The following is a 72,089-nucleotide window of genomic DNA, read 5'->3' as shown; positions in this document are numbered from 1 at the left end:
TACCCCTATTCTAGTACACCGACAGAAGCTTTCGGGACAAAGCGCCGCCGTCTCGAGGCGGAACCTTGGCGGAACCAATCTAGGGCTCCGGCGGAGTTGTTCTGCCGGGGAAACATCCCTCCGAGAGGGGGAAATCGTCACCATCGTCATCACCATCGATCCTCTCATCGAGAGGGGGTCAGTCTCCATCAACATCTTCACTAGCACCATCTCCTCTCAAACCCTATTTCATCTCTTGTATCCGATCTTTGCCTCAAAACATCAAATTGGTACCTGTGGGTTGCTAGTAGTGTTGATTACTCCTTGTAGTTGATGCTAGTTGGTTTATTCGGTGGAAGATCATATGTTCAGATCCTTTATGCATATTAATACCCCTCTAATTATGAACATGAATATGATTTGTGAGTAGTTATGTTTGTTCCTGAGGACATGGGAGAAGTCTTGTTATAAGTAGTCATGTGAATTTGGTATTCTTCGATATTTTGATGAGATGTATGTTGTCTTTCCTCTAGTGGTGTTATGTGAATGTCGACTACATGACACTTCAACATTATTTGTGCCCAGAGGATGGCATTGGGAAGTAATAAGTAGATGATGGGTTGCTAGAGTGACAGAAGCTTAAACCCTAGTTTATGCGTTGTTTCGTAAGGGGCTGATTTGGATCCATATGTTTCATGCTATGGTTAGGTTTACCTTAATTCTTCTTTCGTAGTTGCGGATGCTTGCGAGAGGGATCAATCATAAGTGGGATGCTTGTCCAAGGAAGGGTAGTACTGTCACGCCCAATATGCGACCCTATCCAAAAGGAACTCGAAGGTCCCACCAAGGATAGACCCGCATATTGAAACGCTTTTGCAAGGTGGATATCATTACATCAACATTACATAATAGATGGGGATACATACAAAAGGCATACAATGCCACACGAATACAATATCACAATACATAAGAGCATCATCCGACTACGGATGGAACACAAATAGAAACTCAAACGACATCAACCCTGCTAGCCCAGGCTGCCGACCTGGAACCTATCCCCTGATCGAAGAAGAAGCAGAAGAAGAACTCCAAACAAGCAAACATCACTCTCGCATCATGATCATCTCACAACCTGTACCTGCAACTGTTGTTGTAGTAATCTATGAGCCACGAGGACTCAGCAATCCCAGTACCATGGGTATCAATACTAGCAAAGCTTAAAGGGAATGGAAGGGGTAAAGTGGTGAGGCTGCAGCAGCGACTAAGCATATATGGTGGCTAACATACACAAATAAGAGCGAGAAGAGAGCAAGCGGAACGGTCGTGAAGCTAGCAATGATCAAGAAGTGATCCTGAACTCCTACTTACGTCAAACATAACCCAAAGACCGTGTTCACTTCCAGGACTCCGCCGAAAAGAGACCATCACGGCTACACACGCGGTTGATGCGTTTTAATTTGTATCTGGTGTCAAGTTATCTACAACCGGACATTAACAAATTCCCATCTTCCTATAACTGCAGGCACGGCTTTCGAAAGATTATACCCTGCAGGGGTGTCCCAACTTAGCCCAAGATAAGCTCTCGCGATCAACGAAGGATATACCTTCTCCCAGGAAGACCCGATCAGACTCGGAATCCCGGTTTACAAGACATTTCGACAATGGTAAAACAAGACCAGCAAGACCGCCCGATGCGCTGACAATCCCGATAGGAGCTGCACATATCTCGTCCTCAGGGCAACACCAGATGAAGACTACGTACAACTAAAACCAGACCTCGAGTTTCCCCGAGGTGGCGCTGCAAGTGGCTCTGGTTCGGACCAACACTTAGACAAGCACTGGCCCGGGGGGCTATAATAAAGATGACCCTCGAGAGAGCGACTCCCAAGGGAAAAGTAGGTGGTGGTGAGGCAAATGGTAAAACCAATGTTGGGCCTTGCTGGAGGAGTTTTATTCAAAGCGAACTGTCAAGGGGGTCCCATATATCACCCAACCGCGTAAGGAACGCAAAATCCGGGAACATAACACCGGTATGACGGAAACTAGGGGCGGCAAGAGTGGAACAAAACACCAGGCATAAGGCCAAGTCTTCCACCCTTTACCAAGTATATAGATGCATTAATCACAATATAAGAGATATTGTGATATCCCAACATAATCCTGGCCACCATGGAGAAATCTTCAACTTCACCTGCAACTAGCAACGCTATAAGAGGGGCTGAGCAAAGCGGTAACTTAGCCAAGCAATGGTTTGCTAGGAATAGTGTCAAAGGTTAGAGGTTCATGGCAATTTGGGAGGCTTGATGAGCAAAAGATTGGTAGCGCAGCAAAGCGATAGAACGAAGCAACTAGCACAGCAATGATAGTAGTGAGATCGGGGGTAGTGGTCATCTTGCCTGAAATCCCGCTAGGAAGAAGAATGAGTCCATGAAGAAGACGAATGGATGAAGCCGAACCAAGTGTAGACGAAAGAATCCTCACGATCGCAACGAAACAGGAACTATTGAAAAGAAGCACACAACATGGTAAACACACCACACATATACAATACATGATGCACAACCAAGCATGATGCATGACAATGCTACATGAAGCTACTCATGGGAAGAGATGATGCAAACAAGAGCAACACATCAAAGCAGGTTTAAATGAGGCCAGGAACAACATATAACAATTTCGGTAAGGCCTCATATGCATATTTCGAAATTGGTCCAGATCTGAATAAACCTTATGTTCAAGTTGTTAAACAGCAAGTTAAGATGCACAAGGATGATTTACACGAGATTCTAGTCAAGTTACATATAAAGTTCATTTAATTCGGAGCTACGGCCTAGAAGATATGAGCAAAACAAGTTAAACATGGCTTTGATGCAAAATGCATCCAAACATCAAGCAAACACCTCAAAACATGGATGCAACATGATAATATGAAACTACATGCAATTCTAAGCAAGTTTCATATAGAGCACACTCAAAACGGAGCAACGGTGCAACACACACACACTATACAAGTCATAACAACAATCTGTCCAAAACATGCTATAGGACCTCAACAAGAAAACAAAAGGCATGGGCATGATGTACAGGTAAATCATAACAAAACATGAACACTGAGCTATCTCCAGAAATCACTAGAACATGCTCAAACACACATGGCAAGATTGCAAATAATAACAATTTCAGTCTTTGCAGAAAATAACATCAGGTTGCAATGTTTAGAGCTATCAAACAACATGTTATAGGAACTTATCATGGCAAACAAAGGCATGGCATGAATCTACTAAATGCATAGATCGAATGTCCTTTTAGTGACCATGAGCCGAAAAGGATCAGAAAATATGATGGCACCCATGTAAACATAGCAAGTTATAATACAGATTCATACATGGCAGGAACAACGATAAGTAGGCATGTTGGTGAGCTTGTACCACTCACCATGGAGCAATAAATGGCATGGCAAGGCAACCAATAGTAAGAAGACATATTTATGAAGCTAAGCCTGGCAAGAGAAAGTTCATAGGGTACATGGATCACTAACCACAAGCATGGAAACAACTGAACTTAATGTTAACAGGCTGACAGCAACATTATTTAGCAACTTCGGAAAAAGATAACCACAAGCTACAGCAAGCTATAAATGCAACCAGGGGCATGGGTGGATAGAGCATAACATGTAGAAGAAAACACCCTTAGTGAACATCTCCAGATTATGCATAGAATGATTTGTAGCAGCAGGTTTACATAGCATCATGAAATAACAGATTCAGCCTAGCAAAACAGCAACAGCAAGTACCCTACTTAACAAGCTCGATTCACTCACCCCAAGTCATTGCATGACGAGATAAGCATAGCATCAGCAAGAAGACATGTTTATGAAGCAAACCAAGGCAAGAACAAGTTCATATCATGCAAGGATCAACTACAACAACCTTGGCAAAATTGAATAACATGTAAACAATCTGCCAGGAAACATTTCGTAGCAAAAGTAGAGCACGAAAATGACATGCTAGACTACTCCATAATTGCAAACAGGGGCATGAATGGATAGAGCATAACCATATGTTCAAAACATCCTTACTGAAGTATCACAAAATAAGCATGGATCTCTCTGTAGCATCAAGTTTACATGGCATCAAAATAATAGCAGAACAGGGACTAAAATCAGCAACATCACGATGCCTAGTTGGCATGCTTGTCTAGTCACCACATTGATCACAAAAATACATGGCATACACCCCTGTAAAGATGGCATGGCATAGATCAAAACACATGTAGACATCAACCTCATAGGATGCACACATCAATCATGGAAAAAATGACAAAGGAGCATGTTCTGTTAACAGACAGCAGACAACATTATGAAGCATTCTTGCGACGATGATTCAGGCATCAAGATGAAATCAAATGAACATGACGCAATGGAATGAAATTAAGTACTCACCGAGACGAACAATTTGACATATTACACGCACAAAACGGAGCTACGGGTGTAGAGATACGATGCGATGAACATGGCATGATAATGCAAAATATTTCGGGGACGGGCGTTTTTCGGAGTCAACCTTCGTTTCTGCACAGATTACGAGGTTCGCTGGGGTTCGCCGGAGGAGCTGCCGGAGAGGACGAGGAAGACGACCGGGAGGTCGAGGGAGAGGTCGGGGAAGCCGGGGGAGGGCGGATCCGGCCGAGCCCTGGCCGAATCTTGCCGGAGAAGAGGCTCGGGGCCGGCGCGCTCGCGACCGGAGCTGCGGCGGCGGCGCGCGAGGTCGCCGGCACGGGGCAGCGCGCCAGACCACTGGCGAGATGGTGCAGAGGCGGGCCGGCGCGGGGAGGTGACCGGGGGCGGCGCGGGCTGGAGCCGGCAGCCGCGGCGGCGGCACCATGGGCGGCGGCACCATGGCCGGGAGCTGGCGACGGAGGCAGGCACGGCGGCGCTTGGGGCGGTGGCGGCGCGCGCGGGTCGCGGGCAGCGGACAGCGGCGGCGGCCACTTGGCGGGATCGGATTGGACGAGGGGAGCAGGGTGGACACGTCCTGTCGTCGGGCGGACATGTCCGGCGGCGCGGAAGGAATGGATCTAGGGTTTCGTCCGTGAAAATGGAAGGGGAGGGTCTATATATAGGTAGAGGGAGCTAGGAGAGTCCAAATGAGGAGCGGTTTTCGGCCACGCGATCGTGATCGAACGACCTAGGAGAGTCCAAATGAGGGAGCTAGGAGAGTCCAAATGCGGCAGTTCCAGTGGCCCACTCACCGCACCTTCAAACCTGACGTGGGCGAGAAGTACAATGGCATGACCCATCCGTCCGAGTTCCTCAGCGTCTACACCATCGCGATGCAAGCTGCCGGAGCCCGCGACGATAAGGTGCTTGCGAATTACTTTCCGTTGGCTCTTAAACCCAATGCCATGTCATGGTTGATGCACTTGCCGGTAGACTCTATTTCCTCCTAGTCGGATTTGTGCCATGAGTTCGTGGGCGCCTTTACTGGAGGCCACCAAGCCCATGGCCAGGCAAGCGACCTGCATGTCATTCCCCAGAAGGGAGGCTAGAGTCTCTGTAAGTATATTCAGACGTTTAGCCGGGTACAGTACAATATCCCTGATGTTCACCCTGCCGCCATCATCAGCGCGTTCCACCAGAACGTGCGTAATCGCAAGATGCGCGAAGAGCTAGCAATGAACAAGGTGAGGGATGTGGCAGAACTCTATGTTCTTGCCGACAAATGTGCCCGAGCCAAAGAGGGAAGGAAGTACCCCGGCGAAGATGCCGGCGTGGAAACCAACTCTTCAGATGAGGATACTGCTGCCCCGGCGAAGAAAGGCCGGCGCCGCAACAGGAAGCGCAAAGGAAAAGCCGTGCTTGCCGTCGAGGGATCCGAAGACGCTGGCTCCACCAAGAAAACCAAGGCAGATGACCCCGGCAAGGAGGTTGCCGGGTGCATCGCATGCCAGGCCTTGGCGGCTACCGAGAAGCCGGGAAACTCCGACAAGCGATACTGCAAGATCCATCGCACCAAGGGTCATGCTCTCCAGGACTGCCGACAGGTCGAGCTCCTCGCTGAAAAGCAGAGGGCTGAGTATGAGAGGCGGGACAAGGATAAGGGCCCAGATGGTGCTGAGGGGTCCGGCAAGAAGCGTGACGGCCAGGCGGGCCGTCGCGGCAAGGATAAGCAACAGGAGAGGCCCGCCAGGGGCCGTGACAGAAAGCTAGAAGATGACGATCATGAAGAGGACGACGAATCCGGCGACCAAGAGTTTCAGAAAGCTACAGAGGCCATGTGCATCGACGGTGGCGCCTTGCTGCATACTTCTCACCGCCGGTTTAAACAGTGGGCGCGAGAGATTACAGCAGCGGATCCGTCGTTTGATGCCCAAAGGCCGCTGAAGTGGTCCAGGACACCTATCATTTTCGGCACTGAGGACCACCCTGATCGCACTACTGCGGTCGGGTGCTTGCCATTGTTGGTTTCACCAATGATACGTAACCTCAAGGTGACGAAGATGCTAGTCGATGGCGGGCCGGTCTGAACTTGATCTCGCCTGCCGTGATCAAGAAACTGCAGATTCCTGATGGAGACCTCAAAGAGACGGGCACGTTTCAGGGGGTCAACCCGGGAAGAAGCCAACCCAAGGGAAAGGTCACGCTGCCCGTGACTTTTGGAAGCAACCTGAACTTCAGGACGGAGAGGATCGTGTTCGATGTTGCCAGGATCCCCTTGCCCTACAACGGGATCCTCGGCCGCCCAGCGCTGGCCAAGTTCATGGCGGCGTCACACTACGCCTACAACACCCTGAAGATGCCTGGACCTATGACGATCATCACCATCCCCTCCGACAAGAAAGATGCGTTGGTTTGCGCTGACCAACTATACCAGCAAGCAGTTGCAGCAGCTGCCGCCGCTAGGGCACCTGCTCCTGCCGTCGGGACCTCGGGGGGAAGAAGAAGAAGAAGACCGGTGAGACCTCAGACACCCACTCCGGCAAGCGCACCTCTTCGGAGTGTAGCGCTGCCGTCGAGGACGTGCCAGAGAACTCTACCGGCGGGAACAAGAAGCCCAGGGCTGTATCACCAGGAACCAAGAAGGTCTCTGTCCATGAGGACGGCACGGGAGGAGCTTTTACCATAAGCTCCGCCCTTGACGGCAAATAGGAAGACGCGCTCGTCACCTTCCTACGGGCGAATGTCGATGTGTTTGCATGGCAAGCTTCCGACATCCCCGGTGTTCCCAGGGAGGTGATTGAGCACCACCTTGCTGTCTGTCCTCATGCACGGCCCGTCAGGCAGAAGGTCAGAAAGCAAGCTTTGGAACGACAAGAGTTCATTACTGAAGAGATCCGGAAACTGGAAGCAGTGGGTTTGGTAAGGGGAGTGCTGCATCCAACGTGGTTGGCCAATCCGGTCGTGGTGCGCAAGGCGAATGGGAAGTGGAGACTGTGTATTGATTACACAGATATCAATAAGGCTTGCCCTAAGGACCCCTTCCCGTTGCCGCGCATCGACCAGATTGTTGACTCCACGGCTCGGTGTGATCTGTTGTCATTCCTCGATGCCTACTCCGGCTACCACCAGATCTTCATGACAAGAGAAGACGAAGAGAAAACATCATTCATCACCCCATGTGGTACGTATTGTTTCATACGGATTCCTTTCGGGTTGAAGAGTGTTGGCTCGACGTTTGCAAGGGCGGTCCAGGTTGGTTTTGAACCCCAGCTCCATAGAAATATGGAGGCTTATATGGATGACATAGTGGTCAAAACCAAGGACAGAGCAACCCTCATACCAGATTTGCAAGAAACATTTGCAAACCTGCGCAAGATCAATCTCAAGCTGAACCCTGAGAAGTGCGTCTTTGGCATCCCGTCCGGCAAGCTTCTCAGATTCTTGGTGTCACAACGTGGGATAGAGGCCAACGCGAACAAAATCAAAGCTATAGAGCAGATTGAAGCACCCAAGCGAATCAAGGATGTGCGTCGGCTTGCTGGTTGCGTCGCCGCCATGGGCAGGTTCATTTCCAAGTCTGCCGAGCGCGCCCTTCCCTTTTTCAAGATCCTGAAAAAGGCGGGCCCGATGGAGTGGACGCCAGAAGCCGAAGCAGCATTACAAGGTTTGAAGAAGTACCTCTCCTCCATGCCAATACTAGTCGCGCCCAGGCCACAGGAGTCGTTGCTGCTATACCTGGTGGCGACAGACCAGGTGGTCAGCGCCGCGCTGGTGGCACAGAGAGAGGTCAATGACGAGGATATGGCAGCGGCAGAGCGCGACACCACCAATGCAGAGATGACGCAGCCAGTTGACATACCGCCAAAGAAGAAAATGGTGCAGCACCCGGTCTACTTTGTTAGTTCCCTCCTGCAAGGGGCTAGATTGAGGTACTTCGGCGTGCAGAAATTGCTCTTCGGCCTTCTTATGGCCTCGAGGAAGCTGCGCCACTACTTCCAGGCACACGAAATCACTGTCGTCACTCGCTTCCCCCTGCAGCGGATATTGCACAGTCCGGATGCGACGGGAAGGATTGTGGAATGGGCACTAGAACTGTCCAGCTTTGGTCTCAAGTTTGAAAGAACCTCGACAATTCAGAGTCGAGCCCTAGCAGAGTTCATTGCAGAATGGACCGCAACGCCTGACGAAGAAGCTCAAGAGACTGCTCTCCCCGACAAGGGGGCAAGTTGTGATTGGATCATGTACTCTGATGGAGCTTTCTCCTTACAAGGCGCCGGGGCTGGCGTACTGCTTGTCGCGCCCACTGGAGAGCACCTCAAGTATGTGGTCCAGATGCACTTCCCCAGGGAGGTGTCAACCAACAATACAACAGAGTACGAAGGGCTGCTTGCCGGTCTGAGGATCGCGGCGGACCTCGGAATCAAGAAACTCATCGTCAGGGGGGACTCGCAGCTCATCGTCAAGCAAGTCAACAAGGATTACCAGAGCCCGTTGATGAAGGCCTATGTCGATGAAGTGAGAAAGCTAGAAGAGCGTTTCGACGGTATACGGGCTGAACACATTCCCCGACCGAAGAACAATATCGCTGATTACCTGTCCAAACGCGCTGCCCTCAAGCTACCTGTGAAATCAGGTACCTTTGTGCTTCAGCTAACTCAGCCATCCGTTGATCCATCAACAGAGCAGAATAATAGGAGGAAATAAGCGCCCGCCAAGTACTTCCCTGCCGAGTTCCCCAGAGCAGCCGACAAGGATGTTGCCGAGGGTACTGAGCCCGCTACAGGACGACTGGCTCCGGCCGAGCGTCAAGCTCTCGCCGTTGAGACAACCGTTCCTATAGCGTAGGAAATGCCTTTAGCCCTCGCCGTCGAGCCCCAAGTTCCAGCATGGGCACAGCATACCGTCTGATTCCTCCAAACAAGGGAACTTCCTGAGGAGCAGGAAGAAGCTGAGAGAGTAGCCCCTCACTCTACCATGTACCAGTTCGTCGACGATGTCCTGTACAGAAAGAGGCCGAACGGTGTGAAATTGAAGTGTATCCCTCGAGAGGAAGGACTGGAGCTGTTGGCGGAGATACACGGAGGCATCTGTGGATCCCACATTGGGTCAAGGGCCCTTGCCGGCAAGGCATTCCGGCAAGGTTTCTTCTAGCCCACCGCCCTCCAGGATGCAACGACACTCGTCACCAGGTGTGAAGCGTGTCCGTTCCATTCAAAGAAGCTCCATCAGCCAGCCCAAGCTCTTCAGACCATTCCTCTCTCCTGGCCCTTCTCGGTCTGGGGGCTCGACATACTGGGCCCTTTCCCCCACGTTGTCGGGGGCTTTGAGTACTTGTACGTTGCAATCGACAAGTTCACAAAGTGGCCAGAGGTGGAGGCAGTAAGGAAGGTCACAACCCAGTCAGCCGTCAAGTTCTTCAAGGGACTGGTGTGCCGTTTTGGCGTATCTAACAGGGTCATCACCGACAACGGCACCCAGTTCACAAGCCGCACCTTCATGCAATATATCCAAGACCTCGGCAGCAGAATCTGTTTTGCTTCCGTCGCTCACCCACGAAGCAATGGTCAAGCTGAGAGGGCAAATGCTGAAGTACTGCGAGGCTTGAAGACCAAGACCTTTGACAGGCTGCATAAGAGCGGAAGGCACTGGATTGATGAGTTGCCAACGGTTCTTTGGTCGACCAGGACGACGCCAAACCGAGCCACCGGCCAGACACCTTTTGCCCTGGTATACAGGGCGGAAGCAGTTCTCCCCACTGAACTCATATACGGGTCACCTCGAGTGCTCGCTTATAACAAGCTTGAGCAAGAGCAACTGCGGCAAGATGACTTGGTGCTCCTTGAGGAAGATCGTCTTCGGGCGGCTGTAAGAGAAGCACGCTACCAGCAAGCCTTGCGCCGCTACCATAGCCGCAAGGTTCATGACCGGAGCCTTGAGGAAGTCGACCTTGTCCTTCGGCGCGTTCAATCGGCCAAGAATTCCAACAAGTTGACGCCAAAGTGGGAAGGCCCTTATCGGGTAATACGAGTCACCAGGCCTGGCGCAGTTCTCCTGGAGACCGAAGATGCTGTTCCGGTGAGTAACTCCTGGAACATTGAGGATATTCGCAAGTTTTACCCGTGAGGCGCGGCTTGCCGGGCCCCCTGGCAAGCCACCTTTTGTACAAGCATTGCGGATGATGCATGTAACCCTTTGTACAAAGCCAGGCGCAGACCCTGGGCATAAATAAATGAAGTGCTGGCGCCCTAAGTTATAGCATGCATGCTAGGTCAAGTCTCGTCCTTGGTTAGGGTTGATAGTGCTTAGCGGCGACTAACCCCTAGCTTAGAGGTCAAGTGTGCGTCTCTTTGCCGATCTTTTGTCTTCTTTGGTTCGCAGGACTCACAGATATCCTTGTCAGATCACTTGGGGACGAGAAAGAAAAGAGGAATAGACAGGCATCTAAACCCCGGCAAGCCAGTGTTGCCGGGGGCTGCGAGTACAAAGATTTTCCCACGACAAACAAGAGTTGCCGGGGGCTACAACTTCAGATAAGTTCTTCATCCCTTATCATGCATTCCCCCATGGACTGAGGGATGTGAAACCTCGTTTTTTCCAAAGCTACCATGCTCCCCTAAAAACTCTAGGCCCTAGGGCTAGTTCCTGGGGCCAGGTTTGGTCGTAGTCGCGGCAGCAAAAGAATGAAACGAGGAGCCTGAACCCACCTCATCCCTTCCTCCGCTGAAAGCGTGAGGAAGGACGAGCGAGGTGGGAAGACGGCAGGGCCTGTTGCCGGGCAAGGAAGTGTTTATCTTAAGGATATCAAGGATTTATTCCTTATCGCGGGTTCTACCCACAAACAAATGACCCGGCAAGCATCCCCTTTTTCATTAAAAACATTCCACTCAGGTACGACCCATAGGGAATGAAAAACATGAATAGTGGGGATTACAAGTTTTAAATTCAGCTAGAGCCTAAAGGCTTACAAACTAAAAAGAGATAAGGTGCTCGTAATCCCTTTCTTGTCCCTCTCCTCAGGAGGCAGGTCAAAGAGGCAAAAAGGGCAAAAGGGAGCGCCTAGGCGAATTACGGGTGGCAGGAGGCACCAAGAGAACATCTCGGTGACCGTCCGAAGGCTAGATGGTGATGGCAGCGCCGGAATCAGAGCTCGAAGACAAGGCGGCAGGACGTCAGCACGCGTCGAAGGCATCGGTGCCCGCGTACTCCGATTTGACGGCCTTGCCGCCCGCCCTCTTCCTCTTCTGCAGCCTCCCAATGCCAGCCGCCCAAGTAGACGACCCCGAGAAGTTCAGGAAGCCGGCGACACGGATGATGGGATCGCCGGTGCCGCGCGGAGCGATGCCCGACACCTAGTCGGACCCGTCATCCTGCCGCCCGCTACCCTCGTCGTCGCTGCCGCTGTCCTCCTCATCACTCCCGCCCGAGGAAGTATCTTCGCTATCAGAAGAGCTCTCCACGCAGCACCTCGCCCGAGTCCCGAAGCACCCAAAGACCTTGACAGAGAGGAGGCCGCCCTGCATCAGCTTTAAATGGAGGGTAAGCCCCGCCGTCAAGCGATGGATATGAGCGAACGTCTTCCACCCTCGGCCAAGATACATCACATGAGGGGCTGGGAAGTCGACGTGAGCTGGCGTACCGCTGATCCAATAGCCCCTCATGTGCAACTGCAAGGACTCTGGCGGATCCAGCTCCATCTCGCTCGCGAATGGGGTTGGGAGACGAAGACGATGGCGAGGCGACCGGCGCAACCTGACGAAGAACTCGCAAGGGTCATCTCCAACATGGCCCTCCATGGGGGGGAACTACTGGCGGAGGCGGGACCGGCGCGCCGCCCCGTTCTCCTCTTCCCTGAGCGCCTCGACCTCGTCCGCGGCCCCGTCCGCGGCCTCGCCACTCCCCCTTCCCCTCGCGACTGGCTCTGCCACTGCAGGTAAAGGGGAAGGGAGGGCGCGTTGTTGAGCAGCGACCCTCGCCGCCACCGTTGAAGAGCCAGGACCCCCTCTCTCCATGGCGGATGGGGGGGAGCGGAAGGGCAGAAGCTGAAGAAAAAAGAACACGAAAGAGTGCGGGACTCCATTTCCTTCCCCCCCGGCTCCTTATAAAGAGCCGGGATGGGGGCTCAGCCGCCCCAATCAGCCAATCGAGACACGGAAGGCACAGGGAACTGGGACCAACAAACTGCCCTGGCCTGCGACGGCCCGGTTCCCCGCCTCCACTGTTCGCCACCCTGAGCGCGTGAGAACCACGTGACGGGCATGCAGGACCAAGGCGACGGGTGTGGTGACCTCTCCCCACCCCGTGATCGTGGGGGCGGGGGGGCGCCTTGAAGACCACGCCCCGGCCCCGTTCGGTAAATGGGCCGAGCCTCCACGCCTCCCTCCATTTATGGGGAAGGTGCGAACCGCCCCCTTTTACTGCAACATGACGCATGCACGCAGAGCTCAGCCCCACGCATGCCGCCCACGTCACACATGCCTCCCCACGCCGAGCCACGCGCGGGAGGTGTGGGAAGCGCGGCGCGCGAAGGAACTTACCACGGTAAAAACTACCCCGCCTGCCCGCGCACCATTTTTGGGCCTAGCCCAACGACGTGATTACGCTCACGTGTGGACCAGGCCCAGGGGCTCCTGTCGGTGTACAAAAAGAGGGGTACACTTTTCGTACCCCTATAACTGTGCATGGGCAGTTCGAGCCATGGACGCCACCACGCCAAGCAAGGCAAGGGAGGTAAGCCAAGGTAAGACCGAAGCTCGGGAAGAGCAGAACGACGCCAAGACCAAGACCACAAAGAGCAAAGAGGACGAAGCGGACTCCCCCGGCAAGATCCTTTCCGGGGGCGGTTTTAGCAAACCCGGCAAGGCCCTTGCTGTGGCAGCTCGCCCCACACCTACGGAGCAATTCACCCTTGAGTCTACTGCCCCCATGGGGCAAGGATTCGGGAGACATCCCCGTGGTGGCATGCAGATCTTTGTGAAGACATTCAAGATCAAATTCACACTATAGAAGATGACAACCCCTGGCAGGATCCCAGCCAAGGAGGACCACAAGACCCCCGGCAGGAGCCTTGCTGGGGATGATAGCAGGCGCCACGGCAAGACCCTTGCCGGGGCCCCGACAAGACTCTTGTCGGGGCTACGACGAGGCCCTTGCTAAAGGCACCCGTAGAGCCACCGTCAGGCCCACGCCAATTCCAAAACCTCCACCGTCGTTCGCATGCGACTGCTGACCCAACCAGTTGGGCAAGCACCTGCGTGGCGGCAAGCAGATCTTCGTGGAGGCCCACCGTTGCGCCACCTCAGCTACATGCCTGCCTACATGGCACCACAGGCACCGCTGGCCAGGGCGCATGTCAATGTGATCGGCGACGGACAAGACTAGGCTCTCCCCCACCCCCGACAAAGTAGCGACACCTAAGCACGACGCATTAAATGCGCCTTGTCATGTAATGCGAGGGATAAACTCGTATCACTGTGCCCTTTCCACCTCCTGTGTGCCACTGTGGCGGCCCCTTTCCCTATAAAAGGAGGCCCAGGGCGACTAGGAGATGGATTCGGCTTTTTGGAGCTCTGGACGCCCCATTGCTAGCTCAGGAACACAGATAAACAAATCACCAAGACAGGAGTAGGGTTTTACGCATCTTCGCAGCCCGAACCTGGATAAAGAACTCGTGTGCTACCTGTTTGATCCGCCCTTCTCACAACCCCGCGCCTCGCAACCGTAGTAGGGATTCTCGTGATTCCATAGGTGTCGTCCTCGCACCGTCATGTGAAGAAACTAATCTTGTCTTGAATTGGGAGAAGTGCCACTTTATGGTTAATGAAAGTATTGTCTTGGGGCATAAGATTTCTAAAAGAGGTATTGAAGTTGATAAAGCTAAAGTTGATGTTATTGAAAAGATGTCGTGTCCTAAGGACATCAAAGGTATAAGAAGTTTCCTTGGTCATGCCGGTTTTTATAGGAGGTTCATTAAAATCTTCTAAAAAATTTCTCGGCCTCTGACTAATTTATTACAAAAATATGTTCCTTTTGTCTTTGATGATGGTTATGTAGAAGCATTTGAAATACTTAAGAAAGCTTGATTTCTGCACCTATTGTTCTGCCACCTAATTGGAATTTACCCTTTGAAATTATGTGTGATGCTAGTGATTATGATGTAGGTGTTGTTCTAGGACAAAGAGTTGATAAGAAATTAAATGTTATCCAATAAGCTAGTAAAACTCTAGACAGTGCCCAGAGAAATTATGCTACTACTCAAAAAGAATTTTTAGCAGTTGTATTTTCTTGTGACAAGTTAAGACCTTATATTGTTGATTCCAAAGTAACTGTTCACACTGATCATGCTGCTATTAAATACCGTATGGAAATGAAAGATGCTAAACCTAGACTTATTAGATGGGTTCTCTTACTACAAGAATTTGATTTGCATATTATTGATAGAAAGTGAGCTGAGAACCCCGTTGCAGACAACTTGTCTAGGTTAGAGAATGTTCTTGATGACCCACTACCTATTGATGATAGATTTCCTGATGAACAATTAGTTGTTATAAATGCTTGTCGTACTGCTCCATGGTATGTTGATTATGCTAATTACATTGTTGCTAAATTTATACCACCTACTTTCACATACCAGCAAAAGAAAAAGTTTTTCTATGATTTAAGACATTACTTCTGGGATGACCCACCCCTTTATAAAGAAGGAGTAGATGGTGTCATTAGACGTTGTGTACCTGAGCGGAACACGAACAGATCCTACGCAAGTGTCACTCCGAGGCATATGGAGGACACCACCCTAGAGATAGAACCGCACATAAGGTATTGCAATCCGGTTTTTATTGGCCTAGTCTCTTCAAATATGCCCGTAAGTTTGTCTTGTCTTGTGATGAATGTCAAAGAATTGGTAATATTAGTAGACATCAAGAAATGCCTATGAACTATTCACCTGTTATTGAACCATTTGATGTTTGGGGCTTCGATTATATGGGACCGTTTCCTTCCTCTAATGGGTATACACATATTTTAGTTGTTGTTGATTACGTTACTAAGTGGGTAGAAGCTATTCCAACTAGTAGTGTTTACCATAACACCTCTATTAAGATGCTTAAAGAAGTTATTTTTCCAAGGTTTGGAGTCCCTAGATACTTAATGACTGATGGTGGTTCACATTTTATTCATGGTGCTTTTCGTAAAATGCTTGCTAAGTATGATGTTAATCATAGAATTGCATCCCCATACCATCCACAGTCTAGTGGTCAAGTAGAATTGAGTAATAGAGAGCTTAAATTAATTCTGCAAAAGACTATTAATAGATCTAGAAAGAATTGGTCCAAGAAACTCAATGGTGCATTACGGGCATATAGAACTGCATATAAAAATCCTATGGGTATCTCCGTATAATATGGTTTATGGAAAAGCATGTCACTTACCTCTCGAACTAGAACATAAGGCATATTGGGCCATTAAAGAGCTCAATTATGATTTCAAACTTGCCGGTGAGAAGAGGCTATTTGACATTAGCGCACTTGATGAATGGAGAAGCCAGGTCTATGAGAATGCCAAACTGTTTAAAGAAAAAGTTAAAAGATGGCATGAGAAAAGGATACAAAAGCGTGAGTTTAATGTAGGTGATTATGTTTTGCTATGCAACTCTCGTTTAAGATAGCAGGAAAACTTCTCTCTAAATGGGAAGGTCCTTATGTTATCGAGGAGGTCTATCGTTCCGGTGCCATCAAAATCAACAATGTCGAAGGCACAAATTCGAAGGTGGTGAACGGTCAAAGAATCAAACATTATATCTCAGGTAATCCCATAAATGTTTAAACCAATGTTATTGACACCATAACCCCGGAGGAGTACATAAGGGACACTTTCCAGAACGTTTCAGACTCCGAAAGGAATAGGTATGTGGTACAGTAAGTAAACCGACTCCAAAACAATTCTAATAGCAATTTTTCTCCGTTTTGGAATATTTAAAAAATAGGAAAATAAGAAGTAGTCCGAAAGGGACATGAGGCATCCACGAGGGTGGAGGGCGCGCCCTACCCGCCTGGGCGCGCCCCCTGCCTCGTGAACACCTCGTGTGCCCTCCGAACTCCGTTTTCTTGCACAATACTTCTTTTGGTGGGTAAAATTTCATTATAATCTCCCAAAGGTCATGACCGCCGTACCACGACGAAATCCTCTGTTTCTTGTTTTGAGTTGTTTCTACCGCAGATTAGAGCAATATGCCGTCCACCTCCTCCAACAATGTGGACGACAATGCTTGGCTAATGAAGATAGAGACGAAGCGAGAAGAAATTGGGGAAATCAAGGAAAGTGACAAGATCAAGGGGGTCGCAAAGGAGCAAGTCCTGACAGTAGAAGAAGAGGGCTTCTCTCAACCTTACTACAATCATCTTTCCCCAACTGAGATTGAAGCTTTCAAGATGATTGAGCTAGCTCACATACAAAACAAGTATCTCACACGTGAAAATATTTTGTTGCAAGAGTGTCGGGGAAACTGATCCACGAACACCTATGGGACCGGCGGACCGAGCCCCTTTCGGTTTGGCGAGGGGCGGAGATCGCACGAAGAGCGGATCGAGGTGAAGCACACAAGCAGTTTACCCAGCTTTGGAGCTCTCCGGAGAGATAACACTCCTACTGCTGCTTGTCTGATTGTATTGAGTTCTTGCTCGGGTGCGCTGAGTGCTACAGTACACATGAGGCCGAGCGTGAGTGTTTTCTGGTTTTGAACCCCCCTTCTACATTGCGCACGGGCCTCCTTTTATATGCTCAATTGGTCACCGACAGGTGGCAAAGTAGACAAGGGTAAAAATGGAAAAAGAGGGGTGGTTGGTACAGCTACCTGTACAGTGTATCCTACCTAACCATGACGGCAGGGGACAAAGGCATTAAATGCCCATCTGCGTCACTCAAACAGTGCAAAAAGGGACCGTCAGGGACGCCACCGCTTGCCACGATGGCTATCTTGTCAGCGCCGCTTGCCACCACGCACCGCTGGCTGCACAGCCACCCGCCACGCGCGCCTGGCAAGGCCCCAAGGCGACACGTTGGTGGATGTGCTGGAGCATGGGTACAGAGTGGTTGCTTGCCGCGGCAAGCGCCTTCCCGCGGTCGCTGCCTTGACGCGCCCGGAAGCTTGTCGCTCACCGGGCCTTGCAGGGACGCGCAGCGCGTCGCGGCAGGTTCCTTGCGATGCCTTGGTTGGCCTTCCCGATAAGCTCCTCTTGCCGGGGCCTTGTGTCCTTGGCTTAAATACTTTGTTCTTGAATGGCTCCAAAGGAACCACGGAGGGCCTTGGCGGTCACCCGGCAAGCCTTGCCGCGGGGCGCTGCGACTGCCCGTGCACGAGTTCGGGATACTAGGGAACCCCTACTCTAGTACACCGACAGGAGCCCCTGGGCCTGGGCCACACACGGTGCCTAGCGCTGTTGGGCTAGGCCCAAAACAGGGCACAGGCACGCGTGGCCTGGGTCACGCCGTATCTTACTCCGTATCCACCGCGCCCTCCCCCAACGGCACGCGTCGAATGCGGCGTTGTGGGGGAGATCGTGGGTGGTTTCTTTATTCAGAAGGACGAAACGTCCGCCCCCTCCCCCTTTATAAGCAGGGGAAACAGGAGCAGTTCGCCCATCTCGCCGGTTGCTACTCCATTTTCACAAATCTCCGTCGCTCCCCCCTTATTCCCGAAGCCGAAAGAGAGCAGCGCTCCGCCCCCCATTGCCACCAGCACCACCAACGCCGTCGATCTCCCCCACCACCTCCGCCATGGCTCCGAAAGCCGACAAAGGGGAAGGGCATGAAGTCGGCCGAGGCGCAGCGGCTCGCTGCGCTGCGAAAGGAGCGGGCCATCTTCCCTCCTCAGCTTGACGCAAAGGAGCTGAGGGAGTACTACTATCTCTTCTGGTCGACGGAGACGCGAGCGCATCCGCACACGAAGGTACTCCCGGCCGCCGCTTCGAGACTGGCTCCGAACGGGTATCCCTTCTTCGCGCTGTTCTTCTACTGCGGGCTCTGCCCGCCCTTCTCTGAATTTTTCTATGACATCATGAACACCTACGGGTTCCGCCTCCTTGACTTCACCCCCAACGCCGTTCTGACCATGGCAGTTTTCGCACATCTGTGCGAAAACATTGTCTGAGTCCATCCAAACGTAGCCCTTTTTCGCCACTTCTTTATGCCTCGAGTCGAGAGAGGGGAGCCCCTTTCCAGCGGAATTGCTTGGATCTCAAGAGTCAACAAGAAGGAAGCCTATCTGGAGGGAGAGCTCCACAGCAAGTGGGAGGAATGGAGAGCAGAGTGGTGCTGGATCGTCGAGGAGAACCCGCAGCCATTTACCACCCTGCGACAAGCCCCAATAGCGCGCGGTAACGATTGGAGCAACGTTTCCCCGGAAGACGATAGGCTGAAGATTGCCGTCACCCGGATCCTTCACCTCAGGCTTGCCGGGCTCACCATAGTCGCCGTTGGCGCAGATTTCCTTCGCCACCGCATAGCCCCCCTGCAGGAGAGGGGGAGACCCGCCTGGGAGTTCCAGAACTCGGCGGATATCATGAGGCTGCGCCCGGGCCTCAACTTCAACTTCACCGTCCTGGAGCTGGACGCGATGCTCCTGGAGCTGTTCAAGCGCGATCCTCAACATCTATTCATGTTGCCGAGGGGTGTCGTTTCATTGTGCAACAATTCCTCGCTTGACCGCATCCGTGCAATGATGTCGTTGTGCGACTCGCATGGAATCGTGCCAACTTGGCAAGAGCCGGCAGACGCCGTCGTGCAGGAGTTCTTTGACGGGTTGGTTGAAGTGCCGGTCCACTCCGACGAGCAGAAGAGCCTCACCCACAACACCACCGACGCGGAGATGCAGCGCATCGCCACTAGGCTGGAAGAGGCGGCAGCAGCCCCTGCCGCGTGTGAGTTTGGATTCACCGTGGAGGAAGCAGAGGCAGCAGAGGCGGCAAGCCTTGCCGAGCGTGAGGAGTTTGCCGGCGAGGAAGGGCTTGCCGGGCCCGAGGATGAGTCGAGCGAGCCCCGCGAGGGAAATCTTGCCGGGCCCGAACCTTCAGGCAGCTTGCCGCAAACGGAGCCCCCAGCTCCGCCAAGAAGGCGTCTCCGCAAGGCCGGGGATGTAGCGGGGCGGCAGACGGGTCAACAGCCGTCGGGCCATGCGACACGCTCTACCGCGGCTAGCACTGCTGCCGCGGGAGCGCCTCACGCCGCTGCGGCAACCGGAGTAGGGTCTTCCCAGTCCACCTCTACTGCTCCTGCCAAGCGGACAAGGGAGTCTACTCCTCCGCCTCGTCGCACCAGAGGCGAGCCGGACTTTGATCTCTCCGCGCTCAGCTCCGACGAGGAAGAAGAAGAGTAAGATTCCTTGCTGTACTTGTAGTTCTTCAATTCTTGCTGTCTTTGTCTTGTATCTGATTTGTTTTACTCTGAACTCATTCCTTTTCAGGACTCTGTCCCAGAGAGCGGCGAAGAGAGCCAAGGTCCCGATGATTGTCATCGAGGAAGAACCCACCGCGATGGCAGAGGACATGTCCGAGACCGCCTTGTCGGACCCGGCAACCATTCCTCAAAGCAGCCCCCAGCGTAACCCTCCACGTAAGTACATAGTTTACTTCCTGCTTTCAGGCGTGCATGGGTGCTCTTCTGTTGCTGATATCTGAGTGTTGGTTCGTGCAGGAGCAGAGCAGCCTCACCAGGAGAGCCCGGAAGCCGCTCCCGAAGTGCCATCTGCTTCGACTACACCGCCAAGCGAGGATTCCCAGGTAAGGGAGCGTTCTCCGGCAAGGGAGAATTCTCCGTCAAGGGACAGCTCTCCGGCAAGGGACAGCACCAGCGATCCTCCGGTGATTGAGACCACGACTACAGATACAGGTAATCCTCTTGCTTGAAAACTTCCCTTGGATTCTTCTTCTTCTGATTTTCTTTTCGAATATTCGCTTGACCTTTCTCCCATCTTCGGTCGTCAGATCCACCTGCCACAGAGCCAATGGAAACCGAGGCCGCCGACGAGGAGAACGCGCGCGGCAACAACGACGACGCCACCGCCACCGAAGAAGAGGCCGGTGCTGATGATCCCGCCGGCGAAGAGGCCGCCAACGCTGCCGCTGCAGAAGCTAGCGAGGAATCCGGCGATCGCACTGACGGCCCCAAGGCCGCAGGAGCACCAGGCGCTGCACCGACCGCCGATCCCTCTGCCGCTGCTGCAGCGCCAGGCTCTGAAGAGCCCCAGCCCGGCGCCTATTTGAAGGCCGGCGATGGCGTCTTCATCAAGCTCCCCTGGGCGTCGAGCTCCAGGGCGCCGGTCGAAGGATAAACTTTTGACGAAGAGGTGCTTGCCTTCGCTGGGCTGGCGCTGGTCGACGCGCCAAGCAGTAGCAGCGACGAGCCTGAGGAGGAGCGGCTGTTGCGGAAGCTGCTGTCGCTCTACCGCACCCGACAAGCCAAGCTGGAATCTCGAGAAGAGCTTGTCGCGAGGGCGGGAGTGGACATTGAGAAGCGCGCGGAGGAGCTCTGGAGTCTCAGGCAGGAAGCTCTCTGGTCTCTGGCAGAGGAGCGGGAGCAAGTCGCCGAGGAGCGAAAAGCCTTCCTCCTTGCGAAGGCTGAAGTTGAAGAGCAACAGCGGCTTGTCGCCGAAAATCTATTTGCGCAGGAGGGAGAGTTGGCGCAACGCAAGGTCAATCTTGACAGCCACGAGGAGGAGCTTGCCGCGCGCGAGCAAGCAATTGGCGGGGCTCTCAAGGAAGCGAAAGATGCTGCCGCAGCTGCCGAGGCCGCCAAGAAGGAGCTGGAGATGAAGGTGGCGCAGCTGGAGGCCGATCTCAAAGCGAGCGGCGAAGAGCTTGCCGTGCTCAAGCGTGAGCGTGAGAAGGACACTGCCGCTCATGGTGAGCTGCAGGGTCTTCTCGCTGAGAGGAGCAAGGAGCTCAGTGCCGCCAAGGATTCCAATGCAGATCTCGAGTTGAAGTTGGCTACTCTGACTCAGACGCTGGACGGCGCCAGGGAGCGGGAGGTGGCCTTGTCGGAGAAGATCAAGGCCGATGAGGCGCTGCTGGCGAGTGCTGCTGCCGCCCACGACGCTTTCAGGGAGACTGTGGAGCACTGGACCGAGGGTCTTGTGGATCTTGGCGCCGCCATCGACGGGGAGCTCGCGCAGTTGGGGATGGAGGATCTTGGGTACTCCTCCGACGAGCACCTCCAACCCAGCACCAAGCTCAGCTTGTTCTTCAAAGGCGTGGCGACGGCCCTCCAGCGACTCCGGGAGAAGATCCCAAAGCAGCTGGCCGATGAGTCGCGCAAGATCTGCGCAGGAGCTCTCTAGAAGGTGCTGATGAAGGTGGCCTTTCGCAACCCAGGCCTCAACTTCACCAACGTCCTCAAGTCCTTGCCGCCGGATGCTGATCTGGAAGTGCTCAAGACCCTTATCGCACCCATTGTGGACAAGGTGAGTGGGATCAAGAGGGTTGAGGGCGATCGCGTAGATTAGGCCGCCCGTTTTCTCTTTCTCTTTGTCGCTGCTAGTCATATCATGAGAACAATCTATTAGAGCTGCGACAAGCTATCTTGTAATATATCTCTATTTTGGGTAGAGATTGCTGTGTTATTTCCTTTACTTGATTCCTTCCTTTGTGTGTCTTTGCCCTACGCTTTTAGGGAACTTGTCGGCGCAGGCACCTGAGCCGCGAGCGCTGAGTGCGGGACGTCAGCAGCCTGCTGGCGGTGCCGCTTCCGACAAGAAACCTTGTCGCAACTAGTCACAGCTCACTTAAGTTATTGAGCGGACTCGAAAACAAAGTAAGGGCGCAACTAGCTACGAGTTGGTTCCTCCGCGCACAGGTTTTTCATACAAAGTACGGTCGTTCGAGGAAGATAACTTAAAAATTTAAAACTGATTGCTCAAACTTTGGCAACTCAGCTTTTCTGTCGTTTGCTTTCTGGTAAGGCGAAACTTCCTTGAACCATGCCTGGTCCACACCATTATCTTCTCCTTTTCCCCCGGCAAACTTATGTGCGAGGGAACCTTCCTTTCCTTTTAGAAATAGAAAGAAGAGAAAATAAAGATATGGAGCCTTACAGCTCGTTATTGCTTACCGGGGGTAGGTGCTGCACAAAGTGTCAGATAACGCATGCAAAGTAAAAAGCATGAAATTGACAAGATGTGCGGAGCGCATGAGCTTTACTTATGCACGGGGTCTGCGCCCGGCTTTGTACAAAGGATTACATGCAACATCGGCAAGACTTGTACAAAAGGTGGTTGGCGGAACAGGTTCAGGCAACCGCGCCCTACGGGTGAAACTTACGAAGATGCTCAATGTTCCAGGAGTTGCTCACAGGAGTGCCATCTTCGGTCTCAAGGCAGACAGCGCTAGGCCTAGTGACTCGTTTCACCCGGTAAGGGCCTTCCCACTTTGGCATCAACTTGTTGGAATTCTTGGCGGACTGAACGCACCGAAGAACAAGGTCCCCTTCCTCAAGACTTCTGGCATTAACTTTGCGGCTATGGTAGCGGCGCAAAGCTTGCTGGTATCGAGCAGCTCGTACAGTAGCCTGAAGAGGGTCCTCCTCAAGGAGCAGCGCGTCATCTTGTCGCGACTGCTCTTGCTCAAGCTCATCATAAGCGAGCACTCGAGGTGACCCGTATACGAGTTCCATGGGGAGAACTGCCTCTGCTCCATAGACTAGAGCGAAAGGTGTCTGGCCAGTGGCTCAATTTGGCGTCGTCCTGATTGACCAAAGAACCACCGGCAGCTCCTCAATCCAGTTCCTTCCGCACTTGTGCAGCCTGTCGAAAGTCCTGGTCTTGAGCCCGCGCAGCACTTCAGCATTTGCCCTCTCCGCTTGACCATTGCTTCTCGGATGAGCAACAGAAGCGAAGCAGACCTTGGCGCCAAGATCTTGGACGTATTGCATGAAGGTGCGGCTCGTGAATTGCGTGCTGTTGTCGGTGATGATCCTGTTAGGGATCCCGAAACAACAAACAATCGACCTGAAGAACTTGACTGCTGACTGTGCTGTCACCTTCCTCACTGGTTCCACTTCCGGCCAATTTGTGAACTTGTCGTTTGCAACGTACAAGTACTCAAAGCCCCCGATAGCTCGGGGAAAGGGGCCGAGGATGTCGAGCCCCCAGACCAAAAATGGCCAGGATAAAGGGATCGTCTGGAGAGCTTGAGCTGGCTGGTGTATCTGCTTGGAATGGAACTGGCACGCTTCACACTTGGTTACTTGTGCAGTTGCATCCTGGAGGGCTGTCGGCCAAAAGAAACCTTGCCGGAACGCTTTGCCGGCAAGTGCTCTTGCGCCAATGTGGTGACCACATATGCCTCCATGTATCTCTGCCAACAGTTTTTGTCCGTCTTCCCGGTGAATACACTTCAATTTCACACCGTTGAGTCTTCTTCTGTATAGTGTGCTGTCGACAAACTGGTACATACTCGACTGCCGGGCTACTCTTTTCGCTTCTTCTTGCTTTTCGGGAAGTTCTCCTGTCTGAAGGAAACGGACAATCTACTGTGCCCATGCTAGAGCGTGCGGCTCGACAACAAGGACTAAAGGCGCATCTGCTGCTGCGGGAACATCCGCTTCTACGGCAAGAACCTGCGGCTCAGCCGGAGCTTGACGTTCCCCGGCAAGCTTGCCGGAGCAAAACTTGTCGGGAGCGTCTGCTTCAACGGAATAGATCCTAGGGCCTGCCGGAGCAGACTGCTCCTCAGCACCCTTGGTGTTGATTTTGAAGACCTTCTTGGCGGCGGCTTCGGGGAGCTCTGCTGGAAAATAGTCACCAGAAATCAACTTCCTCTTCTTGCTCTGTCCAGTTGATGGTGTTACAGATAGTTGAGTCAGCTTGAGCACAAAGATCCCTAGTTCCACAGGTAACTTCAGTGCGGCGCACTTTGACAGGCCATCGGCAATGTCGTTCTGAGCTCTTGGAACGTGTTCCATCTGTAGGCCGTCAAAGTGCTCTTCTAGCTTTCTCACTTCATCAACGTAAGCTTCCATCAATGGACTCTGATAATTCTTGTTCACTTGGCGGACGACAAGCTGTGAGTCACCCCTGACAATGAGCTTCTTGATCCCAAGGTCTACTGCGATCCTGAGACCGGCAAGCAAACCTTCATACTCTGCGGTATTGTTTGTTGCTTGCTCCTTGGGAAAGTGCATCTGGACTACGTACTTGAGGTGCTCTCCGGTGGGTGCAACAAGTAGCACGCCCGCACCGGCGCCTTGCAGCGAGAAGGCACCATCAAATTACATCAGCCACTCTTTGCTTGCTTCCTTGACGGGGATGCTCGTTTCTGGAATCTCTTCATCTGGTGTTGGCGTCCATTCTGCTATGAATTCTGCCAATGCTCTGCTTTGGATAGTTGAAGTGCTCTCAAACTTAAGGCCAAAGCTTGACAGTTCCAGTGCCCACTCGACAATCCTGCCTGTTGCTTCTGGAATTTGCAGTATTCTCTTCAGCGGAAAACGAGTGACGACTGTGATCTCATCTGCTTGGAAGTAATGGCGCAGCTTTCTCGAGGCCATGAGAAGGCCGAAAAGCAATTTCTGTACACCAGAGTACCTTGACCTAGCCCCCTGCAGAAGGGAACTGACAAAGTAAACTGGGCGCTGCACCATTCTTTTCTGCATCTTGTCACGCTCCTGCGCAGATCCATCTTTGTCGGGACCAGAGCTTGCCGGTGAAGTCCCTTGCTTGTCGCTGGATGCCTCTGCCGTGGTTGCTGGCTCATTATCCGCCTCCCTCTCTGCTACTAACGCAGCACTAACCACTTGATTGGTTGCCGCTATATATAGCAGCAACTTCTCTTGTGGCTTAGGTGCGACAAGTGTTGGAGTGGAGGACAGGTATCTCTTTAAGTCCTGCAGCGCAGCCTCCGCCTCCGGAGTCCATTTCATTGGACCTGCCTTTTTCAATATTTTCAAAAACGGCAGGGTGCGCTCAGCAAACCTAGAGATAAACCTGCTGAGAGCAGCTACGCAACCGGCAAGTCTTCGTACATCCTTGACGCGCTTTGGTGCTTCAATCTGCTCAATGGCCTTGATCTTGTCGGGATTGGCTTCAATTCCCCGCTGAAACACGAAGAACCCGAGACGCTTGCCGGAGGGGACTCCAAACACGCATTTCTCTAGGTTAAGCTTGAGGTTGATCTTGCGCAGATTAGCAAAGGTTTTGTCTAAATCTTGAATCAGAGTTGCCTTGTCCTTGCTCTTGACCACTATGTCATCCATGTAGGCTTCCACATTTCTATGCATTTGTGGCTCAAAAGCGTCATGAACTACCCTTGCATATGTTGAACCAGCATTCTTTAAACCGAAGGGCATCCGTACGAAACAGTATGTGCCACATGGGGTGATGAATGCGGTCTTCCCCTCATCCTCTTCTGCCATGAAGATCTGATGGTATCCTGAGTATGCATCAAGAAATGAAAGCAAGTCACATCCGGCCGTGGAGTCAACAATCTGGTCGATGCGCGGCAAGCGAAATGGGTCTTTGGGACAAGCTTTATTGACATCGGTAAAGTCGATACAAAGCCTCCATTTCCCGTTTGCCTTACGCACGAATACAGGATTGGCCAACCACGTAGGATGGAGCACTCCTCTGACAAGGCCTGCTGCTTCCAATTTCTTGATTTCTTCTGCAATGAATTCTTGGCGTTCCACTGCCTGTTTCCTGACTTTCTGCTTGACGGGTCGTGCATGAGGACAGACGGCAAGATGGTGCTCGATTACTTTCCTGGGAACACCGGGGATGTCAGACAGCTGCCATGCAAACACATCGACGTTCGCCCGCAGGAAAGCAACGAGCGCGCTTCCCTATTTAGGGTCAAGAGTGGCACTGATGGTGAAGGTACCACCAGTGTCGCCCTCCTTCGCGGACACCTTCTTGGTCTCTGGTGGAGCTGCCATTGTCTTCTTACACTTGCCGGTGGGGCTCGATGGTGCGTCCTCGACGGTAGCACAGCACTCCGAAGAGGTGCGCTTGCCGAAGTGGGCATCAGAGCTCTTGCCGGACTTGGTCTTCTTCTTCGCCCCGGGAGCTTCAACGGCAAGTGACTTGCGATCTGTTGCTGCTGCTGCTTCCGGTAGATCTTGTCGGCGCAGATAAGAGCATCCTTCTTGTCGCCAGGAACAGAGATGACACTTATCGGGCCTGACATCTTCAGTACGTTGTATGCATAGTGAGAGGCTGCCATGAATTTGGCGAGCACTGGACGACCGAGTATCCCATTGTAAGGTAATGGAAAATCAGCAACATCAAAAGTGACCCTCTCAGTCCTGAAGTTCAACTCGCTGCCAAATGTCACCGGCAACGTGATCTTTCCCTTCGGCTTGCTCCTTCCCGGATTGATTCCTTGGAATGTGCCGGTCTCTTCGAGCTCGCTATCAGGGATCTGGAGTTTCTGAAGTACCGCGGAGGAGATCAAGTTTCAGCCGGCCCCGCCGTCAACTAGCATCTTAGTGACTTTGAGGTTGCGGATAGTTGGTGAAACCAACATCGGCAAGCACTCGACCACAGTTATGAGATCAGGGTGGTCCTCAATATCAAAGATGATAGGCGTGCTGGACCATTTCAGAGGTTTACGTGACTCGACGGGTGGTTTTGCTGCATTGACTTCCCGCACCCACTGCTTGCGCTGGCGGTGTGAAGTATGCAGAGAAGCACCACCGTCAACGCACAGGACCTCTGTGGCTTTCTGGAACTCCTGCTCAGCGGTCTCGTCATCATCCATATCTTCATCGTCGTTGTCATCTTCATCCTTGTCGCGGCCGCGGGGAGGTCTGTCTCCTTGCCGCTGCTTGGCCTTGCCGCGGCGTCCTCCTCGGCCGGGACGTTTCTTGCCGGCTCCTCCAGCACCTTCCTGGGCTTTCTCCTTGTCGCGTCGCTCGTATTCAGCCTTTTGCTGCTCGACAAGCTGCTCGACCTTCTTGCAGCTCTGGAGGTCACGGCCCTTGGTGCGGTGGATCTTGCAGTACTGCTTGTTGGTGCCGTCCTGCTTGTCGGCGGCCGCCACAGCCTGGTAGTTGGTGTCCGCGGCAATCTCCTTGCCGGAACTACCAGCTTTGGCTTTCTTGGCGCCACCTCCGTTGCCGGACTTCTCAACGACTAGCACATCTCTGCCTTTCTTTTTCCTGTTGTTCCGCCGCCGGTTTTTGTTTGTCGGGGCAGTCTCCTCACTATCAGATCCTCCTGCTCCTATATTTTCTCCGGGGAGTTTCCTCCCTTCCTCAGCATGCGCACACTTGTCGGCCAGGGCATATAGCTCACTGACGTCTCTGATCTTGCACATCGCCATCTCCTCCCGCATCCTGCGGTTTCGCATGTTTTGATGGAACGCGCTGATCACCGCGGCAGGGTGGACGTCTGGGATGTTGTGCTGTACGCGGCTGAATCTCTGAATGTACTTGCGCAGGGGTTCTCCTTCCTTCTGGGCGAGCAGATGAAGGTCACTCTCTTGGCCATGAGGCTTGTGGCCGCCTGTAAAGGCGCAGAAAAAGTGATGGCATAGGTCTGCCCAGGAGGAAATGGAGTTGTCCGGCAAGTGCATGAGCCAGGATCTGACATTGGGTTTGAGCACCAGCGAGAAGTAGTTGCCAAGGATCTTGTCGTCTCGTCCCCTGGTAGCCTGCACCGCGATGGTGTAGATGCTGAGGAACTCCGACGGATGCGACTTGCCGTCGTACTTCTCTGGCACGTCTGGCTTGAAATTCTTCGTGCTGGGCCACTGGACTTGCCGCAGCTCACGAGTGAACGCAGGGAAACCTACCGTGTACGGCAAGTCGCCTGGTTCCCCTGGCGCATGCATGTCGACAGAGGGCCCAGCGCGCTAGTCTAATTGACGTCGCGCTTCTCTTTGGCGCTCGATGCGAGTACGAGCATCTTCTTGCTGTCGTTCGTGAAGAACTTGGCGCTGATCGCGACGAGCTCGTGGATCCGATGATGCAGTGGAGTCGCTGTCGAGGTGGATCCTGCGAGTCGGCGATCTTGGCCTTCGGGGTGGAGAGTGCATGGTGGCTGCACCTCCACCGGTTTCGTCGCCACCGGCTCGCGCCTGGCAGTCCTGCCGCGGCCGCGACGTACTCGGCTGCCGCGGAGTGTCGCCGTTGGCGAAGCCGATGAGACTTTGAATAGTGGCCCTCCATCCGTCGATCTTGTCTTCCGTCGGAGGGTAATCCAGGAGCAGTTGAGCTCGCACCAAAGCTTCTGCTGGAGTGGTGGGAGGTAGTGGCGAACGGTGCGAGGAGCGGGATATGATCGGACTTCTAACTATGTTAGAAGGAGCAGTATCCCGTCCAGGCGACCGTGCCTCGCTCGTGCCAGCATGTTGGCATGCATGCTGGTCTTGGGCACCCCGAGATCCACCAGCTCGATCTTGACCCAACAAACGTATGGTACTATGAGTACCATGACGCTGTCGGTCCTGCGCCTCCTGAGATGGGCGCGGAACATGTACGGATGCCGAGGTCTGCGCAGCCTTGTCCTTGGACCTGGTAGCGCCGTGATCTCCCTCGTCCATGTCCGTTCTCCCGTCGGCGTCTGCCCCACCACTCGTTTGCTCCGGTGGTGGTGGGATCGACGTGGACGGAATAGCTGCCGCCGAAGTCTTCTTCTTTGGTGGCATGTCGATGAAGAAGATGAAGATCTGGCTCGTGTGCACGCCAGATCAGGTTCACACAACCTCGACGCCCCCTACCTGGCGCGCCAAAGATGTCGGGGAAACTGATCCACGAACACCTATGGGACCGGCGGACCGAGCCCCTTTCGGTTCGGTGGGGGCGGAGATCGCACGAAGAGCGGATCGAGGCGAAGCACACGAGCAGTTTACCCAGCTTCGGAGCTCTCCGGAGAGATAACACTCCTACTGCTGCTTGTGTGATTGTATTGAGTTCTTGCTCGGGTGCGCTGAGTGCTACAGTACACACGAGACCGAGCGTGAGTGTTTTCTGGTTTTGAACTCCCCTTCTACGCTGCGCACGGGCCTCCTTTTATATGCTCAAGGGGTCACCGACAGGTGGCAAAGTAGACAAGGGTAAAAATGGAAAAAGAGGGGTGGTTGGTACAGCTACCTGTATAGTGTATCCTACCTAACCATGACGGCAGGGGACAAAGGCATTAAATGCCCGTCTGCATCGCTCAAACAGTGCAAAAAGGGACCGTCAGGGACGCCACCGCTTGCCACGATGGCTATCTTGTCAGCGCCGCTTGCCACCGCGCACCGCTGGCTGCACAGCCTCCCGCCATACGCGCCTGGCAAGGCCCCAAGGCGACACATTGGTGGATGTGCTGGAGCGTGGGTACAGAGTGGTTGCTTGCCGCAGCAAGCACCTTGCCGCGGTCGCTGCCTTGACGCGCCCGGAAGCTTGTCGCTCACCGGGCCTTGCCAGGACGCGCGGCGCGTCGCGGCAAGTTCCTTGCGATGCCTTGGTTGGCCTTCCCGGCAAGCTCCTCTTGCCGGGGCCTTGTGTCCTTGGCTTAAATACTTTGTTCTTGAATGGCTCCAAAGGAACCACGGAGGGCCTTGGCGGTCACCCGGCAAGCCTTGCCGCGGGGCGCTGCGACTGCCCGTGCACGAGTTCGGGATACTAGGGGACCCCTACTCTAGTACACCGACAAAGAGCATATCACCGCACTCAAGGGCATTATCCGCAAGCTGGAGGATCTCCTATGCTCGATGTGTGACATCCCGTCATCAACAACTCCATCATCACCAACTCCGAAGAAAGAGACATAATCAAATGGGTGTGGGCACTCCCCTTGGCAACTACCAAGCTTGGGGGAGATGCCCCAGTATTGTATCACCATCACACTTCTATCTTTACTGTTTTTCTTGGTTCGATCCTTTTGGTTATATCTTGAGCTAGTAGAATAATGTTTAGTATGATCTAGCTTTGAGTTTTGTATTGATCCCTATCTATGTAATCGAGTCTGTGAGCTATATATATTAAAGATTAGTTTTGAGTCGTAGGCTTTGCTATCTTGCTATGATCTTGAGGGAATAACAGAAAAAGAAAGAATAAAAAGAAACAAAAAGATCATATTGATCTTATGAAGAGTAATGACTTGACATATAAAGAATATGATGAATAAAAGTTGTTGAGAGTTGAAAAACATAGTTTTGCTCATCGTTGCAATTAATAGGAAATAATAAAGAAAGAGAGGTTTTCACATCTAAATATACTATCTTGAACGTCTTTTATGATTGTGAGCACTCATTAAAATATGACATGCTAAAAAGTTGATGTTGGACAAGGAAGACAACGTAATGGGTTATGTTTTCTTGTATCTGAAATAAATTATATTTTCATGGATCATCGAACATGTTGAGCTTGCATTTCCCCCTCATGCTAGCGAAATTCTTTGCACCAAGTAGAGATACTACTTGTGCTTCCAAACATCCTTAAACCCAGTTTTGCCATGAGAGTCCACCATATCTACCTATGGATTGAGTAAGATCCTTCAAGTAAGTTGTCATTGTTGCAAGCAATAAAAATTGCTCTCTAAATATGTATGGTCTATTAGTGTCGAGAAAATAAGCTTTATACGAGCTTGTGATATAGAAGAAATAAAAGCTATGGACTGCATAATAAAGGTCCCTATCACAAGTGGCAATATAAAGTGACGTTCTTTTGCATTAAGATTTTGCGCATCCAACCATAAAAGCACATGACAACCTTTGCTTCCCTCTGTGAAGGGCCTATCTTTTATTTTTATCTCCTACCTTATACAAGAGTCATGGTGATCTTTACCTTTCCTTTTTACACTTTATCCTTCGGCAAGCACTATGTGTTGGAAAGATCATGATATATATACCCAATTGGATGTATGTTTTCATAAAGTATTATTGTTGACATTACCCTTGAGGTAAAAGGTTGGGAGGAAAAACTATAAGCCCCTATCTTTGTCTGTGTCCGATTAAAACTTCATACCCATAAGTATTTTGTGAGGGTTAGCAATTGTGAAAGAATAAATGATAGTTCAGTATGTGGACTTGCTGAAAAGCTCTTATATTGACTCTTTCCGATGTTATGATAAATTGCAATTACTTCAATGACTGAGATTATAGTTCGCTAGTTTTCAGTGAAGTTTCTGATTCATACTTTACATTGTGAATAGATTGTTACTTTAGCATAATAATTCATATGATAATATATATGTTGTTGTTCTAACAATGATCATGATGCCCTCATGTCCGTATTTTATTTTATCAACACCTCTATCTCTAAACATGTGGACACATTTTTTTATATCGGCTTCCGCTTGAGGTCAAGCGAGGTCTAAGCTTGGGGGAGTTGATACGTCCATTTTGCATCATTCTTTTATATCAATATTTATTGCATTATGGGTTGTTACTACACATTATGTCACAATACTTATGCCTTTTCTCTCTTATTTTACAAGGTTTACATGAAGAGGGAGAATGCCGGCAGCTGGAATTTTGGGCTAGAAAAGGAGCAAATAGTAGAGACCTATTCTGCACAACTCCAAAACTCCTGAAACTCCATGAAAGTCTGTTTTGGAATATATTAAAAATATTGGGTGAAGAAAGCACTAGAGGGGGGCCACCCACTGTCCACGAGGGTGGAGGCGCGCTCTACCCCCCTGGGCGCGCCCCCTGCCTCGTGGGCCACCTGGAAGCCCCCTGATGCCCATCTTCTGGTATAAGGTGTCTTTTGCCCTGGAAAAAATCATAAGGAAGCTTTCGGGACAAAGCACCGCTGTCTCGAGGCGGAACCAATCTAGGGCTCCACGGAGCTGTTATGCTGAGGAAACATCCCTCCGGGACGGGGAAATCGACACCTCGTCATCACCATCGATCCTCTCATCGAGAGGGGGTCAATCTCCATCAACATCTTCACCAGCACCATCTCCTCTCAAACCCTAGTTCATATCTTGTACCCAATCTTTGTCTCAAAACCTTAAATTGGTACCACTGGGTTGCTAGTAGTGTTGATTACTCCTTGTAGTTGATGCTAGTTGGTTTATTCGGTGGAAGATCATATGTGCAGATCCTTTATGCATATTAATACCCCTCTAATTATGAACATGAATATGATTTGTGAGTAGTTACATTTGTTCCTGAGGACATGGGAGAAGTCTTGTTATAAGTAGTCATGTGATTTTGGTATTCGTTCGATATTTTGATGAGATGTATGTTGTCTTTCCTCTAGTGGTGTTATGTGAACATCGACTACATGACACTTCACCATTATTTGGGCCTAGAGGAAGGCATTGGGAAGTAATAAGTATCTGATGGGTTGCTAGACTGACAGAAGCTTAAACCCTAGTTTATGTGTTGCTTCGTTAGGGGCTGATTTGGATCCATATATTTCATCCTATGGTTAGGTTTACCTTAATTCTTCTTTTGTAGTTGCGGATGCTTGCAAGAGGAGTTAAACATAAGTGGGATGCTTGTCCAACCAACGGTAGTACCCAAGCATCGGTCCACCCACATATCAAATTAGCTAAGTAACAAACGCGAATCATATGAGCATGATGAAAACTAGCTTGACGATAATTCCAATGTGTCCTCGGGAGAGCTTTCCTTTATATAAGAGTTTGCCTAGGCTTGTCCTTTTCTACAAAAGTATTGGGCCACCTTGCTGCACCTTGTTTACTTTTGTTACTTGTTACCCGTTACGAATTACCTTATCACAAAACTATCTGTGACTGATAATTTCAATGCTTGCAGAGAATACCTTACTGAAACCGCTTGTCATTTCCTTCTGCTCCTCGTTGGGTTTGACAATTTTACTTATCAAAATGACTAGATAGATCTCCTATACTTGTGGGTCATCAATATTCTACTCATGCTTGCACCCATTGTTGATTAATCTTAATGCATGTTCATGACTATTGTCGCTCTCTAGTTGGTCGCTTCCCAGTCTCTTTCTAGCCTTCACTTATACTAAGAGGGAATACTGCTTATGCATCCACTTCCATAAACCCCAAAGTTATTCCATATGAGTCCACAATACCTTCCTATATATGGTATTTACCTGCCGTTCCAAGTAAATTTGTATGTGCCAAACTCTAAACCTTCAAATGAAATTTTGGTTTGTTTGCTTGAATAGCTCATGTATCAACTAGGGTTGTCTATATCTTCCATGGTAGGTGGGTTATTTTCGCGATGAGTGGACTCCGCTCATCATTCACGAGAAAATGGCCGGTAACCGGGATGCCTAGTCTCATGCTCGAATCATTTCAAAATAAATGCAAACAAAACTCCCCCAGGATTGTTAGTTGGACGACACCCATTGTTTCAGGCCAGCCATGGATTGATGCTCGTTGGTGCTGGGGGAGTATAAACTTTACCATTCTGTTTGGGAACCGCCTATAATGTATGTAGCATGTTAGATATCGAGATCTCTTGGTTGTTATGTTGACAATGAAAGTATGCCGCTCAAAATATTATTTATCTCTGTGTCAAAACTCGAGCTCTGGCACCTCTACAAATCCCTGCTTCCCTCTGCGACCTATCTATTTAGATTTATGTTGAGTAATCACCCTCTTATTAAAAAGCACAAGTTGGAGAGCACTGCTGTCATTTGCATGCATTGCTATTAATTTACATTGAGTATGACTGTGACTGGATCTCTTTTACCATGAATTACAATGTTTAGTCAGTTCTTGATCTTGAGGGGTTCTCTGCATTTATGTTTTGCGGTCTCATAAAGGGCTAGCGAGATACCATCTTCTTATATCATATTATGATTGTTTTGAGGAAGTGTTGTCATCTGGGATTTATTATTATTGCTCGCTAGTTGATTATGCCATTGATATGAGTAAATATGGTTAGTCCATAATATTTGCTGAAAACTTGAATGCTGGCTTTACATATTTACAACAACAAGAGCAAACAGAGCTTGTAAAAGTTTTTCTTTATCACTTCCAGTTTATCAACTGAATTGCTTGAGGACAAGCAAAGGTTTAATCTTGGGGAGTTGATACGTCTCCAATGTATCTACTTTTCCAAACACTTTTGCCCTTGTTTTGGACTCTAACTTGCATGATTTGAATGAAACTAACCCGGACTGACGCTATTTTCAGCAGAACTTATGGGAACAAGGATCAACTAGCGCAGGAAGGTAAAACAAGCATAGCTTCAAAATTTTAAGCACATAGAGAGGAAACTTGATATTATTGCAATCCCTGATAATAATTTTCAGTAGCATCATGAATGAATTCAACAATATAACTAGCAGCTAAAGCATTCTTTTGATGATCTACAAGCATAGAAAATTTACTACTCTCCACATAAGCAAATTTCTTCTCATGACTAGTAGTGGGATCTAACTCAACAAAATAATTATCATGTGAGGCATAATCCAATTGAAAACTAAGGTTTGTCAATCTGTGGTTTGTAGGACAGTAGCAAATTTCCCTCAAGTGGATGACCTAAGGTTTATCAATCCGTGGGAGGTGTAGGATGAAGATGGTCTCTCTCAAACAACCCTGCAACTAAATAACAAAGAGTCTCTTGTGTCCCCAACACACCCAACACAATGGTAAATTGTATTGGTGAACTAGTTCGGCAAAGAGATGGTCATACAAGTGCAATATGGATAGTAGGTATAGGTTTTTGTAATCTGAAAAATATAAAAACAGCAAGGTAACTAATGATAAAAGTGAGCACAAATGGTATTGCAATGCTAGGAAACAAGGCATAGGGTTCATACTTTCACTAGTGCAAGTTATCTCAACAATAATAACATAATTGGATCATATAACTATCCCTCAACATGCAACAAAGAGTCACTCCAAATCCACTAATAGAGGAGAACAAGTGAAGAGATTAGGGTAGGGTACGAAACCACCTCGAAGTTATTCTTTCTGATCGATCTATTCAAGAGTTCGTAGTAAAATAACACGAAGCTATTATTTCCGTTCAATCTATCATCGAGTTTGTACTAGAACAACACCTTAAGACACAAATCAACCAAAACCCTAATGTCACCTAGATACTCCAATGTCACCTCAAGTATCCGTGGGTATGATTATACGATATGCATCACACAATCTCAAATTCATCTATTCAAACCAACACAAAGTACTTCAAAGAGTGCCCCAAAGTTTCTACCGGAGAGTCAAGACTAAAACATGTGCCAACCCCTATGCATAGGTTCATGGGCGGAACCCGCAAGTTGATCACCAAAACATACATCAAGTGGATCACGTGATATCCCATTGTCACCACAGATAAGCACGGCAAGACATACATCAAGTGTTCTCAAATCCTTAAACACTCAATCCGATAAGATAACGTCAAGAGGAAAACTAAATTCATCACAAGAGAGTAGAGGGGGAGAAACATCATAAGATCCAACTATAATAGCAAAGCTCATGATACATCAAGATCATTCCATAGAGAGAACACGAGAGAGAGAGAGAGAGATCAAACACATAGCTACTGGTACATACCCTCAGCCCCGAGGGTGAACTACTCCCTCCTCGTCATGGAGAGCGCCGGGATGATGAAGATGGCCACCGGTGAGGGATCACCCCTCCGGCAGGGTACCAGAACAGGCTCCCGAGAGGTTTTTGGTGGCTACAAAGGCTTGCGGCGGCGGAACTCCCGATCTATTGTTCGCTTCGATATTTTTAGGGTATATGGGAAAATATAGGCGAAAGAAGTCGGTCAGGGGAGTCTCGAGGGGCCCATGAAACAGGGGGCGCGCCCAGTAGGGGGGCGTGCCCCCCACCCTCATGGCCACCTTGAAGCTTCCTTGACTTCAACTCCAAGTCTCCTGGATCGCTTCCGTTCCGAAAATACCGCTCCCGAAGGTTACATTCCGTTTGGACTCTGTTTGATATTCCTTTTCTTCGAAACACTAAAATAGGCATGAAAACAGCAATACGGGCTGGGCCGCTGGTTAATAGGTTAGTCCCAAAAATAATATAGAAGTGTATAATAAAGCCATAAACACTCAAAACAGATAATAAAATAGCATGAATGCTTCATAAATTATAGATACATTGGAGACGTATCAGCATCCCCAAGCTTAATTCATGCTCGTCCTCGAGTAGGTAAATGATAAAATAAAGAATTTATGAAGTGTGAATGCTAGCAGGTGCACAAGTTTGATCAATGAAAATTTCAATCACCTTTTCTAGCATGATTATATGTCATAACAATAGTTTATTTCATAAAACTTCTCAAGATCAAGTAACAAGCTATTCACATGTTAAAGCATAAACCATAAACTTTCTTGAAAACTAGCAAACTTCATTCTCAGTCATCAAACCATTACAATTCATCCTATTTTCAGGAAGGGTCTATGTCAGACCTTTGATTTAGCAAACACCACATACTCAACTATCATATAGTCTTCTACAATTGCTAACACTCATGCAATACTTATGGTTATGGAGTTTTAATCGGACACTGAGAAAGATAGGGGCTTATAATTTCGCCTCCCAACGTATTCACCTTTGGGTCATGTCAACAATAATAGTTAATGCTAACTTACATCCAATTGGATATATATATCAGGATCTTTCCAACATGAGGTGCTTGCTAAAGGATAAAATGAAAAAGGGAAAGGTGAAGATCACCTTGACTCTTGCATAAAAGTAAAAGATACGCCCTTCGCAGAGGGAAGAGGGGATTTGCAGAGGTGCCAAAGCTCGATTTGGAAATAGAGATAAATAATTTTGAGAGGTATGATCTCATTGTCAACATAACAACCAAGGGTTCCCAATATATTCCATACTACATACATTATAGGCGGTTCCCAAACAGAATGGTAAAGTTTTTACTCCTCCTCCACCAACAATCACACTCCAAGGCCATCCGAAACAACGGGGTACCGTCCATACCAACAACAGTCCTGGGGGAGTTTTGTTTTAATTCTTTTTGATTTGATTTTGATCTTTTGATCATGGGACTGGGCATCCCGATTACCAACCATTTTTCTCGTGAATGATGAGCGGACTCCACTCATCTTGAGAATAACCCACCTAGCATGGAAGATACTGACGGCCCCTAGTCGCTACATGAGCGATTCAGGCATACAAAACAGATTATTATTTGAAGGTTTAGAGTTTGGCACATGCAAATTTACTTGGAACGATAAGTAAATACCGCATATAGGTAGGTATGGTGGACACTCATGGCAAAAAGTTGGTTTAAGGATATTTGAAAGCACAAGTAGTATCTCTACTTGGTGCAAGGAATTTTGGCTAGCATGAGGGGGAAAGGCAAGCTCAACATGTTTGAATGATCCATGACAATATACTTTAACTGAAACGTGAGAAAACATAACCCATTACGTTGTTTTCCCTGTCCAACATCAACTCTTTAGCATGTCATACTTAATGAGTGCTCACAATTGTAAAAGATGTCTAAAATAGTATATTTATATGTGAAATCTCTCTTCCTTCAATATTCTTTCATGAATTGTTCAAATGACCAATACAATGCTTGCTAACCTTCAATAAATTTACAACCTCTACTTCTTAGATGTGAAGTCATTACTCCCCATGGGATAAGCAAATGAGAAATATATAATTTCAGATTTATGACATTCAACTCACTCAACCATTTACTCATAGTATATAAGTGAAGCACACGAGTAACTGACAAACTACTCCAAAAAGATATAAGTGAAGATCAATGAGTAGCTAAATAATTGTGTAACTATGCGAAGACTCTCTCTTATTTAAGAATTTAAGATTTTAAGTACTTTATTCAAGCAGCAAGCAAAACAAAATGGCATTGCAAGGATAGCACAACTCGTGTGAAGAAGCAAAAACTTAGGTTCAACCGATACTACCCGATAATTGTTGAAGAAGAAAGGTGGGTTGCCTACCGGGGCATCCCCAAGCTTAGATGCTTGAGACTTCTTGAAATATAATCTTGGGGTGCCTTGGGAATCCCCAAGCTTAAGCTTTTGTGTCTCCTTAATTCCTTTTACATCTCAGTTTCCTAAATCTCGAAAGCTTCATCCACACCAAACTCAACAAGAACTAGTGAGATAAGTTAGTATAAACCAATGCAAAACCGTATCATTTTCTACTATAACAAATCACTAAAATTATTATTCCACATTGCATACTAAATGTCTCTGCATATTTAATAATACTATCCTCAAACAGAATCATTAAACAAGCAAACATATGCAAACAAGGCAAACATAATAGCAATCTGCCAAAACAGTACAGTCTGTAAAGAATGCAAGATTCATCATACTTCCCTAAGTCCAAAAATTATGAGAAAAATACTACGTTGTAGAAGATTTATGAGAGCTCAATATGCAAAACGTTTAAACATTATACCATTCTCTGACTTTTCTAGGGAATTTTTGCAACAGCGGTAAACTTTATGTTTTCAAACAGCAACATGTATACTAGCAAAATAAGCAAGGTAAAGGCTATCCTTGACATTTTTATTGAAAATAAAGATGCAAAACATTATTCTAAATAACAGCAAGCAAATACTGACAAAATAAAATGACGCTCCAAGCAAAACACATATCATGTGGTGAATAAAAATATAGCTCCAAGTAAAGTTACCGATGAATGAAGACGAAAGAGGGGATGCCTTCCGGGGGCATCCCCAAGCTTAGGCTTTTGGCTATTCTTGAATATCTTGGGGTGCCATGGGCATCCCCAAGCTTAGGCTCTTGCCAATCATTATTCCATAATCCATCAAATCTTTACCCAAAACTTGAAAACTTCACAACACAAAACTCAACAGGAAATCTCATATGCTCCGTTAGTGCAAGAAAGCAAAACCACCACATAGGTAATGTTGTGAACTCATTATAAATTCATAATGGTGTAATATCTACTGTATTCCAACTTATCTATGGTTCATACTCTCCGATACTACTCATAGATTCATCAAAATAAGCAAACAACACATAGAAAACACAATCTGTCAAAAACAGAACAGTCTGTAGTAATCTGTATCAAACGTATACTTCTGGACCTCCAAAAATCCTACCAAATATGGAAGTCCTAAGCACTTTGTATACCAATCCATAGCAAAACGAATCAGATCAGAAGCACGTTTATGTGAATTATCAAAACTATATTACTGGGTGCAAAAGTTTCTGAATCTCAGCAGGATCAACACAATTATCACCGTAAGCTATCCTAAAGGTATTACTTGGCACTTTATTGAAACAAAAGATATAAAACATGATTACTACAGTAGCATATCATGTGAACACATAAAAACAGAAAGGTTAAATATTGGGTTGTCTCCCAACAAGCTCTTTTCTTTAATGCCTTTTAGCTAAGCATGATGATGACAATGATTTGAATGAAACTAACCCGGACTACCACTGTTTTCAGCAGAACTTATGGGAACAAGGATCAACTAGCATAGAAAGGTAAAACAAGCATAGCTTCAAAATTTTAAGCACATAGATAGGAAACTTGATATTATTGCAATTCCTACGAACATATGTTCCTCCCTCATAATAATTTTCAGTAGCATCATGAATGAATTCAACAATATAACCAGCACCTAAAGCAATCTTTTGATGATCTACAAGCATAGAAAATTTACTACTCTCCACATAAGAAAATTTCTTCTCATGAATAGTAGTGGGATCTCACTCAACAAAATAATTATCATGTGAGGCATAATCCAATTGAAAACTAAAATCATGATGACAAGTTTCATGGTTATCATTATTCCTAATAGCGTACAAGTCATCAAAATAATCATCATACATAGCAACTTTCTTGTCATAATCAATTGGAACCTCTTCCGAAATAGTGGATTCATCACTAAATAAAGTCATGACCTCTCCAAATCCACTTTCATAATTATCACAATAATATTCAACATCCTCCAAAATAGTGGGATCATTACTTTCTAAAGTTGACACTCTTCCAAACCCACTTTCATCAATATAATCATCATAAATAGGAGGCATGCTTTCATCATAACAAATATTCTCATCAAAACTTGGGGGACTAAACATATCATCTTCATCAAACATAGCATCCCCAAGCTTGTGGCCTTGCATATCATTAGCATCATGGGTATTCAAAGAATTCATACTAACAACATTGCAATCATGCTCTTCATACAAAGATCTAGTACCAAAACATTTTATAGACTTCTTCCTCTAACACTTGAGCACATTTTTCCTTCCCATCATTCTCACGAAAGATATTAAAAAGATGAAGTGTATGAGGCAAACTCAATTCCATTTTTTGTAGTTTTCTTTTATAAACTAAACTAGTGATAAAACAAGAAACAAAAAGATTCGATTGCAAGATCTAAAGATATACCTTCAAGCACTCACCTCCCCGGCAATGGCGCCAGAAAAGAGCTTGATGTATACTACGCAACCTTCTCCTTGTAGACGTTGTTGGGCCTCCAAGTGCAGAGGTTTGTAGGACAGTAGCAAATTTACCTCAAGTGGATGACCTAAGGTTTATCAATCCGTGGGAGGTGTAGGAAGAAGATGGTCTCTCTCAAACAACCCTGCAACCAAATAACAAAGAGTCTCTTGTGTCCCCAACACACCCAACACAATGGTAAATTGTATAAGTGAACTAGTTCAGCAAAGAGATGGTGATACAAGTGCAATATGGATAGTAGATATAGGTTTTTGTAATCTAAAAATATAAAAACTGCAAGGTAACTAATGATAAAAGTAAGCACAAACGGTATTGCAATGCTAGGAAACAAGGCATAGGGTTCATACTTTGACTAGTGCAAGTTCTCTCAACAATAATAACATAATTGGATCATATAACTACCCCTCAACATGCAACAAAGAGTCACTCCAAAGCAACTAATAGCGGATAACAAACAAAGAGATTATGGTAGGCTACGAAACCACCTCAAAGTTATTCTTTCTGATCGATCTATTCAAGAGTCTATAGTAAAATAACATGAAGCTATTCTTTCCGTTTGATCTATCATAGAGTTCGTACTAGAATAACACCTTAAGACACAAATCAACCAAAACCCTAATGTCACCTAGATACTCCAATGTCACCTCAAGTATCCGTGGGTATGATTATACGATATGCATCACACAATCTCAAATTCATCTATTCAAACCAACACAAAGTACTTCAAAGAGTGCCCCAAAGTTTCTACCGGAGAGTCAAGACAAAAACATGTGCCAACTCCTATGCATAGGTTCATGGGCGGAACCCGCAAGTTGATCACCAAAACAAACATCAAGTGGATCACGTGATATCCCATTGTCACCACAGATAAGCACGGCAAGACATACATCAAGTGTTCTCAAATCCTTAAAGACTCAATCCGATAAGATAACTTCAAGAGGAAAACTCAATTCATCACAAGAGAGAAGAGGGGGAGAAACATCATAAGATCCAACTATAACAGCAAAGCTCATGATACATCAAGATTGTGCCATAGAGAGAACACAAGAGAGAGATCAAACACATAGCTACTGGTACAAACCCTCAGCCCCGAGGGTGAACTACTCCCTCCTCGTCATGGAGAGCACCGGGATGATGAAGATGGCCACCGGTGAGGGATCCCCCCTCCGGCAGGGTACCGGAACGGGTTCCCGAGAGGTTTTTGGTGGCTATAGAGGTTTGCGGTGGCGGAACTCCCGATCTATTGTTCGCTTCGATGTTTTTAGGGTATATGGGAATATATAGGCGAAAGAAGTCGGCCGGGGGAGTCTTGAGGGGCCCACGAGACAGGGGGCACGCCTAGTAGGGGGGCGCACCCCCCACCCTTGTGGCCACCTCGAAGCTTCCTTGACTTCAACTCCAAGTCTCCTGGATCGCTTCTGTTCCAAAAATAACGCTCCCGAAGGTTTCATTCCGTTTGCACTCCGTTTGATATTCCTTTTCTTTGAAACACTGAAATAGGCAGGAAAACAACAATATGGGTTGGGCCTCCGGTTAATAGGTTAGTCCCGAAAATAATTTAAAAGTGTATAATAAAGCCCATAAACACTCAAAACAGATAATAAAATAGCATGAATGCTTCATAAATTATAGATACGTTGGAGACGTATCAGAGACGATGTGGAGTGGTGATTTGAATCTCCTGGACACATCTATGCAGCATGGGGACGATGGTGGCTGCGCTAGTTCAGGACGACGCGGCCTAAATGGTTACAACCATGGCGGAAGCAAGCGAAAGAGGGAGGGCGCTGTGCTGTGGGTTGGGCCAGCTTACTAGGCCGCCAGGTGAGCACCAGGTAAGATTACGTTTTCTTATTTCTTTCTATTTTCTAATATTACAATTTGTTTTGATTTGATTCAAAATCGAACCATTTTATATGCTTCTGAAAATAATTATGTGGTTAGATGTAAAATATCCTAAACCACATAAAAGGTTGCAGAATTATTGGACGTACATTTAATATATAACAAATATAAATCCAACACAAATAGTTGTTGGATTAACTTAAATGCTCAAAATAAATATTTCTGAGCTTCCAAAAAAACTAGTTTGAATTTTACATCTTGCCAATATTTTCAGAGAAAAACATGAATATTTTCTTGGACTTATTTGAAGCAATTTTTACCTTGATCATTTACCAAATGATTTTTAAGGCTTTCAACTATCCCTATTTCAAATTCATTTGAAATTTAAACATGATGCAAAACCAGAAGGGCTAGCCTAGTGCATACCAGAACTAGGGCTATGACAACTCACCCCCACTCAAAAGAATCTCCTCCCGAGATTCAGGAGTCGGCGGAAAGAGAGTGGGGTACTCAAGTCAAAGATGATCTTCTCGTTCCCAAGTAGCTTCTCTCTCAGAATGATGAGACCCTTGAATCCTGAGAAACTTGATGTTCTGACATCCAGTGACACGCTCTACCTGATCGAGAATATGGATAGGGTACTCCCGATACGTGAGGTTATCTTGGAGATCAAGCATCTCATGGTACACTCCGCAGATGGGATCTGAGAAGCAACCCCTGAGTTGAGGGACGTGATAGACATCATGGACTCGGGAAAGATGTGGGGGTAGTTCCAACTGGTAGGGAACCTCTCCTTATTTAGTGAGAATGCAAAAAGGTCCAATGTAACAAGGATCCAACTTTCCCTTGATACCGAAATGATGGGTACCCTTCAAAGGAGTAGTAACCCAAAGGTAAGCCTTCTCGTCAACCTCATATACCACTTCCTTATGATGACGGTCATACTGACTCTTCGGATGAGACTGGGCTGTCTTCAGATTCTCACCAATAATGCAAAGTTGCTCTTCCGCCTCCTGGATCATATCCGTTCTAAAGAATTGTCTTTCACCAGTTTCTAACCAGTTCAAAGGCGTTCAAAATCTTCGTCCATAAAGAATGTCGAAGGGTACTTTCTTGAGGCTAGATTGGTACCTATTGTTATAAGCAAACTCGGTGAAAGGAAGACACTTCTCCAAATCCATACCGAAAGAGATAACGCAAGCTCTAAGCATGGCTTCGAGAATTTGATTGACCCTTTCCGCTTGACCACTTGATTAAGGGTGATACCGAAAGATATATGGGTTTCCATGGCAGTCTGGAAACTCTCCCAAAATTGAGAAGTGAATACACTTCCACGGTCTGAATTGATATCTAGTGGAACACCATGAATAGACACTATTTGAGAAATATAAAAGTCAGCCAATTGACTAGTTGTGGTACTCTCTCGAATAGGAAGGAAGTGAGACACTTTGGAAAGACGATCAATGACTACAATATAGTGTTATTCCCTTTCTTGGTGCTGAGAAAGTCGGTGATGAAATCCATACCAATTTTGTCGCATTTCCTCTCAGGAATAGATAAAGGTTGAAGGGTGCGAGCAGGCCTCTGATGCCCTTCCTTAACGTGACGACAAATATCATTGTTAGCAATAAACTGAGCAATTTTACTCTTCATCCTAGTCCACCAGAACCTATGGCGCAGGTCCTAATAGATCTTAGTAATACTGGTATGGAGAGGAGATTCATGGGCCTCCTTAAGGATCAACTGCCATAGGTGTTGATTCTTGGGAACCACCAAGCGGTTCTCAAAGAAAACAACACCTTGATCATCGATTGAGAAACAACCAACAGCTCCCTTATCAATATTTGTCTTGATCTAGGAATTCTCGTATCCTACTTTTGAGCAGCGATGATCAGATCCTCAAGAGTAGGTTTCACCACCAAGGTAGAAAGGGATCCATGAGGAGCAATGTGAAGGTAAAGCTTACATATTTTGTCATGGAGAAGTGGTTGTGTTGGCGTCCTGGTACGGCCCTGCCTGCCTGCGGCCCACCATGTGGCTTCATCGACGGCCTGGTATGGCCCAGCTTCAACACCAACACCGCAAGACCCTCGTGAGGGGCCAAGCCTCACGAGGCGGATGACGCCAAGACCCCGAAGGAACTGTCCTCCTTAGGAGGGCTCCTGAGGGGCGGAGAGTTCTATGCAAGTTATCTCATGAGGCTTGGCTGATGTGAGCCATGACGATCAAGGCCGGGCGGGTGCAGAGCGCAGGTTTCCTCTTTGGTGCAAGGGAGAAAAACCACATGTGTGGTGTCCCGAGGAATTAGCCAAAGGTTTCCATTCTGGTGCAAATAAGACCAAGACTGCTAGGACGGCAGGACGGAGGTCATCACCGAGCCCACCGCAGCGTCATGACCAGAGGCTTTTCACAGGCGAAGACTACTTTTGTCAGGATAGACTGTACTACTTGTCCCCTTTCAAATCCCACCATTGTGGAATCCCTTCCCGCACATATTTGGGAAGATGACCAAGGCCACTATATATAGGACTTAGCCACAACCATAGAAGGGGACCGAGATCAGAGCAAGTAGAGCACCACACCAGCTCAAGAGCACCTCACCTCCTGAGGCTTGTTCATCCACTGTACTAGTTCATCCATAGCCCCTCAAGGCAATCCACAACACCACACTGGATTAGGGTATTACACCACAACGGTGGCCCGAACCAGCATAAATCTCTGTGTCTTTGTGTCTCTTTGAGCTCTACACGCTAGGCCTAGGAGGATCACGAGTAGGCAGGCTGGGCAGGTTGAGATCTCCGCACGCACACCACAGTTCGAACCTCTCAAGGGTTGCCGGAGCCCTAAATCCGAAATTTGGCGCGCCAGGTAGGGGTGCGTCGGATCCTCTCTTCCGTTGTTCGATCTACCACCGTTTCGACACCACCATGGCCGACGCGCGCAGGGCTCGCGCCGAGCGTCGGGCTGCGGTCGCCACCCGCGTCGCTTAGACGGCTCCGGTGGGTGACGATTATGCCCGTCATGCTCCTTCTCCGGTGCCCAACGCCGCCACGGGCCCTGACGGCCATGAGCAGCAAGCTTCATCACTGCACTCGTCGATGCGCCGTGACGGCCGCACCGCTACTCCGTCACTGACCCCAGCAGCTTCGTCATCCCACGCGCACCACGGCCAGGTGGACGCGTAGGCTGCTCTGCTCATGGCGCAGGAGCTTCTTCGCTACCGTCCGGTGGGTGATCTCTACAAGGAGTGGCTCGAGCGGATCGTCGAGCGCATCAGCATCGCGCACAGGGGCTCCGACGGGCCAGCTCGCTCGCTGCCTCGGCAACCACCGACAACAGGCGACGTCGCACACGGGGCTCCTCCTCCACCTCCTACACGGGGCGCCATCATCGAGCCAAGACATATGGCTCCACGGCGTGACCCGCAACGCCCGGCACCGGCTCGGGATGACGTGAGCTGCCAAGTGGATTAACGTCCCCAAGGAGAAGCGTGCGTGCTTCCAGCACCCCAGCACCAGGCTCGCGCACCGCCACAGGAGGTGGCGGTGCACATGCACCAGGACCACATTCCACCCCCTTGACAAGCTCCGGTGGCCACGGCAGGATGCCGCGCATTCACTACGGAGCTCTACAACATCGTCTGGCTGAGCAAGTTCAAGCCTGACCTGCCTCCACACTATGACGGCACCACACACCCCGCCGAGTTCCTACAGCTCCACGAGCTGAGCATCGAGGCGGCCAACGGCGACGAGAAGATCATGGCAAACTGGTTTTCGATGGCCCTCAAGGATGGCACGCGTTCTTGGCTCCTGAACCTGACCGAGGGGTCAGTTTCCTCCTGGGAAGAGATGCGCAGCCGCTTCATCGCGAACTTCCAGGTCACTCGCGACCGTCCGCCGGTCGCGGGCGACCTACTCCATGTCAAGCAGCAACCTGGAGAGACCCTGCATAAGTATATCCAGCGCTTCAACAATGTTCGCCACAAGATTCCTAAGGTGTCGGACGAGGCCATCATCTCCGTGTTCGCCGATGGCGTCCGCGATGTCAAGATGAAGGAGGAGCTAGCCATCCACGAGGATCTCTTCACCGCTCTGGAGATGTCCAACATGGTGAAAAAGTGTGCAAGGGCTAAGGAGGGACGTCTCTCCCTCCTCGAGTTCCCTAATGCTGATCCAGAAGACAAGAAGACCAAGACCAAGGACACGAAGTGCAAGGGGCCAGCCGTGCTTGCGGCCGAGCTAGAGACCAAGCGCGGCTACCAGCACCCCGAGTCATCCAAGGGCAAGTGGCCGCTCTGCGCCTTCCACAATGTCTACAGCCACAACACAAGCGATTGCCATGAGCTCAGGGCTCTGCGCGACGGGCGCCTCAGTCGACGCCCCAAGCGCAATGATCGAGGCTATGGTCGTGGAGGTGGCTGAGGTGGCGCATGCTGGGATGGACGCGACCGCTGACAGGAGTGGTGCGACCAGCCTCGTGAGCACAGCTAGCAGGACCAGCCTCGCGAGGGCAACTGGAGGGAGCAGCCTCGTGCGGACCACCCTCAGGGTAATGAATCTTTGCCTCCTCTGCCTCCACCGCCAAGAAGGAATGAAGATCACCACCAGGACGAGGGGGCTGGGGGATTCCAGGAGCCTCGGGCCATTGCCTGCATCTTGGGCGGCCACAGGCCCCGGCTTCTTACCGTGTCTTCAAGCAGTTTGTGCGCGAGGTGAAAGCAGTGCTCCCCAAGCCTGAAGCAACTCGCCCTCTCAAGTGGTCCAAGTGCGCCATCACCTTTGACTCCTCAGCCGGCTCAAGTGTACGGCCAACGTTGGCGCGCTCCCCCTGCTCTGCTCCCGTGTCATCAGCAATGTGACCGTCACCAAGACCCTCATCGATGGCAGATCAGGGCTCAACGTTCTCACCGTTCAGACGTTCGATAGGCTCCATGTGCCGTACTACCAGCTGCACCCCACCAAGCCATTCTCAGGAGTGACCGACGGATCGACACATCAGATCGGGCAAGTTCGCCTCCCTGTCACCTTCGGCGAGTGCAACAACTACCACATCGAGCTCATCGACTTCGACGTCGCCGACATTCACCTAGCCTACAACGCCATCCTAGGGTACCCAGCACTGGCCAAGTTCATGGCAGCCACACACCACGGCTACAACGTCCTCAAGATGCCTGGAAGCGGCGGCATCAGCATGGTCGCCTGCCAAGAGAAGGATGCAGTGTGCTCCCTCGAGCGCGGCTACCAGGCTGCAGCAGTTGAGAACCCAGAAGACGAAGACGGCGCCCTCCCTCCTGAGGTCGCCCACAGGACGAAGAAGCTGCACCTAGGCTAGGGGTCTCGTGAGGGAGCATCACTCAAGGACGCAGCGCTGAGTCTCGCGTCTCCGGAGGCGGCACCTTCACCCATCGCATAGGAAGGCGCGCCCGGTGCCCCTCTTAGGATGGGCTCGAGGGCTCCCTTTGGAGGGCCTTAGATCTAGCCAATGTCACGAGAGCGGTGCTCGGGCACCATGTGGAGGTGCTCTTCAGAGTATGCTTCCCAGGAGAAGGCATCAGGCGTGGGGAACAAGGCGTTCGGGAGTTCATCAGCAAGGCAATCGAGGAGATTCGGGAAGGAAGGGTTCTGCAAGGCGATCGTTTCCTTCCACGTGGCGCAACTCATTGCCCTCGCGAGGGTAAGGAGTTCCGCGTCTGCATCTTCCCCGGACTCAGCAGGGCCGTGTCTCGGAAGCTCATGTGGTCGTCTCGTGTCGGCCGATGCGAGGGTCCGCCTCACAGCTACGTCCGCATGCCTTTTGTCTTAGCGGGCGCGGTTGAGGTGTTCCAGTGCTGCATGAGGGACGCTTGGGCGGCCTGCGAAGCCAGACACCAGGCGATCTTGGCGGAGATGGAGGAGCACCTTCAGGAGCATTCCGGTCCCTCCGAGCCCCCCGAGGCTCAGCACCGGAGCGGCTCATGAGGAACGGCTTCAGGGGCGCATGTTTTTTGGCTACTTCAACAACTCTTCAGCAACGGTACCAGGTGACATCTCCCTAGTTCGTTCAGTTTGGGGGTGCCCCTCGGGCTCCATCATCCCCAGGCCGTGTGGGTCCATCCCTACGGCAAGTATCGTTTTGCATTCACCAGGACTATCTAATCATTTCTGTGATTTTATCTATGATTGTCACCTCATAATCACCGCCTCACGACCTTCATGCGTCCTGACTAACGGAATTTCCGCATCACTGCATGATAATCACAGTGACATGGCGCTTGTGCTCGGGTTCGTCCCTGCAACGCTGATAAATCCGGGGATCGAGCTCTGGTTCGTGGCCTGCCCCGCGTACACCACCTCGCAGGGTCCTCGGTGCCTCCATCTTAGGCCCTAGGGCTCTCGGCCTCCCTTGCCATCCAACCTACAGGTTCAACTAGCAATGGGCCAAAGGTCGGCCCGGACAACCACCTTCTGGCCTCGCGAGTCGCTTGCACGTTAAAGGGGGGGCCTCCCGAGCATCGCGTCTTGGGAGCTCCTACTGGCTCTCCAACCCTCACCCCCTGGCCTTGACCACGGCATCACGGCCTGGCATACCAGCGGCGGCTGAGCTTGCTCGAGGGCCGGTACCCGAGGACGTAGAGCATTTTGGCGAGCGAGGCAGGAGGGCTGGCTAATGGAGGCCGCACCTAACGGTACCACAGGCGCGACAGCAAGCATCACCTCCCCAATGGACTCAGATAGCAAAAAGATAAGTCTCGGCTCGCTACAGCACTAGTTTCGCTCCCCACGCCCTGCCTCGCAGTTCCACTTGGGCGGTTCAACTCCCCTTTTTGATTTTCTATACAACTGCTTGCACACCAAAGGGGACCTCGTGAGAATCGCATCTCATGAGCTCTTACCGGACCTTGGGCCACTCACCTCCTAGCCTTGACCACGACATCGCGACCGGGCATACTACCGACGGCTGAAGCCTGCATGGGGACTGGGTCTTGTCGACGTAGAGCGCCACGCTGTCTAGGGAAGAGAAAAGGGAGGGACTCAGCTGAACTGGAATACGTGCATCCATTACGAAATCAAAAGAAACAACGATACTATTAAATGCATTCTGATCCTTACAAACCCCACGGGGGCTGATCTTCATCTCGCGCAGGAGAAACAACTACAGGGCCCTACGGTATCGCTGGCGATGCCAGGCGGAAGCCGCAGTTGTGCTGCGGCCTTGGAAGGAGCTTGGCGACACGTAGCTATCGTCGCTCGACTCCGGAGAATCACTGGGCTCAGGAGATTCGCTAGAATCATAGGAATCGCCGCTGCTGCTGGACGAAGCGCTGAAGGTGGCAGCGGCATGTCCAGCACCCACTACGGCATCCCTCGTGCTGTCTCCTCCGGAGCAGCATTCTAGTTGCTCGCCCTCCTTGTTGAAGACCTTGAAGAACAAGGTAGCCACGCCATCGTACTTGAAGTGGATTGCCAGGGCTCCCTCCGCCCGTCAAGCCTGGGAGATCTTGCCCCATCCTCGCGTCATGGAGATGTCTCCAGGCGGCACCACCTCAACTTCAGCCCCGGTAGCCAAGCTGTAGCACCCTGCGTGCTGCAGCCATAGATCAACCGGCCCCCTCGGAGGCAACTCGCAGGCGAAGAACCGTGGGAGTCGGATCCAGGTGTCGGGAGGCATGGCCGCCCACACCACAAACTCGCGCAAGCTACCCTCGGCATGGGTCCGTGGTGCGGTCGGAAGGGCAATGGCGTTCCTGCCATCCTCATTAGGCGCCACGCGACGGTGCACTCCATCATCTTGACCGCGGGCGTATAGAGGGAGGGGGAAGCCAGGCGGAGGCCTTGATTGCCAAGGCCTGGCCACCTCTCGCCCCACGCTAGCATTGTCAGGAAGGCGGATCCGTTTCTTCGGCGGGAGGGGGTCAAGCCCCTCCCTAGGAGCCTTCCCCTTCTCTGCCACAGAGAACCTCCTGATCGGCGCCATGAGAGCGAAATTGATAGGAGAAGAAGCAGGCGGGAGCAAAACGAAGGAGAGATGGGAAGGGGCTCCATCCGCTCGCACATTTATAGCCGGCAGAAGGTAAATCGTCGGCCTCCCATGATTACCAGTAATGATGATCCTCTCTACATGCAGCATGCAGTTGTCAAGTCGAGCAGTTGCCGAGGCAGCGTGGGGAAATGGAGTCGCCCATGTCCAATCAGTCGCCACGGGGCATCAAGGCTACAGGCGGTTAGGGCCCGCAGTGCTCCGCACTTGCCCTTTGGCTTCGCCTAGAAGCCAAGTCCGAGCGCGCCTTTGGCCCGGGGGCTACTGTCGGTATCCTGGATTCGAGGGTATCCAGTCCTTCCTGCCTGCGGCCCACCACGTGGCTTCATCGACGGCCTGGTATGACCCAGCTTCAACACCAACACCGCAAGACCCTCGTGAGGGGCCAAGCCTCGCGAGGCGGACGACGACAAGACCCCCGAAGGAAGTGGCCTCCTCAGGAGGGCTCCTGAGGGAAGGAGACTTCTATGCAAGTATCTCATGATGCTCGGCTGACGTGAGCCGTGATGATCAAGGCGAGGTGGGTTCCAGGTGGGTGCAGAGCGCAGGTTTCCTCTTCGGTGCGAGGAAGGCAAGCCACAGGCGCGGAGTCCCGAGGAATCAGCCAAAGGTTTCCATTCTGGTGCAATAAGACCAAGACCGCCAGGACGGTAGGACGGAGGTCATCACCGAGCCCACCGTAGCATCACAACCAGAGGCTTTTTGCAGGCGAAGACTACTTTTGTCAGGATAGACTGTACTACTTGTCCCCTTTCAAATCCTTCCGTTGTGGAATCCCTTCCCGCTCATATTTTGGAAGAGGACCAAGGCCACTATATATAGGACTTAGCCACCACCATAGAAGGGGACCGAGATCACAGCAAGTAGAGCACCACACCATCTCAAGAACACCTCATCTGCTGAGGCTTGTTCATCCACTATACTAGTTCATCCATAGCCCCTCGAGGCAATCCACCACACCACACTGGATTACCGTATTACACCACAATGGTGGCCCGAACCAGTATAAATCTCTGTGTCTTTGTCTCTCTTTGAGCTCGACGCGCTAGGCCTAGGAGGATTGCGAGTAGGCAGGCTGGGCAGGTTGAGATCTCCGCACGCACCCCAGAGTTTGAACCTCTCAAGGGTTGTCGGATCCCTAAATCTGACAGGTTGACATTGTTGCAACACGAGATTGTTACAATTGGACTTATGAATTAATGCATCAGCCATGACATTGGCCTTCCCTGGGGTGTAAGTAATTTCCAAGTCATAATCCTTAATCAACTCTAACCAACGTCTCTGCCTGAGAATCAGATCCGGTTGGGTGAAGATATACTTGAGACTCTGGTGATCAGTGTAAATCTCGCAACGACTACCAAGAACATAATGTCGCCAAGTATCAAGTGCATAGGCTACGACGGCAAGCTCCAAATCATGGGTAGGATAATCATCCTCTTGTGGATGCAACTATCGAGATGCATAGGCAATCACATGATGATCTTGCATAAGTATGCAACCTAGTACCTATCAAGAGGTGTTTCAATATATAACAAAGTCCTTGGAGAAATCCGGTGTGTCAGTGCAACAAACATGTGCGTTTATTACCCTGACTCATGCACAGACACATCACAGTTCCCTTGACAAGCATCAAGTCCCACACAACAACCAAGCCAGAGAAGCCGCTCTTTGTGAGATAATGGAGCACATTAAGAAGACCAAGTCAACAATTAATCTAAAGATTCTCAGAGAAGTCTCCCTTGCCGACCAGGCGAGGCCGACAGGGTCGAAACTACGGCTAGGATCGAGACCAAGCCACGCCGACAAGGTCTCCAGGGCCGCCAAGGCCAGGGAAAAGCCTCAAGACAAAGGCCCGGCAAGCCACCGCCAGTTGCCATTGCTCCACCTCACTCAGTCCTCAGTCGCTAATCAGTGCGGTGTCGAGCGCTCGGGCAGCTAGGTCGATCCTGTTGGCCAGGTGGCAGCACGCCGGGGGGAAGATTACCTTTATTGATACCCGTCCCAGAGGCATGTCAAGTGAATAAGAGATGGTTAAGCAAGCGGTGGAAGGACTTTGCCGGGGCTGCCTCTCCACGCGACACCTAAAATAGCATTTGTGGCATTTTCTCCTAAACTGCCAGGGTTAGATATGATAGAGTTGTTTACAATCTAATCATCGTATAATGACTGTTTTGCCACTGTGGTAGCCCCTTGAGCTATAAGGAGGCCCGAGGTAACCTAGCAAAGGATTCAAACTTTTGATCCTCTAGCACTTGTACGCGCGTAGCTGCACTCCCCGAGCACCCTTGTCGGGCTAGAGCACTCCACGTCTTCGTGCTCCCGTTGATCAATACACCAAAGCAGCAGTTGGGTGTTACGCTGCAAAGCGGCCCAAACCTGGGTTAAAAAGAGCCTCCTCGCCGCGCTGCTCCTATTGAATCTACTCTTTGTGCAATGTGATCACCCCCCCCCCCCCGGCGAACCACGAAGGTGCCCATGGCCCCATAGGTGACCGTGATCATTTACCACGACATCTCTAGCGTGCCAGGTAGGGGGCATTTGCTTGTGTGAATCTAAAGTGACAGCCAGCGCGTCGATCTTCATTGTCTTCTACGTCGCCGGGGTTCCTAAGAAGAAGGGCAGTGCGACAGTGCAACCATCCCCATCAAAGGCCCCTCCACATGCGGCCACGGGCGCCCCAGACACCACAACCGAGGCGGGCAGAGCGGGCATCATGGGTGGCACAGGTGACGCAGGCGGCCCTGCTGTCATGCCCACCATAGTCAGAGCAGGAGTTGGATCTGCTGCAGCCGCCCAGCTCCCTCAACCTTCTAGCGAACATGTCCATGCTGGCACGGGTGACGAGGACACCCAACTTCCACCTCCCATCCGTGCCGACGAGTGTGACCCTCGCGGAAGCAACGCCCGCTCCGGTGTGAGTTGAGATCCTCCGGCCACTGCTGCCAGGGCGCAATGTGAAGTAACACGCCTCACCCCGCACAGGGCGAGCGTGAGAAGACCCCGAGCGGCGTCATCGACCCACAACGACAACACCCACATGACAAGTCTCCAGCTGATTAGGAGCATAGCCTTAGCCATGTCAGACCATGCTTGTGATCGGTTTGAGGCAGCCGGAACACAATGCCGCTCCTTCTGGCTCTGCCAGGAGTCGAGCAATGTCGCGTTCTGCTTCCCACGCCAAGCCAGGGACGGCGGCGGAAGTGATGGCACGGGCTCAGCTACTGTTGAACTTTCCAGCGGATGACAAAATGGATGAGTGGAGAGACACCATCCAGAGCCTCATTGAATTTGCTGAAGCCAGCAAATTGTGGCATGTGGAACACTCACGGCATCCACAAACAACATCGGCAACACCTGCTGGTGGCCATGTGGAGAGGACTACACCCACAGTGTAGTCCCCTCCATGGCAACCACCCCAGAGGCAGCCGCAGGAAGCCTAGTGCATCGATGAGCCTGATGAGATGTCGACAGCCTCGTCCGGCCCGTAGACCCAGCATGATATGTGTTGTGGGACAGGCAGGAGGAGGACGCCTGCCTCACCATCGAGCGGCGCTGGGAGACGCGCCACTAGTTCGACAAGAGCAATGGCCCTGATGTTGACAAGCTCACGCCCAGTGTTTGTGGGTACCTACCTTACGAAGGAGGATGCCCCGCCTTCACTCGTGAGCTACGGGAAGTCTGCAGGCCATCGTCCCATGCCTTCAAGCCTAAGCTACCAGAAAAATACGACGGGAAGTTGTACCCAGCAGAGTTCTTGGGCATCTACATGATCGTCGTCCAAGCTGCCGGGGGAAGAGATCAGAAGGTTCTTGCCAACTACTTTCCATTGGCGCTCAAGCCCAATGTAAGGTCTAGGTCTTTTTGACCAATCAAGCAGTAGGAGAGTCTCCTACTGCATATTTGTATTAAGAGCCTTTTCTGGGGCAGTGTTACATATTTACATGTGTGTGAGTTAGGGGGGGGGGAAACCCCCACCCCCTCAAAAAAGAAAACAAATGAGTTTTGAGAAGTGTAGGGAGCAGCTACCCAAGAGTGCTTACAAAGGTAGTAATAAACTGCCTCTTTTGATCCTTAGCTCTATAGCGTAGGTTTACAAAGTCAGCTTTGAATCTTTGTTTCCAGGAGGCCACTGTGGGAGGGATCTTCTAAAATAGTTGTTGTTTATTTCCTTCCATAGGCTCCACGCAGCCACCAGGAATTGGTCCATGAACATGGGCCCATTGTGGTTATTTTTTGCCGCCTTAATCAGCTCCCTCCATGACTGGTCCAGTTGAAACCCAATGTAGTCCAGCATCTCCGACTAAACGTCCAGTGGAACAACAGGTGTTCCACTATCTCTTCAACGTGCGTCTCACAAATACTGTACAGATATATCCGTATTCAAGGTCTTCGTCTGCATCCCTCTCACCTCTTCATGCGCTTGCATCGACAGGGGCAGCTGAAAAACCTCACGTAAATGAGTAATAGTAAGGAAGTTGTTGACCAACATGTCTTCCTTCATCGTGAATGAGTCTCGTGGGAAGGCTTCAGAGAAAATAGTTGGCCTCCAGCAGTCCTTCCATAACAAGGCCGTGACGCCCGACCTAATGTGTATTGTGGACACTCCTCTGAAAATCGGGCTGAGCTGCATCACATCTCACAACCAAAACGAACCGCACAACTCTGAGGCATGTGGAACTCTGTTATTATAGTAGGTGCCCCAGACCAGTTTCACGCATGGTATGTCATGTCGGTTGTAGAATTTATGTAAGAATTTCAGCAGCATCGCATCATTTTGAATGCGGAGATTTAGGACCTCTAGACCTCCGTGTTTTTTTGGGGGACAAATCATGTCATAGGTAGCCAGTGAGTTACACCTAACACCATTTTCAATTTTCTTGCGCCATAAACACTGTTGTCTGTTTTTATCCAGTTGCTCCACAATCTTTGGATGTAGCCTTATCATGCCCATAGAAAAGATAGCCAACGAGGTGATGAGAGAGTTAGAAAGAGCTAACTTCCCGGCATATGACATTAGAAGCATTGCAGCTGTAATTTTGTATTCTACCTTGCAAACCAGTGGGGTGAGGTCTTGCACCGATGGCCTAGTGGTGCCGAGCGGCAACCCAAGGTAAGTGAATGGCATAGTCAATGTGCTGCAGCCAAAGATGGAGGCAATCCTTCAAGTTAGGTCCTGAGCTGCATTGATGGGAACAATAGTGGATTTCTGGAAGTTCATACAGAGTCCAATTAAGTCAGCATAGTCGGTGAGGATGTTCTTCATTTGCGCCGCCTGCAAAGGGCACACAGGCATGATGATCAAGGTGTCATCGGCATACTTAATTACCGGGAAATCTGTGGTGCTAGTGTTGTTGATCGGATGTCGTATCCAATTTTTGTGAACAACATAATTAATGGTCACTTGAAGCAGTTCTATCGCGAGGACGAAGATTAGTGGGGACAGCGGGTCTCCCTGGCGAACACCACATTTCTAGGGAAACTGACGGCCGGGCACACCATTTAGTAAAACTGAAGATTTTCCAGAGGATAAGATACATCAGATCCAGGCAATCCATTTGTCATTAAACCCCATTTGTTGCATGATCTACATCATGGCTGAGTGTTCTATGGTATCAAACGCTTTAGCAAAGTCTAGCTTGAGCAATATGATCTCTTTACTGGATTGTTGGCACTGGTGAATGTACTCGAAGGCCCGGGTGAGCCAATCATGAATGGAACGCCCTTTGAGGAAACCATATTGATTGCGATGAACTAGCCGTAGAATTACTCATTGCAGTCGATTGGCAAGCAATTTTGTTATCAATTTCAGATAGCAGTTGAGCAAAGTGATGGGGCGATAGTCATTGACTGTCTCGGGCGAGTTCGTTTTTGGTATCATGGTAATGTATCCGTAGTTCCAACTCTCCATATTGAGCGATCCACTATGGAACTCAGAACATAGCTGATAGAAGTTAGTTTTGACCAGAGGCCAACAGGCCTTGAAAAGGCACCACTGATTCCATCCAGGCCTATGGCCTTGTCCGGAGGCATTTATTTCACAACGTTATCTATTTATTTCGGTGTGAATGGGACTATGAGTTGATCGAGGTCTGTGTCAGGGTCGATCAATGTATCCAGATCAAAACACATCTGATGAGTATTGGATTTTCCTGGTCTTTCTCCGAACAAGTTGAAGAGGATGGATTCCTTCCCATTGTGGTCATCGACATTATCAGTTTTAAGGCTGGCCAGGTAGTTCTTCCTGCATCTTTCTGTGGTTGTAGCTTGAAAAAATTTAGTGTTCTCATCTCCGAATTGGATCCTTCTGATCGTGCAGCGTTTCTTCCAATAGTCCTTTTGGTAGGAGAGGAAGCGGAACAGGCGTTTCTTAAGGATTTTCCTAAAGTTCATTTCAGTCCGGCTTAAAAGTCTTTTTTTCCTCCAAAGAGTCAATTTCCAGAAGTGCTTTATTTGTGTTTTCCATCACTATTGATAAGCGTGAGATGTTCTTACTCAATTTGCTAAGCGCCTGACGAATAGCCTTGAGTTTTTGGCAGATAATGGATGCAGCATTGGACCCTTCCTGTGCTTAATGGGCTTGGCCCATGCAGAAGTGACCACATCCATGAAGCCTAGGTGTGCGATCTTGTAATGTTCAAACCTGAAGAGCTTTGCTTTCAGAATCTTTGTCTGAATGACAACATTGCATGGAACATGATCAGAGATTGGGTGCCCTAGTGGTTGAACCATTGTGTGAGGGAATGAGAGCGTCCAATTCAATGTGGTGAAAACCCAATCGAGTTGTTCAAGCAATGGGTCATGTTGAATATTACTCCATGTAAAGGAGCGGCCTTTAATTGGCAGTTCAGTCAGCTCTTGCCCTCTAACGAAGTCGTTAAAAGTAAACATATCCAACACGTCACGACCCTGCTTGTAACGCTTGTCTGGAGATCTCATATAGTTAAAATTTCCCAGCAAAATCCAATCTTCAAACGATGGTATATGCAGATCAAATAGCCATTTGGTGAAGGTGTCCCTATTAGGGCCCTCGCACGGACCATAGATGTTGATGAGCCCCCAAACATGTGCTGACTATTTTGATGTGAAAGAAATACGAAGAGCAAAGGATTCTTTTATTGTAACCATACCAGCAAAAATAGAGCTATTCCAAATTGTTACTAACCCTCCAGATGCCCCTTGCAATGGGATATAAGCAAATTAGTCAAATCGCTTTGGGCACATAGAGCGAAGTACATTCATATCAAAAGTGGGCATTTTCATCTCTTGTAAACATATAACAGCACAACCACTTGTCACGATCGCATTAGCAAGCGCTAAATGCTTGTCCGATGCATTAAGTACACGAACATTTCCACGTTTGCAAAAGTACCATAAAATAAGCTAAGGAAAGATTAGTATGCAGCCGAAGAAGATGACTCCTCGAGCTCCATGTTAAGAGCTTCCTCCGCAAGTTCTTCTTCCCGGACCGCACAGAGTTGGATCCCTACAGCCCGCATAACTGGGATGGTGGTTGCCGGAGGAATGTCATGTGCTTCTACAGAAGCATTCTGATCTTCCCAAACTTCCTGAATCTTCAAGGCCGAAGGCACCACCCATGGTTACACCTTGGATTTGTAGTTGTGGCTATCAGTGGGCTGGTGAACCATGAACCCATCAAACTTATTGCACCTGGAACTACGACGAAGCTGAGAGTAATCAATTGGGGCCTGGGCTTTACCTTTGCGACTAGCACTAGTCATGACAGAGCCTGATGCCTGAGTGGTGTGAGTCTGAAGAGCAATTGTGGCCTCATTGGGATTGAGGCCAGATGTAGTGTGAACTGCATAGTCATCAGCCTGCATAGGTGCCATTGTATTTTCTTCAGAACAGGCCAGGTTGGTATTAGTACTAATTGTTGACTGATTAACAGATTCAGTGTAAGTGACGTCAGGCCCCATCATTGTGGTAGCAGAGGAAATGTTAGCAATAGCCAGAGCATGCTCAATAGGCTGAGAGGGTGCATCTGTTGCATCCTGGATCTCTTCAATTATGACAGAGGAGTTAACACCATTGCTAAGGAGAGCCTGCTGCTCAAACTGTAATCCATCAACTGAGTGTGTCACATGTACCACAACTTGCAGGTGATAAGCGCGTGTACCCGGTCCACCATTCCATGGTCCGATGGTCGCCAAGTTAGGCCGGAGAGCATTCAAAAGAAAGTTGTTGAGCTGCTGCCTTGGAACTGGATCAAACAGGAGAAGTGTCATGATTTTTTCACCACGGGCTGACAGACTAAAGTGCATACCCTGATCATGAAAACCAGCAGTGACCAGGAGTGCTTCAGAAACATTGGGGGTGATGTCCATGACCTGGGGGGTGCGATCAAGCATGGCTACCATGGGCAGAGAGTCCACAGAGCTAACTTCATCAGAGGTAGTTATAGCATCATTCTAGGCCCATGCTGCATCATCTATGTCGTTGTCTTCAAGTACAAGACCATGCTGAACTGTCACGCCCTCAGTAGCGAGCCAAGCCTGGTAATTCACCAGATGCGGGGTAAGTAGTGGCGGAGGTGGTGCCGGCCAGGCTCCCCAACCTACATCCACCTGAACATCATTCTCATTATCTGAATGTTGATCATTCTGCACTCCATTGGTCGGGGCCGCATTTTGCACTAGCCAATTATGCACCTGTTGTTGGTATAATTGTTCTGCTGTCAGGTCTGGACTAAACTAGGGATGCGGATTGCCATCAGGTGGTGGTGGTTCTTCCCCAGCCGGGGGAACTTCAGGCAAAAGGGCATTCCATTCATTGCTACACAGGATCGTGACCTACACAGTCCAACAATCTCGAGCACCTCCAAGCTGCCAAACTACAAAGCTCTTAGGGATTAATCTCATGTGAATGACACGAGCTCTGATAAAGTGTATCTCCTATCCTATCTGGGATTGCACCAAGATAACAGAGATCCAAAACCACCTAAAGATTTATTGATGTAGTACTCATTCTGATAGTCATAGGGGAGCCCAAAATACATCAGCCAAAGTTCAGGCCCATAGGTGGTGGAGCGTCTATTCAAGGCAGCATTATGTGGCACAAAAGTAATCAGCAGGTCCTCATCCTCAAGTTCTAATGGAGTGTTGACAACAGTATCTCGCATGAACACATCCACAAAACCAAACATACCAACGCCAAATGAGTGATCACTAGACTTCATGGTGAAGAGTTGAGATTCATGAAGCAGACCTTCGACCATGTTGCGGATGGCAGCTCGGCGATGGAGTGGGACATAGTGACTTACTTCCGCCACCGCTAGGAAGTCGTGGTTGAGTAGACGGATGGGTTTGACCACCATGCCACTGTGCATAACCCGATTCACTGGTCCCGGCTCCACCGCAAAGCCCAGAGGGAGGAAAGGTACTGGGTTGAGAGGATAGTTCGCCATGGGAGGGGGATTGGAGGTGGAGGGAGGTGGCAACTGAAGCACTGTGGACGACGGCTGTAGTGGTATGGCAGTATTGGCTCGAGCCTGTTGGGGAATCAAGGCCGAAGGCGAAACGTGAGCGGCAAAATAGGAAAGAGTGTTTTGGGGACCCATTTCAATTTTTCCTGAAATCGCTTTTTGTAGCAGGATCATGCCATGTGTCCATAGAAACCGCATGCATAACATCGGACGGTGAGTTTGGGCGGTCGAGTAAATCCATCCTCCCGATTGTTAGGAGTAGAAAATCTGGCATTATGATTAGCGCTTTCATAATTAGCTGAGTTGAATGAATCAGCATCTAGCAACTTCAAAATGTAAGGTCTTGGTTGATGCACCTGCCAAATAATTCCATTTCCTGGTGGGCTAACTTGTGCAATGAGTTTGTTGGTGCCTTTATAGGTGGTCACCTAGAGCCCGGGCAGCCCAGCGACCTGCAAGTCGTCCAATAGAAGGAAGCAGAGAGCCTGCACAAGTATCTAGAAATATTTAGTCGAGTGCACCACAACATCCCAGAGATACACCCAGCAGCAGTGATTGCTGCGTTCCACACGAATGTGCGCAATCAGAGGATGCGTGCTAAGATGAATTTCTAGCTGGCGAAGACCGCCAGCAAACTCTAAACATTGGCGAACAAGTGTGATTGTTCTGAAAAAGGGAGGCAACTCCCCCGGGAGGAGGCTGATGTCGAAGTTGATTTAGAGGATGACGATGACGCTGCTGCCCCAAGAAAGAAAGGTCGAAAGTGTAACAGGTAGCGCTAGGGAAAACAGTGATGGCCATTGAGAGCTCCAGTGATCCTAGCGCCGGTAAGAAGGCAAAGACCGAGGTGCCCGGCAAAGAAGCTGATGCATGCACTGATTGTCAGGTGGCCGCAGTGGCAGAGAAAATTGGCAAGTCTGACGGGCCATGCTACAAAATCAACTGCACAAAGGGACGCGATCTCCAAGAATGCCTCCAAGTTGAGCAGCTTGTTGAAAAGTAGAAAGCTGAGTGCGAGAAGCGTGACAAGGAGAAGGGCCAAGATGGTGCTGGTGGGAAAGGTTGTGGTGGCCGTGGAGGTCGCTGCAGCAAGGCCAAGCAGCAGAAGGAGAAGCCCGCCAGGGGCTGCGAGAAGAAAGAAGAAGAGGACGATGGTGAAACTAGTAAGCAAGAGTTTCAGAAGGCTACTAAGGCGATGTGTATTGACGGTGGTGAGTCCTTGCACTCCTCTCACCGTCAGCTTAAACAGTGGGCACGTGAGGTCTACCCGATGGAGCCGGCGGTGGGTGCCCGGGAACCATTCAAATGGTTCGGCACGCCCATCATCTTTGATGCTGAGGATCATCCAAATGGCACCACCGCGGTCGGATGCTTGCCATTTTTGGTTTCACCAACGATTCGCAACCTCAAGGTCACAAAGATGCTGGTTGATGGCGAGGCAGGTTTGAACTTGATTTCTCCTGACGCAATTGAGAAACTCCAAATTCATGGTGAGCACCTCAAGAGGACTAGCATATTCCAAGGGATCAACTAGGGAAGAAGCCGTCCTAAGGGGAAAATCAAGTTACCGGTGACATTTGGCGGGGAGCTGAACTATAGAACTGAGAAGATTGTATTTGACACTGTCAAGCTTCCCTTTCCATTCAATGAGATTCTTGGTCGCCCAACTTTGACCAAGTTCGTGGCAGCGTCTCACTACTCCTTTAATACCTTGAACATGTCAGGGCCAATGGGGGTCATCTCCATCTTGTTAGACTAAAGGGACACAGTCATCTGCGTGATAGGATGTACAGAAATGTGGTAGCAGCAGAGGCTACCAAGGCCCTAGCTCCCGCCAAAGAAGGAAAGGAGAGCAAGAAAACTAGCAAGGATGCTGACAAGATCCCCGGGAAGCGTGCCACCTTAGAGTGTGATGCGCCCGACAGCGGCTTGCCAGAGAGTTCGGTAAGCAAGAAATCCAAGGCTGCTCCCCCTATGATGAAGAAGGTTCCAGCGAGGCGGGATGGCACTGACGACACCTTCACCATCAGTGCCACCCTTGACGACAAGTTCGCAAAGTGGCCCGAGGTAGAGGCAGTGAGAAAGGTGACTGCGTAATTAGCTGTCAGGTTCTTTAAAAGATTGTTGTGCCATTTTGGAGTACCCAACAGAGTGATGACTGACAATGGCACCCAGTTCACGAGTCGCACCTTCATGTAGTACATCTAGAGCTTTGGAAACAAGGTCTCTTTCTCCTCCGTCACCCACCCGAGGAGCAATGGACAGGCTGAAAGGATGAATGCTGAAGTGTTGTGTGGGCTCAAGACAAGGACCTTTGAAAAATTACGAAAGTGTGGCAAATGCTGGATTGATGAATTGCTGGTGGTTCTTTGGTCAATCAGAACAACACCAAATCGAGCTACTGGCCAGACTCCCTTCTCCCTAACATATGGTGCAGAAGTAGTGCTCCCAAAAAACTCACATACGGGTCACCTCGAGTACTTGCCGACGATGAGGTAGAGCAAGAGCAGTTGTGGCATGACGGTGCCATGCTCCTCCAGGAAGATTGTCTTTGGGCAGCTGTGCGTGCTGCATGCTACCAGCAGGCACTGCGCCACTATCATAGCCGCAGGGTTCACGCCTGGAGCCTTGAGGAAGGCGACCTTGTGCTTAGGCGTGTTCAGTCCGCCAAGGGTGCAAAGAAGTTGACACCGAAGTGGGAAAGCCCTTACCGGGTAGTACAAGTCACCAAACCTGGCGCAGTCCGTCTGGAAACCGAAGATGGCATCCAAGGGCGAAACTCATATAATATTGAGCATCTTCACAATTTCTACCCGTAAGTCAGGGTTGCCCGGCCCCGTCCCCGGCAACGCATTTAGTATAAGCCTTGCCGGGAAGGCATGTAACCCTTTGTACAAAACCAGACGAAGACCCTGTGTGTATCTAAATAAAACCAAGTGTTTTACAAACTTGCATACATGTTTATCTATATGCAATCGCATTATTTTCATGTAGTTGCATTTGTTTAAATAAAATGATTGTCATGCCGCCAACAGCACCATGTTGTGATTTCTCTTCTTTCTTTTTCTATCAGAGACAGAAAAGTTCCCCGCGAGCAACTTTCCTGGGGGAAGGATGAAGGTGTGCTCACACACTTGGACCTACAATGGCCTCTCCTTATTCAAGCAGTAGGAAGTAAAGCAAAGAAAGATATGTCAAAAGTTTGTTTTTTAAAAAATCCCATCATTCTATATTACGTCTATGTATGAGAAACTTGCACACGAGGAGACCTTGTTGCGCCTTCACTCACACCTTATCCTTTCCTCGAGTTCGCTTGACAGTCTTAGTTGCAGCTACGTATGAGACCGGAAAGAGGCCAGGCTTCCATCCGCGCTCCTAAACTTGCCTCGAGTTTTCTCAGAAAGGGTTAGTAGTAGCTGTGTTTGAGATCGGCAAGAAGCTTTGTCGGATAACTTAATCGCAAGGGACTGCTGGGGGGCTGGCCCCCAACGTCCAAGACGATTATTCTTTTCCGGCAAGTTTCTTCTCAAATTGCATGTGGCAACAAGTACAAATCATACAAATGTAGATGTAGATGGGAAATATTTTTATATGATTCAAACGCGGCAACATCACACACCTTTTTTATTGGAAAAAGTAAAGTGCTCTTAATGCATTTCTTGTCCCACTCCTCCTAGTGTTTACATCAAGAGCAAGGAGGGAAAAGAAGCGCCTGCGTGACGCCATAGTCACGCCCACCAGGACCAGAGGGACGCAACCCGACAAGATCAGGAGAGAGCCTCTCTGGCAGGGAAGATGAAGCCAGGAACGGAGAGAGGGGCTAGGTGATGCCCTGGTCATCTGTGCCAGGACCACAAGGACGCGGCTAAGTAAGGACACCATCAAGGAAGATGAAGTTGGGCCCAGGTGTATATGATGGTGTTGTCGGCGCCCAGCTGGTGATGATGGTGCCGTCGGCGGTTACTATGCATCAAAGTTGTTGTCTCCGCTCTTGACGCATCGAGGATCACCTTCGCTAGTGTCCTCTTCGTCATTGTCACTGGAGGAATCGGTGTCAAAGTTGCTCGAGCTTTCTGCACAGTAGCCAAGGCGAAATCCAGACGCCCCAAAGAACTTCACAGAGAGAGTATCCGCTTCCATGAGCTTGAAGCGGAAAAGATTCCCTTCTCCTAAGCAATGGGCGCAGATGAAAGTCTTCCATCCATGAGCAAGTACATGGTACTGTGGACAAAAATATCCACTTTGACATATGAAGGACCATTACCGCGCGGCTAGCGTGCCGCCACAGGTCGTGCAGGGGGTCCTCATCCATCACCCTCGAGAAAGGTCGTGGAAGCTGCAGCCTACTCTTTGGGCGATGGTGCAGCTTCACAACAAACTCCAGCGCGGTGTTGCCCGTGTGGCCCTCTGCCGGCAACGAAGCAGTGAGGAGGCACCGACTAGCATGCCACCATGGTTGCCTCTGTCGCGGCCGCCGCGCCTTCCGCACCTCTGTCCAGCACCTCCTCCATGGGAGCTTAGTCTGTAATCTTCGGCCGAGGCCGAGGGCTGGGTGCTACTGCGAGAGGAGGCCATTACAGCGGCAGGCGCATGAGCATGGCTCTTTCCCCTAGCCATGGGGACTAGAAGGGCGAGCCAAAGACCAGAAGAAGGAGAAGGACGATGAATCTTGGGGGCTTGAGATGGAAGGAGGATGAATGAGCATCATTCATCGTAGCCTCCGATTTATAGAAGGAGCACGGGGGTTGGCTCTTCGTCGCTCTTGAGCAACCGCCCAATTCCACCAGTCCCACGACCCGAGCTCACGGGCAGGCACATCACTCCAGCAACCGTCCCACTACACCAATCCACGGTGATGCGTCTTCTACCAAGCACACGTTCTCGAGCCCCACTCGTCTCTAGGAAATATGCCCTAGAGGCAATAATATTGTATTACTATATTTTCTTTATTCATAACTAGCACATATGCCCATGCATTGCAATAGGATGACAAAATTCATTGTAAATAATATTAATAGTATAAAATACTAAAATTGTTCAACCAGTGTCTTTATTTATTTTTTGTTTCGAGGACCACAATCATGATGACAGGAACCGTCCGATGGAGACACGCTAGGGTGCAGCAGCACCTCAAATTTGTGAGCTCGGTGAAATGTGTTGGGTTAGTTCAATACTTTTGTTGTTTTAAAAACATGGGTCAATATATGATAAGGAAGCTATCTGTAATAACATTGTAATGGGATTAAAATTAGGTAGCTAACCTAGTATTGTAGGACTGCAATATTGCCATCTTAACTATGCAAAATGGAAATCTAAAGCTAGATGAGCAGGGCTGGTTTGGTGCCTCTAGGGTCGTTTTCTTTTACAATAGTCAATAGAGCTCCGGGTACCAAAGGTTCAGCATTGAACTTTAATTTACTTCCATTAGCCCCATGATAATCGTCTTGTGATGTACTAAATAGACAAATGGGAGGCTGGGATGATTTATGATGGACTGATAAGATAAGTCTCTCAACAATTACATTCATGCATGACCATGGTATGTTACATCCAAATTCCCAAATCAGTAATGTTTTAATGTGTATTCAGTAGGCCTATTTTCCTCCGAAAATTTAACAAACATCCGCACATCTACTTTTGGAATAGGAAATAATGATCCAAAAATAAGAAAATTCAAACTTAGCCTTACCAATCTACATAACGAAATTTGAATCCATTGCCGATTGTAACAACACAAAGATCCTTCATACCTTAAATCTTCGGTCTACCTAGCCTGCTGGAACCTGCTAAAAAACATAGCCTATAGGAGGCTCAAACACAAATTAGCAAGAACCACGACTCCCTTTGCCTGTTTGATGATTGCCAGTTCACTACTCCTCAAGTGCAGGCCCTCCTTAAAAGATGTGCCTGCTTGGCATTCTACCGTGAGTTAGCTCCATGACTTGTTCTAGGTGCCTAGGCTCATGGCCGGAGCATGTGGGCAGGATCTAGTACTGGCAGACATAAAGAAGTTTGCCACTACTACTGCACTAAGAGGCGCTCGACCACAGGAAAACCGGAGTGACCTTACCATTAACTTTCATCGGCGTATCAATTGGAAACATGAATCGATCATTAGAGGCACTCGTTGGAAGAGCAGTTGAAGAGGCATGGGCGGCCGCGCATGACAAGCAGCTGAGGTGAGGGCGCGAGGCAGGGCATAGAGAGGAGGGAAACCCGAAGCCTACGGTGCATGTCTGCATCTTGTACAACCTAACTGCCACATGGCACACATGAAGCCGACGCGTGGTCCGTCGGTTGGTGAGGACCTGCCCACAAGTGCACGACAGACCCCGCAAGGTCGTCTTGAGGTGGTGTGCCGAGGGCGCCAAGCATATCCACGGAGTGCTTTCTTCGGCATCGGCGGCTACCATCGATATCGCCACATGAACGGGCACCGTCCAGAAGATAAGGTTGCCTCGCCCAGAAGATGAGGTTGTCGCACTTCCTAGCAGCATCGTCAAAGAGGCGCCTGTGAGTGCCGGCCTGAAGTACCTTCTCAACACGGCATTGCAGAGCTTTGAGTCGGTGGAGTCGGGCTTGACCGTCCTGCAATCTATTCGCTGATCTCCCGTTCGTTCCCCTCCTCCCTCCCAATCCTGATATTTATGGGAGCCGGCGGTGAGGTATGCATAGTTTGACTGGGTTGCATTTCTTTTTTAACAATCGATTTCGACTTGGTTACGTGGTACATACTAAAAACAAATCATTTATTTTTGGCGACGTAACTATTTCTAGATTTGAGATTTTAGTCACAGACAAGTTTTGAGAAAATAATCAAGATATGAGATAGCCCATGAGACAGCATGGACGTGGCTCAACCTCTTGTCAATTGAGTTTGCATTCTCCTATCGCTCTGGCATGTAACTTACAAATCGGTATTGTCAATTGTGGATACAGTAAAAGAGAAATCTCAGCCGTCAATCTTCATGATTAACACAAAATCAATGGATATAAAAGGGTGACCTATGGAGAACTACGAAAGCCTCCGTCCTTTAATATTAGGTATAGATTAAGAGTTTATATTTCATGCTATAATTGATATGATCCTAGAATATGCGATTCAGTGCAAAACTCATATACAGGCGTGAAATGATACACGATAAACAATAGGTTCTCGGTCTCACCTCTAAGACCGGCTTAAGTGTTGTTAGTTATCATGTTTTTCGGATCTTAGGATATCTCTAAGGGTGACGATAGTCCTAAAACAACATTGATGATATGACATTAGAAGAATGATCATGTTGAATCGACCCAGTACTTGTTTGTTATACTATGTGATCATATCGTCTGAAATCACCTGTTATAACACATAGTGTTAGCATGTGTCTTAGTTCCTCAAACCATGAGAGTGTCTTGGTCACTTACTACCGGATGGTGGAATTTGGAGTTGCAAAAACATAATCTATAATAAGGTGACAACTTTCAGGCTCACCGGAAAGTTTGACAAGTGACTGGACAGTGCAAGAGTGGGATTTGCTCCTCCAACAATGGAGATATATTCTTAGGGCCCTCTCAGTGTGAAGGCATCCATCATCGTCTGGCCAGACACAGGTGACTACGTCACAGGGATGCCTGAACATGACAAAGAGAAAGAAGAACAAAACTGGTAGCGGGAGCAACGATATAGTGAGCATGGTGATGACTCAAGAGGATACCGATGTACACCGGGTTTTGTAAAGTATCATGAAGAAGAGGGAACATCACATGATAACCAAAGGTTCACTCGAATATCATTCATGTAATCATAGGGACCAATATGGATGTCCATGATTCCGCTACCGGTCATTGAACGAAGGGGTTTTGTTCATGTCTATTGTCGTGGTGGGCGCACGGCAGATGCCAAAGGATGGCTAAAGAGAGTGACAGGCTCGAGGGCACCGGTGGGCTCTAGAGGCGAGCAAGGGATGCAAGACATACCCAGGTTCGGGGCTCTCCGGAGAGATAACACCCCTAGTCCTGCCGTGTGTGGTTTATATGTGGATGCTACAAGCTTGCTCCTTGAGCTGTGTTGGGGAGGGTGGAAGACAGGCCAAAGCATAGGCTGCTCCATCTCCTTATGTGTTTATTCTATTGATCGTATCTCTCCCCATGCATGAAGGCCTCCTAGGGGGTTTTATAGATCAACCCCCCAGGGTTACAATGGTAAAGCTACATGGTCATGGGGACGGGATGTTAGCGTCTAGGAAGCTGGCGCTGGGGCCCGCCGGGTACTAGGGTACATTGGGTTCTCCGGGCGTGGGCCCCGGGCGCCAGAGGGCACTGTTCTCCATCTTTTCGTGCGTCACGGAGTGGTTGAGCCGGCTCGAGGTTCACCCCCCCCCCACCCACTGGGTGTAGCCCCCGAGGTTTGGGCCAAATACGTAGTAGTTGAATCGAATCTTAAAAAGTGTCTTGTGCTAACCCTAGCTTTTCTGCAGCAACATGTAACATCCCAAATTTTCAATTTGGAATGTTATATATTAGATCATGAATGCATATCATATTTTATTGCATTTTGGCTTTATCCTAGAAATTCTACGCAACTCAAGGACCCACGGAGAGAGTTGGGGATTTTGTTATTTTCATATTTGAGTTTTCTCAAATTTTGAAAAGAGGATCGTTTGGTTTTAATTATTTTCTCTTGAAATATTTATTTTATAAAAATAAAAAAGGGGATAAAATGACTTTCCCAAAATAAATAAATATTGGAGATTTAATATTAAAATCAAATAATATTTTTATTCGGAATTTTATCGCTATTTTATTTGAATTAGGAAAAATATGTGTTTTCCAAAATTGCATTTTAGGCCCAAATAAATGTTCACTTTGTCCGCTATATTTTTAGAGGAAGGGAAAAAATTATTTCAGGATTTTTGGAGTCGGTTTAGTATTTCTTTTATTTGTTTTTCTGCGTGGAATTATTTAAAAAAACGAAACCGACTCCGGGCCGTAACCGGCCAGGACTCCCCAGGCCGGCCCTCTTATAAGTCGCGCCCCCGAGGCCCGAGCCGCCTCAGCCCACCCGCCACCGAACCCTATCCCGAGCATGATCCACTGCCACCGCCGGAGCTCGCCGCCGCCGCCGCGCCTCTCGCCCGCGCCGCCACCGACCGCCGCCACCACCCCGTAGTCGCCGCCACCGACCACCGCCGCCACCCATCGCCCCGCCGGAGCCCGGCATCACCACCGACCACCGCCGGACCCGCCGCCGCCCTCGCCGCATTCGCCGGAGGTAGCCGCCCCGCCGTAGTCGGTTTTCTTCGGAAAACCGTTTTGTTTTTTTAAGAACCCGCAGTTTATTTTTTTATATATAGATCGGTTTTATTTTTTTGGTTAAGTTAATTAGCGAACACCCGTCCGTTCTTTCGTTTTTACGAACGATTTTCACCTTTAGCCGCAGACAACGAACGTTCGTTCGTTAGCCTGTTCGTCAGTTTTTCTTTTTCCAGGGATTTCCGCGATTATTTTCTATCGCAATTTCTGCCCTGATTTTCGTTTTAGTTTATCGTTTCGCTCGTTTATCGGAATCAGGCGATTCAAGCGCCTAGTGTTTCGTCTCGAAGTCCTCTTTGTGATTAACGAACTTAAACAAGTTTTTGCTACTGCAAAATTTGACTTAAGTCCAGATTAGTAAACGGAGCTTGTTTCTTTCGCAGTTTGAGTTTCATTGCTTCGTTTGATTTGATTCTTTTTGCAAACCGGAGTTCTTAGGTTGAACTTTATGATTAGATCTATTGTTTGAGTTTTACCCATGCTTCTAGTTGGGTGCTTATTGTATGCTTGTTTGTTTGCGATAGAGTACCCGGAGTGCGAAGCGTGCTACTACGAGTCTCTAGGTTTCACGGATCATTAGCAAGGCAAGTAAAACTTTGATCATACCTCTTTACTACCCATTTTTATTGCATTAGATCAATCCTCAAACAATGGCATGGCTAGGATCTAATTAATATGTGGGTTTTGGGATGTAGATGAGGTAGTACCAATTGTCATGTTTATTATCAAACCTTTGGGAGTTACTTCTACGTTGCTTATATTGCCATGCTATGCTTGTATACGTGGATTGGGTGAGTGTATCCATGGCAGATGTGAGTATTGTTATTTAATGGTTAACTTAAGGTGGCTACTTTAATACACATATGGGTGGATTGAAGCACCTGGGGAACCCAGTGTTGCCTGTTTTTTTTTTTGAAATCCCGGGGTACCATGTGATTCTCCTATGGACCGCCACCCAGGTTCAAAGGGATCATAAGATTATTCATGCTAGAAACTTCCGTGTGCAGCAACAAGCTATTATGGGCTCTAGCATAGCTGAGTACGTTGCAAGACCTCTTTCAGTGGTGGGCTAGCAGATGTAGGGGAAAGTAGGTGTAACTGTCCACCCAGAGTAAAGAGTTATTGTTTCAGAAACACTGTGTCTCATTTCTCTGACCATGGATGTATTCGAGTCTTGTGGGGAAAAGTGCGCAAACCTCTGCAGAGTGTACAAACTAATCATGGTTAGCCGTGTCCCCAGTTATGGACGTTTTGAGTATCTAGTTCTTGGATTATCATGTGGATCTCATCACTCTTAATATAATTTGATTGGGTTTAATGATGATGCTTAATTGGGATTGAGTTGGGTGAACCTTCTCAATGTTTAACAACCACCATGATAGTTAAATAAAATTTATTCCTTTGTTGTAGGGGAAAATTGGCTTTATGCAAAACTGTAACCATAGAGCTTTCTACCAGCCATACATGCATGTAGTGATAGCATTATTCTGTTCATTACTCTCTATGTGTTACATTTTTAGCATATCCCATGTGCTGACCCGTTTCGGTCTGCAACGTTCATGTTGCAGACTTTCCAGACGATGAGTAAGGTGTCTTAGGTCGTGATCTTTCACTCAGTGATGCCATTGGAGTTGATGGACTCACTTTATCTTCCAAGCCTTCCATTGTTATCGTATTTAGATGTCCCTAAGCCATATTTATTGCAATAAGTTCTCTTTTGAGACATTCGTAATAAGTGTATGATTGCTACTCTTTTATAAATCCTTCAAGTACTGTGCGTGTCAGCACTACAGATCCAGGGATGATACTGATGCACAGAGATCATACTGTTTGAGGTCTGGTCGCTAGAACATGTTATCAGAGCACACGCTGATTGTAGGACACGACCACTAAGCTAAAGCCCTAGATCATTACTCTCTTCTCATTTCTGAATCCTCTCCCTTTTCTACTCTTTAGGATGGCGGATGCAAGGAACAAGTTCACGCAACTGGATGAAGATACACCTTTTGGACGCCACTTGAAGGAAGTTACTAGATACCTGAATATCGTACTACCAAGCTTCACCGTACCCACATCGCCACTTTACCAGAAGAGGAGCGTTGGATGATTCGAGTTCAAGTTCCAGGAAGGACGTTCATGCCAGTCACTGAGCCCATAGAGTTTTCCTTTGATGCACCAACCTGGAGTCTAGGAAAGAGCACGACAGCCCACATCACCATGGGACGCCTTGGAGAGGTGTACCACAAGGATCTCAAGGATACTATCTACTAGATTTGTGGGTGCCGAGATGAGCAATGGGAGATGATCAGCACCAGGAAGGATAGATCTATTGCAGCTTTCATCCAGGAGTTAAACCAGCACATTCGATGCCACGAGAACCAGATGTGCATAGGCATGATAGATCTGAAGAAGGCAATGACCAGGATCATGGAGCTAGAAGAAGAACTCAAGACTACACGCGATGGATATGAGGAGGAAATGACGATACTCGTGGAGAAGAATGATGATCTAAAGAAGAAGCTAGCAATATTCATGGGAGACCCCGCGCCAGGAGGAGATGATGACGATTCCACTTCCCCGGAGAACTACATCATCATCGACGACACCGACTCGGACCCCGATGATAGTGATGATGACTATGTTGATGAAGCTGGAGTAGATATCATGGAGTCTTCCACCGATCAATTTTTCTAGTCAACCCCCATATCAGTAGTAGTATTCCCCCATGTATATAGTATAGTCCGAGCACT

The sequence above is a fragment of the Triticum dicoccoides genome, chromosome 4B, assembly GCF_002162155.2.
Source record: "Triticum dicoccoides isolate Atlit2015 ecotype Zavitan chromosome 4B, WEW_v2.0, whole genome shotgun sequence".
Lineage (NCBI taxonomy): Eukaryota > Viridiplantae > Streptophyta > Magnoliopsida > Poales > Poaceae > Triticum > Triticum dicoccoides.
Note: the sequence above shows the minus strand (reverse complement) of the source record.